Here is a 71,478-nt window from a genome sequence, read left to right on the forward strand (position 1 = left end):
ATACATGTGAATAGGTGAGGTGCTTTAATTACGTCTAGAGATTGGACGGTGGAGCCTATGGAGGCGAAATTCCCCTTGTTTGCGCTCCAGGGAGAGGCGATAACGGGGCGCAAATGGCTTTCCGCCCCCCCCCCACCCCACCCCGAGGCGATAACCGCACCTCCCGCAAAATTCTGCGGGAGGTTAGCGGCGGTGCTATCGGGTACCGCCCCGATCTTCTGCGCCCGGAGATCGTGACGTAATCTCCAGGCACAGCTCCCCGGCAGCGCCTCAGGAGAAAGGTTTGCACTCGCGCCCCGCAGCAGCCCGGCGCTAACTAGCCAAACATTTTTCACTTAGCCCCCCAAAACGGCCCTCTGGGGGAATTTCCTCCCCCTTTGAGTCTTTGGTAGGTTCAGGCAGCTATAACTAATGTAACACCAAGCCTAACAGGTCACGGAGGAGGTGATGTAGTCACTTGTAATGTGAATTGGGGAGAAGCGAGACAACTGGAGCGTTAAGCTCAATGGACAGGCACATGTGCAACCATATCCTATGTAATCTCGTTGGCTGTGAGGAAGTTCTTGTTCGTTTAACCGTCAAGTGTGTCTGGCTAGGACTTTGAACTCGCTATTAATACAGGGACAAAATGCAAACTCTGTCTATGTACTAAAACAAATTTACGTTCCTAACAATGCCTCCACGTTTAAAGCTCTTGAGACCACTGAATCTGGGATAGGGTGCCTCCGCTGCCACTGAGCTACAGTCCCCGGGCTGGAGAGTGAAGTGCACATGGTATACTGCTCTTCTGGCTCTTCCCCTCAGCCTCGTCCCACGTTCACAGACTGTTACCACAGCCAGGCGCCTGGAAAAGAACAGGAAAAGATGCTCAAGATGTCATCCGTGGCTCAGTGGGTTGCACTCTGAGTCAGAAGGTTGTGGGTTTTGTGGTGTATGTAACCGTTCCACCTTTAAGAGAACTATTTTAAGAGATGCACTACTTTATCTTGGCTGCTGTATACTGTAATACCGGTGGTGACCACACCGGTATATAAGTGCTGTGTAATGATTTATTGGGCAGTTCAGCCTGACCTCCGACTAGTAAAGACCTGTTGAATTTACTCTTGTGGTCTGTGTGCAGTGATTCTTATTAACAATAACTAGAACACACAGACTTAACAGTGGCGACGATGACGATCTTACCCTGCGGCAGAGATATATCCAAGGCAGTTTAACGGGCGTCGAGAAGAGGCATCCGCCCTCATCATCCTGCTGAGAAAAGACTCGGGTCTGAAGAGCAAGGAAGAATCCTGACACGAAGCCTTCCATCAGCAACAGGCAGTGATCATCCCTTCTATCACGGTGGTGGGTAAGCCGATCAGCGACGAGCAGCAAGTCGGCCACGTTGGCTGTGAAGTAGGGGAGGGAAAAACGGAGGATACAAGGGCGGAGAACTCGACCACGGCCGGGGAAAAGAGCCGGACAGAAGTCGGGGCCAGAGGCGCTGAGACTGGGGCAGCGTAAGGCACGGGAGCCGCGGTGAATGCAAACGCAGCCGGTGTAAAAGACCGGGCTGCAAGCGGGCTGGGAGACGCAACGGCGTCGAGAGAGAGCTCGACCGCGACCGGGGAAAAAGGCCGGGCAGCTACCGAGGCCGCGAGGCGCGGGATAAAATAAAAAAAAATTAAAAAAAACGCGGAGAACTCAGCCGCAGCCGGGGGAAAGGACCGGACTGCAAGAGGGGCTGGGAGGCACGATTTGAGAACCGCTGGGGAGGGCGAATGCAGCAATACGGCAATCGCCATTACAGCCAGCGGGGGAGAAAGGCAAATGCGGGAAGCCGCCATTTTCGTAGGCGGGGGAAGAAGACAAGCACGGGAAACCGCCATTTTGAAAAAAAAAAATAAATAAAATAAAAATTTCTTTTTGTTTCTCAAGAAGATTGCGAGGATGCCTAAGCGTGGTAACATCAATGATTTCGATCCCGATGTTGAAGATTGGGCCACGTATGTAGAACGCATAGAGATTTATTGTAAGGCAAATAAAATATCAGATGAAGATAAAGCACTAACCTTACTAAACTCAATGGGTGCGAAGACATACGGGCTATTGAAGCATCTTCTATCACCAGCTAAACCGGCGGATCAGGCTTTCGCTAATATTGTTGCTGTCCTGAGAAATCATTTGAACCCCACACCGCTGATGTTAGCGGAACAATTTAAATTTTATGCGAGAACGCAACTGAAAGAGGAAAGCAACGCGGAGTATTTAATTGAACTGCGTAAGCTAGCGAAATACTGTCAGTTTGGGGAAAGACTGACAGAGGCACTGAGAGACAAATTCGTGTGTGGATTGTCGAAAGAAGGAACACAAAAGCGGCTGCTTGAAGAGAATGATCTTACACTTGATAAGGCTGTCACTATTGCAGCATCGCACGAAGCCGCAGCGAGAGGCACTGCGGAAATGCAGCTGAAGGCAGCGGTACTCAGCGTAGATCAAATGGCTTTGGGTACAGCGAAATGTTACCGTTGTGGAAAGACAACACACGATCAGAACCAATGCTGGTTTAAAAATCAGGAATGTAGAAAATGTGGCAAGCTTGGTCACATAGCTAAAGTATGCCGGTCAGGAAAGAAGACCAGCAACAAAAAGTCACCGCAGGAAAAGTGCAGAAAGGTACATAAGGTGGCTGAGAAGAGTTCGGATGAACAGAATTCGGATTCAGACTCCAACAGCAAGGAACTGGGTAGTCTGAGAATTCACAATGTGAGTAAGGAAGCTGACCTACAAACTATCTGGGTCACACTTCAGATAGCAGGAGTCCACGTGAAGATGGAATTGGACACTGGATCGGCGTTGACGGTCATGAATAAGCAAGGTTACAAAAGGTTATTCACACATATTCCCCTACGGGATACGGAGATAGTATTGCAGACATACACGGGGCAAAGAGTATACCCCATCGGAAAGATAAAAGTCAAGGTGGTACACAAGGGCAAAGAACACCAAGGAATGGACTTATATGTACTACCTGAAGGAGGTCCACCACTTCTGGGACGGGAGTGGATCAGGAAAATAAATATGGACTGGCACTCCCTAAAAGCAATAACGGTAGATTCCGGAAAAAAAGATGTTAAACCTGAACGATTGTCCAGAATATTGGATGAGGTTAAAGAGGTGTTCCAACAGGGACTGGGAACACTGAGAGGAATTAAGGCAAAAATCAAGATTGCAGAACATGCAAACCCAAAATTTTTCAAAGCCAGACCGGTACCTTATGCGATACGACCTGCTGTGGAAGCTGAGCTGGATGGGCTAGAACGTTCAGGAGTACTGTCTAAGGTGGACTGGAGTGAGTGGGCCACGCCCATTGTTCCCGTCATGAAGCGTTCATCGAGTAACAAGCCAGGGGAACCGGGGAAGGTCCGCATCTGTGGAGACTTCAAGATCACGGTTAATCCGGTGCTTCACACGGTGCAATATCCGCTTCCGCGGATTGAGGATATCTTTGCTTCATTGTCTGGCGGGAAACACTTCACCAAGATAGACCTGGCGCAAGCGTACTTACAGATGGAAGTTGAGGAAGAGTCGCGCCAGTATCTCACAATCAACACGCACAGAGGCTTGTATCGATATAATAGACTGGTTTTTGGAGTGGCTTCGGCTCCAGCAATTTGGCAGAGGGCCATGGAGCAGGTATTACAGGGAATTCCAAGCACTCAATGTTACTTGGACGATATCCTGATTACAGGAGATGACGATGAGGAATACCTTGCAAATTTGAAACTGGTGCTCACCAGATTGAAGGAATATGGACTTCGAGTTAATTGCCAGAAATGTGAGTTCTTTCAGAAACGGATCTCGTACTGTGGTCATGTCATTGACCAGGAGGGGCTGCACAAGTCACCTGACAAGATCGAAGCTGTTGTGAAGGCTCCCGCTCCGGAAAATGTATCCCAGTTGAGGTCATTCCTAGGGTTGATTAACTATTACCATAAGTTTCTGCCAAATCTATCCACGGTGCTGCACCCGCTGAACGCTCTTTTGCAGAAAGAAGTACCATGGAAGTGGAGCGAGGACTGTAAGAAGGCCTTTCACAAAAGCAAGGCATTGATCACCTCAGAGGAAGTGTTGGCTCACTTCAACCCAACGCTACCTATTCGTTTAGCTTGTGATGCTTCTCCTTATGGTATTGGAGCAGTACTCTCACACAAGTTGCCAAATGGCTTGGAAAGGCCAGTCGCATTTGCATCCAGATCATTGACCTCCGCTGAGCGCAACTGTGCTCAGATAGATAGGGAGGCTCTCAGCCTTGTGTGGGGAGTAAAGAAGTTTAATCATTACCTGCAGGGCCAGAAGTTTACACTGCTGACAGACCACCAGCCGTTGGTATCCATTTTTAACCCTAAGAAGGGTGTTTCGGTGATGACAGCACAGAGGCTCCAGAGATGGTCCCTTTTCCTAGGGGCACATCAATATCAGATAGAATTCAAAGGTACAAAGCAGCATGGTAATGCTGATGGGCTGTCGCGCCTGCCACTACCTACTGAGGAGGAGGCACCGACGGTTGACCCGGTGGAGTTATTTCACTCGACCATCATCGAATGTTTACCTGTCACCAATGCAAATATTGAAAGGGAGACTAGGAATGACCCGACACTGTCCCGGGTCTACGAATTGACAGTAAAGGGATGGCCAGCCCATGGTGATCCACTGTTACCGGCATTCTCAGCAAGACGAGAACAGCTGTCCATCTGTCAGGGAACATTGATGTATGGAACAAGGGTGATTATCCCTCCTAAGTTAAGAGAGAGAGTTCTAAAAGAACTACATGAAGGTCATCTGGGGGGAGTCAAGATGAAAAGCCTTGCTAGGGCTTATGTGTGGTGGCCAGGTATCGACCAACAGATAGAGGATCTGACGAAAAGCTGCTCAGGGTGCCAAAAAGTCCAAAATGCACCTCCAATTGCACCGCTGCATCCATGGGAATGGCCTTCAACCCCATGGCAACGTGTACATATTGACTTTGCTGGTCCATTCATGGATTCCATGTTTTTAATTGCGGTGGACGCACATTCTAAATGGCCAGAAGTGATTAAAATGACTACCACTACCTCGGAGAAGACGATCGCGGTGCTAAGAACGATATTTGCAAGAAATGGATTGTCAGAGCAAATATGTTCAGACAACGGACCACAGTTCGTGTCAGAGGAATTCCAGAAATTCCTGAAGAAGAATGGGGTGAAACATTATACCTCTGCCCCATATCATCCAGCTACGAATGGGCTGGCCGAGAGGTTTGTACAGACGTTCAAAAAGGCAATAAAGGCCATGAGCGAAGATCAGATTCCACTGCAACACAAGGTGGACAATTTCCTACTGGCATATCGAAACGCCACCCATGCAACAACAAACCAAAGTCCTGCCATGATGTTCTATAACAGGAGGTTGCGGTCCAGGTTGGACTTGTTAAAACCAAATGTGTGGAGGGAAGTCAAAAACAAACAGTTCCAGCATATCAATAACAAGCCCACTCGGAGTTTTGAAATAGGACAACCGGTGTTAGCCAGGGACTATAAAAACGAGAAATGGCAATCTGGAACAATTCGGGCCAGACAAGGGCCCCTGATGTACACGGTAGATGTTGGTGAAAATGTAATGTGACGTCATGCTGACCAACTGGTGGGATCGAGAACAAGGGTCGAGCCCATGGTTACGACAGAGACAACCGTGGAGGAAGTTAGTGAACCTGAAGCATCTACCTCAGAAGTGAATATACCTGATGATGATGTCCTATCCATAGGGGATCAACTAGATGAGTCACCCCAGCAACGAGAACCAGAGACCCCTGAAAGGCGTTATCCGTCTCGGATCAGGAGGCCTCCTCAGAGACTGAATCTGTGAACTGTTTTTACATGAAGTTGTGTATATATGTTATTATGTTATGTTTAATGGGGAATATATACTGTTAAGCTAAAAAGGGAGGATTGTGGTGTATGTAACCGTTCCACCTTTAAGAGAACTATTTTAAGAGATGCACTACTTTATCTTGGCTGCTGTATACTGTAATACCGGTGGTGACCACACCGGTATATAAGTGCTGTGTAATGATTTATTGGGCAGTTCAGCCTGACCTCCGACTAGTAAAGACCTGTTGAATTTACTCTTGTGGTCTGTGTGCAGTGATTCTTATTAACAATAACTAGAACACACAGACTTAACAGGTTTGAGCCCATAATCTAGGCTGACACTCTCGGTGCAAGTACTGAGGGAGCGCCACACTGTCGGAGGGACAGTACTGAGGGAGCGCCACACTGTCGGAGAGGCAGTACTGAGGGAGCGCCACACTGTCGGAGGGACAGTACTGAGGGAGCGCCACACTGTCGGAGAGGCAGTACTGAGGGAGCGCCGCACTGCCAGAGGGGCAGTACTGAGGGAGCGCCGCACTGCCGGAGGGGCAGTACCGAGGGAGCGCCACACTGTCAGAGGGGCTGTACTGAGGGAGCGCCAAACTGTCAGACGGGCAGTACTGAGGGAGTGCTGTATTGTCAGGGGGGCAGTACCGAGGGAGCGCCGCACTGTTGGAGAGGCAGTACTGAGGGAGCACCGCACTGTCGGAGCGGCAGTACTGAGGGAGCGCCACACTGTCGGACGGGCAGTACAGAGGGAGTGCCACACTGTCGGAGGGGCAGTGCTGAGGGAGTGCCACACTGTCAGAGGGGCAGTACTGAGGGAGCGCCGCACTGTCGGAGGGGCAGCACTGAGGGAGCGCTGCACTGTCGGAGGTGCAGTACTGAGGGAGCGCTGCACTATTGGATGTGCCAGCTTTTGGATGAGACGTTAAACCTAGGCCCCGTCTGCTCTCTCAGGTGGACATAAAAGATTCCATGGCACTTTATCGAAGAAGAGCATGGGAGTTCTCCCCGGTGTCCTGGTCAATATTATTCCTCAACCAACAATATTTATCCCTCAACCAGATTATCATGTTGCTGTTTGTGTGAGCTCACTGTGCTCACATTGGCTGCCGCGTTTCCTACATTACAACAGTGACCACACTCAGGTCCTGAGGTCGTGAAAGGCGCTATAGAAATGCAAGTCTTTCTTGCTTTCTTTAGTCCTCTACCTTTAGAGATGACCAGCTCATCTCTCACCAGCCTTTTTGCCAAGGTTTTTAACGCATTGCAAAGAAACTAAGGTGAGCGGCCAAGGTTGCAAAAAGGTGGGGAGGGGGCAATTGAGAAGTGACAGTCAGGTGACACTAAGCTTGGGATTTCAAAGCATAAAGGCCTAGAAATTCAGTTGCGTGCGCCAGCTGTTAGTGCCTTAGGAGGAGTAGATCTCGAGCGCTAGGCACTTAGCGGCCGGGCGCAGGGCGATCTGCGCCTACGCCCAACTTCAGTAGACATTTAGCGCCGGCGCAAAGTGTTTGCGCGCGCTCAGCTGCGCGCGCAGCTTATGACGTAATTTCGTCGTGCAACGCCCTTTGTGCGCCCCAAACCGGAACTTCAGTCGCGCCCGCCCAATGTGGGCGTGGCGGTGCTAAGAACTGTGAAGTGGAACGCAGCAGAGGCCCTACGGGCCTCGGGGAGCACTAATTAAAGGGCACTTACACTGAACTATAAAGGCCAGCCATTTTGCTGCAATGACTTTTGTGCAACGGATTTCTGGACAGAGACCAAGGAAGAGACCTTACTGATTTGGCCCAAAATAGGAGAGGTATTTTTGGCTTCTGGCCGGAGCTTGGAAATTTGCCTCATTGTGATTTCATTGTTTGCAAGTATATTATGGGGGCTGCATGGGGTTCCAACCCTCAGTTCCAGCATTATGTGCGAAGGGCTCGCAGATGCTGTGTGAGAGGGGCAGCCATGCCTAGACGCAGAGGGGGCATCAGGCGTCGGCAACGTAGGCCTTACCCACTCAGGGAATACCGCCAGCAGGTGTCCTATCTCACCATGACTGCCGCGCAGTGTGTTAAGAGGCTGCACTTCAGAAGGGAGGTGGTTGCAGAGATCTGCCAGCTGCTTCACAGAGATCTGCATCCACAGCTGATGTGCAGGACGTCTCTGTCGGTGGAAGTGAAGGTCACGGTGGCTCTGAACTTTTATGCAAGCGGCTCCTTCCAAGCCGCTGCTGGGGACATAGCTAACATATCCCAGTTCGCCGTGCATCGCTGCATCCGGCAGGTCACCGATGCCCTTTTCACAAGGAGACACCAATTCATCTCCTTCCCCATGACCCTGGAGAGGCAGGAGCAGCGTGCAGTCGGATTTGCGAGGATCGCCGACTTCCCCATGGTGCAGGGCGCCATTGACTGCACGCATGTGGCTTTGCGGGCACCTATCGACAATGCCGAGGATTACCGCAACCGGAAGGGCTACCATTCCCTCAATGTACAGCTGGTGTGTGACAACAGGCAGCGCATCCTAGCTGTCAATGCCCGCTTTCCAGGCAGCAGCCACGATGCATTTATCCTGCGCCAGACTACTGTGGCTGACATGTTCCAGGCACAGCCTCCCCCAAGAGGATGGCTTATCGGGGACAAGGGCTACCCTTTGTGTACATGGCTCATGACCCCGCTCCGCGCGCCCAGGACCCCTGCTGAGGAGGCATACAACGAAAGCCATCAAGCCACAAGGAACATCATAGAGCAAACGATTGGCGTCCTCAAGCAACGGTTCCGCTGCCTGGATCGCTCCGGCGGATCTCTGCAGTATTCGCCGGATAGAGTCTCCCAGTTCGTCGTCGTTTGCTGCATGCTGCACAACCTGGCTATCCGCAGGACTAAGGCACTGCCACCTCACGTTGGACCACCACCTCAGGAGGAGGAGCAGGAGGACCATGAGGAGGAGGAGGAGGAGGAGTACCAGCCTAGGAGGGAGCCACAAGGTCCAAGGGCCGTCCGCCGGCGGCTTATTGAACGACACTTCTAGGCCCCCTGTCAGGGAATGGCTTGTGGCAATGAAGGGACATGAATGCAGCCGCTCCGCAAGCCCTCAGCCGGTTAACGCAACAACCACTTCAAACATCACACATGGACAAGCTGAATAAAGAAAAAGCTTTATTGAACAAACTCAGGGCCCTTCCCACATGAAACCCAAAAACAGACAACACCCCCAAAAAACAGTCAAACACATGACTCACTCCTACAACCTGGGGAGGAATAACAAAACTTTTCCATCCAAATGGCCTTCATCCTCGGCCTTACCAAAACAACCCCCCCCATAGACAACACAACCACCCACATATAAAAAAACATTTGGCAACACACTCTACTTTGTGTGCCGAGAGGGCGAGTCCTTGTCCAGCCTTTTCCGGCCCCTGGCCGACCTGCTGCTCCACCTCAACCTGGGCCCTGTGGGTGCTGCAAGGCTGGGGGAAGGCTCCTGAGGGGCACATTGCGTGACGGCAGATGCCCTTGGGGGTCGGCCTAGACGAGCTCTGGCCCTCGAGGGGCCGGCTGCTGACTGCTGCAGCTGTGGCTGGGCAGCATCAGTCTCTCCAGCAGCTCGTGGCAGCTTCGCTGGGGGAGTGGCAGTGGCGGCTGCAGCAATGGGGGCAAGCTGGCTGATGCCAGGCGCTCGCTGCTCGCCTGAGACACTGGCACTTGGCTGGGCTGGCACTGCAGCAAGTGCAGCAATCTGCTGAAGGCCAGACCGCTGTGCTGCTGCAGCGCGGCGGGTGCCCTGGCGATGCCTGCCTGACACAGCGAGTGTGGCAGCAGTGAGTGCCCGTACTGCCCTGGTCTGTGCCCGCATCAGACCAGCCAGTGACTGCACGGCACCACTGATCAACTGGCCACTCGCTGCCTGTGCTGCCCTGAAGTCGTCCCGACTCGCGTCCTGTGCTGCCGTGAATTCGGCCCGACTCGCGTCCTGTGCTGCCCTCAATTCGGCCCGACTCGCGTCCTGTGCTGCCCCGAATTGTTCGAGACCCCTGGCCTGTGCTGCCCCGAGATGTTCGAAACCCCTGGCCTGTGAGGCCCCGAAATCGGACACACTATGAGCCAGGGACTCGATGGCCTCAGGCAACCGTGCCACAACCCCCATGAACTCGGTGTGCCGGCGATCCGAGTCCGCGGACATTTGATCGAGGAGGCGCACCTCCTGGGCGAGGACCGTCTCTGGACTGGAGGCCGGACTCTCCCTCTGGGGAGAAGGCCGCCGAGCTGGCCGACCCTTCCCGCATGGCTGGACGCCACTGGGCCCAGCAACTACACTCCCCTGCAACACTTCCCCCCTCTGGGGAGAAGGCAGCCGAGCTGCCCGACCCTTCCCGCGTGGCTCGACGCCACTGGGCACAGGAGCTACACCCCCCTGCAACACTTCCCCCTGCCTCTCCTCCAGGGAAGACGTGTCCCCTCCATTGCCATCCCCTGGCGCGGATGAGGGTTCCCCCGAGGGGCCGCCTTCCTCTTGCTCCTCCTCGTCCTCCTCTTCCGAGGGACTGTCACTGGCAGCTTCAGGGACCTCCTCCTCACCAGCTGAAAGCAGGAAGGCACAAGAGTAGCTTTAGAGTGAGGACAGGGCGTCAGCGAGGGAGGCATGAGTGGTGGCATTCAGCGCATTGGTCGGACAGTGGCAAAGGATGTAGATCTGAAGCGCAAGGGGAACGAGAGAGGTCCAAAAGGTCATGTCCTTACCATTGGGGCCCAGCACAGGGTCGGCATCTCCACATGCAACGGGGCCAATCAGCCGGCCACCCATGAGTCGACCCACGCGCTCCTCCAGGTCACTGAGCTGCTGGAACTGGGGACGGCCTCCACCGGTGACAGTCCGGCTCCTCAGATTCTGGGCCAGCTTGGCCTGCAAGAGAAAGGACGGCCTCTAAGTACAGTGTGGTGCCCTGTTGTTGTGTGCACTGCCTCCCATGGTCGAATAGCTTGGCCAGTGTGGTGCCCTGTTGTTGTGTGCACTGCCTCCCATGGTCGAATAGCTTGGCCAGTGTGGTGCCCTGTTGCTGTATGCACTGCCTCCCATGGTCGAATAGCTTGGCCAGTGTGGTGCCCTGTTGCTGTATGCACTGCCTCCCATGGTGGAATAGCTTGGCCAGTGTGTAACGTGCAGAAAGTGCAATTGATGTTCATGCCAGTGCCATAGCTGCTGGATGAGGGCTGGCCATTAGGGCTTTGAGGTCCCTTTGCCCATAACGTGAGGTGCACATGCAAGGATGAGGAGGACACTGGAAAGGGTACTCACCCTGACAATCCGAGTGAGGTCGTTAAACTTTTTCCGGCATTGGACACCAGTCCTGGGGACATCGCTGTTGGCTGTGACCCTCTGGGCGATATCCCTCCAGGCTCTCCTGTACACCCTGGTGGCAGGCTTCTTGCCACTGTCCGGGAACAAGATATGGCGTCTCCTCTCCAAAGCCCTAACCAGCACCTTTAAATCATGGGCAGAGAAGCGCTGCGCTCGCTCACGGGCCCTCTGCATCCTTCCTGGCGCTATTTCTCTCCAGCAGCAGTGTTTAGGCCTAGCTGGAGGGCTGCAGTATCCAGGGCGTGGCAGCAGACCAAGTCGACCCTTCCCCCTTTAAGAGCTGGCCGGCGCCAGGGTGTCTGCTGTCAATCAAGACATGACCGCACCTGCGCTGCGCCCGGCCTCGGCGGTATCAGTCTGCACCGCCGGCTTAGCGCCTAAAGATAGCCGTGCAACGCCAGTTTCAGCGCTCGAGCAAACTCGTTGGCCAAAGCTACTGAATATCGGCGAAGTGGCCTCCACTTTCCGGCGGGCGCAAACTTTAGCGGCCGCCCGACTTTACCGCCCCAAAAGTGGCTATACTGAATTTCTAGGCCAAAGTTCGTAGAAGGAAGCGAATGTAGAGAGCGGTGAGGAACGCCGCCATCACGAGATAATGGGTTGTTAGCGAGCCGGAAACTGTCTTGGATTCAGCCTGATGTCGATGGAGAGGGAGAAGACCAAGCATGTCGGTCAGTGTGTGGAAGTTTCGGAAGATCAGAGGAAAGTGCACATGAGGTGGGGAGATGGAATTCAGTAAGAGAGGAAAGTATAGTGAATCATAAATGAATTATACGTCAGTAAAATGGATTTTTAATCAGTTACTTTTTCTAGTTGTAACAGGTGCAACCGCTGGGATTGGAAAAGCCTACGCTCATGAGGTAATACAGATCTCTGCCTTTGAGTTGCTGTCTATATTCATAGAATGATGCAGCACAGAAGGAGGCCATTTGGCCCATTGTGCGTGTGCCGGCTCTTTGGTAGAGCTATCCAATTAATCCCACTGCCCCCCCCCCCCACCTCCCCCGCTGCTCTTTACTGTCTATATTGTAATTGAATTATTACAGAGACAATCTTGGTTATGTTTGCAAATATTTGCATCCATGCTTTTGTTACCTCCAGACTCGAGCGTTCCAATGGTCTCCCGGCCGACCTCCCACTTTGCCCAAACTTGAGTTCATCCAAAACTCTCATTCCCGTATCCTAAATTGCACCAAGTCCCGTTCACCCATTACCCCTGTGCTCGCCGACCTGCTCCCGGTCCAGCAACGCCTCGATTTTAAAATTCTCATCCTTGTGTTCAAATCCTTCCCATCACCTCGCCCCCCAACGCCCACCCCACCCATATCTCTGCAGCATCCTCCAGCCCCACAACCCTCTGAGATTTCTATGTTCCTCCAACTGGCTTCTTGTGCCTCCCTGATTTCCTTTGCCCCACCATTGATGGCCATGCCTTCAGCTGTGTAGGCTCTGGAATTCCCTCCCTAAACCTCTACGCCTTAAAACCTACCTCTGTGACCCAGCTTTTGGGCACCTGTCCTAATATCTCCTTATGTGGCTCGGTGGCAAATTTTGTTTGATAATCGCTCCTGTGAAGCGCCCTGGGATGTTTTACTATGCTAATAGCCCAAGTTCTTGTATTATTTCTAAGATATTCAGCTTTTTTCCCCCAACTTTCTCTCCAGCCTCTCCTGAAGGAGCTGAGTCCTGCTCGGGTACAGGTTCACTGTCAACGGCCATCCTCCAGTACTTCATAGCTGAGCCGAGACAGAGGGCATCAGCAGGCTATTCCGTTGTGAAGGCATCACACCGAAGATGAACCCCGGACAGTGATTGAGAATGGGAAGCCTGGCTGAATTCCCATCCCTCCTCCCAAGGGTACTGAGGACAATTATAGTGCCCCAGATAATGCCCTGGCCAAGATCAGCTACTTCAGCAGAGACCCGAGATTGTATCTGAGATCTTTCTGGTCTATGTGCCTCAGTACCACACTGGGGCAGTGCTACCAGCTACTAGGGAGCGCCTCCTTTTCTTCTAATGGAACATTGCATTGCAATATCTGATTACAGCAGGATCTTCCCTCTCACTGGTATACACTGCTGGTGTGGTGCTCAGCTTGGCCCTTACCACACCAGTGGGGCACTGGATTAATGCATTTCTTTTCTTGATTCCCAGTTGGCAAGAAGGGGGCTCAATGTGGTGCTGATCAGCCGGTCGTTGGAGAAGCTGAGAGCCACAGCAAAGGAGATAGGTAAGAACCACAGAAGATTCCCACAGAGGGAGGTTGTTCAGCCCATCGCGTCTACGCCGGCTCTTTGCTAGAGCAATGCAAAAATAATCCCACTGCATAGACCCTGTAGAGGCACAGGTGCTGCATCAGTAGGTCAGTGACCCTGTGTCTACTACACTTGGGGACATAGGGCTAAAAATTCAGTTTGGGGCGCCCAGCTCGCCTGGGTGCCGGAATTACCGCTGCGCGCGGAGCCACTTGCGCCAGCGGGATATTCAGTTTCTGCGCCCCAAATGGAAGCGGGCCGCTAAACGAGGCTTCCCGCGCCCCGCTTGGGGCGCTGAAACTGAATATCGGCGCGCAAAGTGCCGCAGCGCCACCCGCTGCGGCACGGCACGCTGCGGTACTGCAGGCCTTCCTCCCACTGTTAAGGGGGAGGTGCCTGCAACAGCGCGATCCCCGCTCGCGAGTGCCGGCAAATGAGCCCGGCACCAAGGAGAAGTGCCGGGCTCTCGGGGAAACAGCCGGCAATGCCGCGGGGGGGGGGGGGGGTGTGTGTAGGAGGCCGGGGACGGAGGTGCGGGCAGGCGGCCGCCGAAAAAGCGGCCGGCCGCACCTCCACCTTAACTAGCGCCACTACCGGCACAGGTTGGCCCCTGTGTACCGGTCGCTATTTGCGGCCGGCGCTGAGGAGGCGGTCGTGACCTAATATGGCGTTCGGGGTGGTAGCGGGGCGCTGCGCACACCGATGACGTCATTGGTGGCGGCGCAGCGCTACAGGCTAACGCCGCCATTAGCGCCCCGCTAAATATCGCGGTGGTTGCGGCCAGTGGCGCTAAAGCCTCTGAGTGGCCTCTTTGGGCGCAAACTGGTGGCGCAGGCCACTGAATTTCTAGGCCATAGTCTTTATGACCCACAACCCTCCTCTAATTCTGGCCTCTTGAGCATCCCCCCGATTTTCATTGTTCCACCATTGGCGGCCGTGCCTTCAACTGCCTGGGCCCCGAGCTCTGGAATTCCCTCCCTAAACCTCTCCGCCTCTCTACCTCTCTCTCCTCCTTTAAGACGCTCCTTAAAACTGGCCTCTTTGACGAAGCTTTTGGTCACCTGTCCTAATATCTCCTTATGTGGCTCGGTTCAAATTTTGTTTTGTAACGCTCCTGTGAAGCGCCTTGGGACATTTTAAAGGCGCTATATAAATACTAGATGTTGTTGTTGAATTACATAAGAGATGATATCACAACTAATGATTGCCTGTTGGCGGTTACAATTGGCCTTAGTGTCCCTGGGTTACGGAGGGGTAAAAAATCAACCAGGCTTCCTCCTGCTGTTCGCTATCCAATGCGCACTGCTTGAAAGTGCGCCTGGTGAGGAGCTGGCTCAGTTGTGATGGCCCTCTCTGTCGAATAGCCTACTAGCACACATTGCCTGCACTCTCTCATATGAAGGAAGAATGGCCTTTTTGGGCAAAGCACCCAAGGCAGCTGGCATCAGTGGGAGAGTACCCCAGCGAGGGCCAATGTCTCTGGGAGAGGCGGGCAGATCCTTGGGCACAATGCGACGAGAGACAGGTGGAAACAAGAGTTTCAAATCTCGTTGAGAGGAAGCAGCACATCCACCACTCGCTGTCTCACAGCTGTTGAAAATTCAGTGGAAACCTCAGTAAACCCCATCATGAGACAAGGACGCAAAGTGGGAACGGAAAACTGTTGCTTTTGGTGTTAAAATTTACATTTTTAAATATCTCACAAGCCACTCCGAAATGGGACTATTTGGCCCAAAGCTAGTTGGGTGAGAAGCTCCATCTCTTCAGTCACTTCGCCCGACCCACAATCCAAACATCCCACCCAAAGGCAACACCAGACATTCCTGCGTTGGGCTGGGAAAAAGCTGCTCTGTTTTAAAATGATGCCCATCGTAAATCGGGCCCCGTGATACAAACCCAGTTAGGCCCCAGCTGGAGTATTGTGTCCAATTCTGGGCACCGCACTTTAGGAAGGATGTCAAGGCCTTGGAGAGGGTGCAGAGGAGATTTACCGGAATGGTACCAGGGATGAGGGACTTCAGTGATGTGGAGAGAGTGGAGAAGCTGGCTGGGATTGTTCTCCTTAGAGCAGAGCAGGTTAAGGGGAGATTTAATAGAGGTGTTCAAAATCATGAAGGGTTTTGATAGGGTAAATAAGGAGCAACTGTTTCCAGTGGCAGGAGGGTCGGTAACCAGAGGACACAGATTTAAGATAATCGGCAAAACAACCAGAGGCGACAAGAGGGGATTTTTATTACGCAGCGAGTTGTTGTGATCTGGAACGCGCTGCCTGAAAGGGCGGTGTAAGCAGATTCAATAGTAACTTTCAGAAGGGAAATGGAAATGTTAATATTTGCAGGGCTATGGGGAAAGAGCAGGGGGGAGTGGGACTAATCGGAGAGCTCTTTCAAAGAGCCGGCACAGGCACGATGGGCCGAATGGCCTCTTTCTGTGCTGTGTATCATTCTGTGAAACCTGTTTGGGTGAGAGGACATGTCGAGTGATTCTGGAAGTTATTCGGGCTGTGAGATGATGACTTGTTCCTCTCTGGGTGATTGCAGAGCAGCAGCAAGGCAAGAAAACCAAGATTATTCAGGCCGACTTCTCGTCTGGCGCCGAGATCTACGGACCGATCGAGGCAGCGCTGAAGGACCTGAACATTGGGATCCTGGGTAATTCCATCTCGTTCCCAAGGTTTGGATTTGACCAACTTTCTCATTTTTACAGGATTCCCGCTGCCCGGCAGGGAAAATCCAGGTATAACAATAAGGAGAGCGTTGTTCCAGATGCGCTTGCACACGCGGGAGTAAGGAAACGTAAGAAAAATCAAAGAGCGGAGGAAAGGGTTACTGGTGTTAAAAAATCTAATTCAGGTGTTTTAAAAGACGGGAGGTGTTCACCATCAGAAAGCATTCATCAAATCATTACACAGAATGATCATCAATTCAAACTTATTTTGTTCTACTCCACAACATTGATTCTTCAATATCTTATGGTTATTTTTAGTACAGTATGTTGGCAGCCTGTTACAGAAATGGATTAACTAGAGATACAGTCAGTAAATAACACGGCGCTGGGGGAGGAGTTACTGAGTGACTGTGAGGGAGCTGGATTAACATCAGTGGAGATACAGTCAGTAACACAGGGTGCTGGGGGAGAGGGGTTACTGAGTGACAGTGTGAGGGAGCCAGATTAACATCAGTAGAGATACAGTCAGTAACACAGGGTGCTGGGGGAGAGGGGTTACTGAGTGACAGTGTGAGGGAGCCAGATTAACATCAGTAGAGATACAGTCAGTAACACAGGGTGCTGGGGGAGAGGGGTTACTGAGTGACAGTGTGAGGGAGCTGGATTAACATCAGTAGAGATACAGTCAGTAACACAGGGCGCTGGGGGAGAGGGGTTACTGAGTGACAGTGTGAGGGAGCTCAATTAACATCAGTAGAGATACAGTCAGTAAATAACACGGCGCTGGGGGAGGAGTTACTGAGTGACTGTGAGGGAGTTGGATTAACATCAGTAGAGATACAGTCAGTGACACAGGGCGCTGAGGGAGAGGGTTTACTGAGTGACAGTGTGAGGGAGCTGCATTAACATTAGTAGAGATACAGTCAGTAACACAGGGCGCTGGGGGAGGAGTTACTGAGTGACTGTGAGGGAGCTGGAATAACATCAGTAGAGATACAGTCAGTAACAGGGCGCTGGGGGAGGAGTTACTGAGTGACAGTGTGAGAGAGTTGGATTAACATCAGTAGAGATACAGTCAGTAACACAGAGAGGGGTTACTGAGTGACTGAGGGAGCTGGATTAACATCAGTAGAGATACAGTCAGTGACACAGGGTGCTGGGGGAGAGGGGTTACTGAGTGACAGTGTGAGGGAGCTGCATTAACATCAGTAGAGATACAGTCAGTGATACAGGGCGCTGGGGGAGAGGGGTTACTGAGTGACAGTGTGAGGGAGCTGCATTAACATCAGTAGAGTTACAGTCAGTAACACAGGGCGCTGGGGGAGAGGGGTTACTGAGTGACAGTGTGAGAGAGTTGGATTAACATCAGTAGAGATACAGTCAGTAACACAGAGAGGGGTTACTGAGTGACTGAGGGAGCTGGATTAACATCAGTAGAGATACAGTCAGTGAAACAGGGCGCTGGGGGAGAGGGGTTACTGAGTGACAGTGTGAGGGAGCTGCATTAACATCAGTAGAGATACAGTCAGTAACACAGGGCCCTGGGGAGTTGGGCTACTGAACTGAACATTTGTTGATGTGGTTCTGTTCTAATTGTGATTTTCTGTGTTGCAGTTAACAATGTTGGAAAGACGTACGAAGTGCTTCCATGTTATTTTCTTGATGTTGCTGATGTCGATAAGGTGTAGTACATTACACATTCTCTTAGATTTTGTGTTACATAGTGCAATTATCTGGCCCATTATTCAGTCCAAGATCAGTCTGGTCCACAGTTCATAGAATTACATCGAAGCTGTGGAACAGAAACAGGTCGTTCGGCCAAACCTGTCCATGCCGGTGTTTATGCTCCACACGAGCCTCCTCCCACCCCTCTCCATCTAACTCTATCGATTCATTTTATGTTCAATTTCTCTCGATTCCAGGGAGAAGTCGGGGTGCATTTTGCTCTCAGAACCTGCCTCCTTCCCCTCCCACTCTCCTTCTCTAAGTCATGCTCGTTGGTGGACTGGTTTCCGCAGCCAGACAGAGCATTCCCCTCAGGGAGTCAGGTGTTGGAATAAAAGTCTCCTCTGTTAAGACATTCAGATTGACAGTTTATAGAGTTCAGACCCGTGGAACAGACAACTCGAGACAAAGATTTCAGGGTAAACTATTCTTTACCTAAAATCAGCAAGCGGTTACAAGTACCCAAAGTCAGAGGCTGGGTATTCTGCGGCGAATGTCTCACCTCCTGACTTCCCAAAGCCTTTCTACCATCCACAAGGCACAAGTAAGGAGTGTGATGGAGTACTCTCCACTTGCCTGGATGAGAGCAGCTCCAACAGCACTCAAGAAGCTCGACACCATCCAGCCCACTTGATCGGCACCCTATCCACCACCTTAAACATTCACTCCCTCCACCGCCGGCGCACCGTGTCTGCAGTGTGTACCATCTACAAGATGCACTGCAGCAACTCGCCAAGGCTTCTTCGGCAGCACCTCCCAAACCCGCGACCTCTACCATCTAGAAGGACAAGGGTAGCAGGCGGATGGGAACACCACCACCTCCAAGTTCCCCTCCAAGTCACACACCATCCTGACTTGGAAGTATATCGGCCGTTCCTTCATCGTCGCTGAGTCAAAATCCTGGAACTCCCTCCCTAACAGCACTGTGGGAGCACCTTCACCACACGGACTGCAGCGGTTCAAGAAGGAGGCTCACCACCACCTTATCGAGGGCAATTAGGGATGGGCAGTAAATGCTGGCTTTGCCAGCGAGGCCCACGTCCCATAAAAACGAATTTAAAAAAATATACAACCCGTACTCAAATTATTTACCTGTTAGAAGCAAGCACGCATGGAATGACAACCATGCTCAAATCCTTTACTAAGTACGCACGGATCTTAATCATTTGCTTTAAGCTCAAGTGATCATAAGAAACCATACACGTACTAACACCAGTGAGAGGTCAATTCAGCGATGACTGGACGTATGACTTTAGCTGGCAACTGACCACGTTGCCCTCAACTGCAGCCGCGAGTGGTCATTTTACAGCACCTTTTATACCCCAAAACTTGGCAGCTCGCCCACAGCATTCATGTCCTGAACTGTGTGATGAGTGTTGTTTTCTCATTTGTTTTGATGCTTAGTTAACCAAGATCATTCAAGGGTGGGAGAGAGTCGTTGTTTTTGCACCTGAAGGTTGTTGACTCCTGGTTCTCACTGAATTTTCAGGATCTTATTGTTGTGTATGTAACCTGTTCCACCTTAAGAGAGCTTAAGCCTGTTCCACCTTAAGAGATGTACTACTTTCTCAGGCTGCTGTAGACGTAATACCGGGGGTGAACACACCGGTATATAAGCACTGTGCAGTAATCTAGTTAATTAAGACACAGACTAATTAATAACAATCAAAAACAGGTCTTTACTGGTTGGAGGTAGGGACTATTCTGAATACAAGATTACTGCACAGTGCTTATATACCGGTGTGTTCACCCCCGGTATTACGTCTACAGCAGCCTGAGAAAGTAGTACATCTCTTAAGGTGGAACAGGCTTAAGCTCTCTTAAGGTGGAACAGGTTACATACACAACACTTATCTTTTTGGAGAGAAAACAAAACAGCTTGCAAGCGCATCATTTATTTTACAAATGTTGTAGCCAAGCCGTCTCTTGCCCTCAAAGCTTGTCGGTACATTTGGTCACTTTAGATTCAGTCAAATTTACCGTGAAGGGTATAATCTGACACTGGATATAAAGGGCAAACATGAAACGAGTTTGGAGCATTTACTGATCCATTTCCCAGTGGTCCACAGCACAAAGCAGGACCTGGCTCAGCTGCCAAAGAATGCGAGTGTGAAATGAAAAATTGTAGCTTTGGTGCGGTAAGGAGTGCTCTTCTGGGGCTGGGCCTTGGGTTGCCAACCGTCCAGGACTGACCTGGAGTCTCCAGGAATTCTTAGGCAGTCCCTCGGAACCGAGGATAACTTCCTTCCACATTAAAAATGAGTTCTCAGGTGACTGATGAGTCCAATGCGGGACCTACAGTCTCTGTCGCAGGTGGGGCAGACGGTGGTTGAAGGGGCGGGTGGGTGGGGTGCTTGGGTTGACGTGCGCTACTTGCGCTGCCTGCGCTTGGCTTCCGCTTGCTCCCGGCGAAGAGACTCGAGGTGTTCAGCGCCTTCCCGGGTGCTTCTCCTCCACTTTGTGCGGTCTTGGGCCAGGGATTCCCAGGTGTCGGTGGGGATGTTACACTTTTTCAAGGAGGCTTTGATGGTGTCCTTCAAGCGTTTCCTCTGCCCGCCTGGGGCTCTCTTGCCGTGTCAGAGCACCGAGTAGAGTGCTTGTTTGGGGAGTCTCGTATCGGGCATGCGGACAATGTGACCCGTCCATCGGAGCTGATCGAGCGTGGTCAGAGCTTCGATGCTGGGGATGTGGGCCTGAGCAAGAACACTGACGTTGGTGCGCCTATCCTGCCAACGGATGTGCAGGATCTTGCGGAGGCAGCGTTGGTGGTACCTCTCCAGTGCTTTGAGGTGCCTGCTGTACATGGTCCATGTCTCTGAGGCATACAGGAGGGCGGGTATCACTGCTGCTCTGTAAACCATGAGCTTGGTGCCGGGTTTGAGGTCCTGGTCTTCAAACACTCTCTTCCTGGAGTGTTCTCCAGGAATTTAATCTCCTGGGCACTGCTGCCAGCAAACTGGGGAGAAGAAAAATCATAGGGACATAAAAAATATTGTGCGTTTTTTTTTCATTTTCTTTGGACACTTTTGTTTATAAAATATAAAAATATTGGAGAGGGGGGAAAAAAGGCTGTTTGACTGGGCGGGTGTTTGGAGGGGGGCGGGGGCGGAGGGAGGTTCATGGCAGGAGGTGATATGATGAAACTTCCAGGAATACATCCAACCATAGTTGGCAACCCAACTGAGCCTGAGGCCTTTGGTGAAAGGGTCAGAATGTGCTACAAGATCGTCGATGCATTGCAAGTTATGTACTGGGTGAGATCTTGCACACTTAGGCTGTGCTAAATCTGGTTAACAAATCTCTCCGTGTCTGTTCCACTTCAGTGTTGACTGAACTTTGGCAGCAGAATACTGCACTGTGTGATGCAGGCATAATGCTCCTGTTCTTGTGTATAACAGCATGTCTTACCCGTGCTTTCAAAAAGCAAGGCACGTCCCATTTACAAACGGGCATTTCGCCATCAGGGCACCTCGTGTAGAAGAGTCACGAAGAATTAGGATTAATGGAAACGTTATTTCTGACTGTGGTGCATGGAAACCTCAGGCTCAAACCCCCTGGCCTGTGCTCAATCTCAAAATTAGCCGCTGACACAAAACTTGGAGGTATAGTGGACAGTGAGGAGGATAGTGATAGACTGCAAGAAGACATGGACAGGCTGGGGGAATGGGCAAACACGTGGCAGATGAAATTTAATGCAGAAAAGTGCGAAGTGATACATTTTGGTAGGAAGAGCGAGGCGAGGCAATATAAACTAAAGGGTACAATCCTAAGGGGGGTGCATGAACAGAGAGACCTGGGGGTATATGTGCACAAATCATTGAAGGTGGCAGGGCAGGTTGAGAAAGCGGTTAAAAAAGCTTACGGGATCCTGGGCTTCATAAATAGAGGCACAGGGCTCGATTTTCATTGAGCCATGGAGTCGGGCTTGGAGGGGTTAAAATCGCAAAAACAGGTGGGCGGGACCCCCCCCCCCCCCCCCCCCCCCCGGCCTGGTTCCTGTCTCCGAGCAATTTTAACTCAGGTGTGTCTGATGGTCCCGACTCCGTCCCGCATCCAACAGGCGGCACTGTTCTTTAAAGCCCTTAATAACCACTAAATGGCCTCTATAATCCTATTTTAACAGGCCCTTGCAAATTTAACCCTTTTCCCACGTAAAACACGCCTGGTGGGAAACACGATGGTGAAACCTGGCAGGAGCACTATTGGATTGCTGACTATCAACTGCAGGTCAACCATTAAAGAGATTTGATCAGCCATCATTTGCAGGTGGCAGGACTTAGTGGTCTCAGGTCTGGGGCAACTTTTAGAAGGCTTAACCACACCTCTGGAAGGTTGGAGCCTCACACCCATCTCCAGTGTGACCTCCTGGGAAACCCCTCTCGCCACCTTCACTCAGCGCTTCCTCAACGGAGGCATATACCAGAAGCATGGGAGCCATTTATTTCGTTCCCATCTGGGAATTAGAGGAGCTTGAGCACCAACCGTGGCAGCAGCAGAACCAGGAACAACAGCAGCACCAGCAACATCAGCAGCAGCAGGAGCGCCAGGCTGCTGCTCACCCACCTGAAGCTGCACAGGCCAGAAGGGGCCAGTGCCTGGAAGAGGCTGGAGAGCACCTTGCTGCACATCAGGGGGGCCATGGGGACCCGTATCTGCAATGGCAGTCCTACTCAGAAGGAATTCCATGAAGGTCTGGTTTCTCTGTTCAATAGATGCCCATCGCTCCTCAAGAGATGTCATTCTATTCTGAACAATGACCATGTTTTCCATACCCCGGCGACTAAGCTCCTCCATGGCCGTAGCCATCCTCTCCTCTACAGTAGCCAGCCTTACCACGGAGGTAGCAATCCTTTCCACGGAGGTAGCCATCCATTCCATGGAGCAACAGTTGCAACTCTGTTGGACGGAGTATCAATCAGGAAATAGTTGAGGCTTGTAATAAGGGAGCATCTATAATTATGGGGGATTTTAACTATCATATTAATTGGACAAATCAAATTGGGCAGGGCTGCCTTGAGGATGAGTTAATTGAGTGTATTAGGGATGGGTTTCTTGAACAGTATGTAACTGAACCGACCAGGGGGCAAGCAACCTTAGATCTGGTCCTGTGTAACGAGACAGGATTAATTAAAAATGTCCTAGTAAAGGATCCCCTTGGAATGAGTGACCATAACATGGTTGAATTCCATATTCAATTAGATGGTGAGAAGGTTGGATCTCAAACAAGCGTGCTAAGCTTGAATAAAGGAGACTATGAAGGTATGAGAGCGGAATTGAGTAGAGTGGATTGGGAAAATAGATTAAAGGGTAAGACGATACATGATCAGTGGTGTACATTTAAGGAGTTATTTTACAACTTCCAAAAAAAATATATTCCACTGAGAAGAAAAGGGTGTAAAAGAAAAGACAGCCATCTGTGGCTAAGTAAAGAAATTAAGGATAGTATTCGACTAAAAACAAGGGCATATAAGGTAGCCAAATCTAGTGGGAGGATAGAGGATTGCGAAAACTTTAAAAGACAGCAACAAATAACAAAAAGATTGATTAAGAAAGGGAAGATAGATTATGAAAGTAAATTAGCAAAAAATATAAAAACAGATAGTAAGAGTTTTTATAGTTATATAAAAAGAAAAAGGGTGGCTAAAGTGAATGTTGGTCCCTTAGAGGATGAGACCGGGAAATTAATGGTGGGAAATAGGGAGATGGCAAAAACACTGAATGAATATTTTGTATCAGTCTTTACAGTAGAAGACACTAAGAATATCCCAACACTGGACAAACAGGGGGCTATAGGGGGGGAGGAGCTAAACACGATCAAAATCACTAAGGAAGTGGTACTCGGTAAAATAATGGGACTCAAGGCGGATAAATCACCTGGACCTGATGGCTTACATCCTAGGGTCTTGAGGGAAGTGACGGTAGGGATTGTGGATGCATTGGTAATAATTTTCCAAAACTCCCTGGACTCAGCAAAGGTCCCGGCAGACTGGAAAACTGCTAATGTAATGCCCTTATTTAAAAAGGGCAGTAGACAGAAGGCTGGAAACGATAGACCGGTTAGCCTAACATCTGTGGTAGGTAAAATATTGGAGTCCATTATTAAGGAGACAGTAACAGGACATTTGGATAATCATAATTTAATAGGACAAAGTCAGCATGGTTTTATGAAGGGGAAGTCACGTTTGACAAATTTGCTGGAGTTCTTTGAGGAAGTAACATATAGGGTGGATAAAGGGGAACCAGTGGACGTAGTGTATTTAGACTTCCAAAAGGCATTTGACAAGGTGCCACACAAAAGATTATTGCTTAAGATAAAAAAATCACGGGATTGGGGGTAATATTCTGGCATGGATAGAGGATTGGCTATCTAACAGAAGGCAGAGAGTTGGGATAAATGGTTCATTCTCAGACTAGCAATCAGTAAGTAGTGGTGTTCCGCAGGGGTCAGTGCTGGGTCCCCAACTCTTTACAATCTATATTAACGATTTGGAGGAGGGGACCGAGTGTAACATATCAAAGTTTGCAGATGATACTAAGATGGGAGGGAAAGTAGTGAGTGAGGAAGACATAAAAAACCTGCAAGGGGACATAGACAGGCTAAGTAAGTGGGCAGAGATTTGGCAGATGGAATACAATACTGGAAAGTGTGAGGTTATGCACTTTGGCAGGAAAAATCGTAGAGCAAGTTATTATCTTAATGGCAAGAAACTGGAAAGTACTGAAGTACAAAGGGATCTGGGGGTCCTGGTGCACGAAACTCAAAAGGTTAGTATGCAGGTGCAGCAAGTGATTAAGAAGGCCAATGGAATGTTAGCTTTCATTGCTAGGGGGATAGAATATAAAAATAGGGAGGTATTGCTTCAGTTGTACAAGGTATTGGTGAGACCGCACCTGGAATACTGCATACAGTTTTGGTGTCCATACTTAAGAAAAGACATACTTGCTCTCGAGTCAGTACAAAGAAGGTTCACTCGGTTAATCCCGGGGATGAGGGGATGGACATATGAGGAGAGGTTGAGTAGATTGGGACTCTACTCGTTGGAGTTCAGAAGAATGAGAGGCGATCTTATTGAAACATATAAGATTGTGAAGGGGTTGGATCGGGTGGATGCGGGGAGGATGTTCCCGATGATGGGTGAAACTAGAACTAGGGGGCATAGTCTTAGAATAAGGGGCTGCTCTTTCAAAACTGAGATGAGGAGGAACTACTTCACTCAGAGGGTGGTAGGTCCATGGAATATGCTGCCCCAAAAAGCTGTAGAAGCTACATCATTACATAAATTTAAAACAGAAATAGACAGTTTCCTAGAAGTAAAGGGAATTAAGGGTTACGGGGAGCGGGCAGGAATTTGGACATGAGTCTAGGTTCGGATCGGTCATGGCCCTGTGGGTAGCGGAGCGGGCCCAGGGGCCGTGTAGCCTGATCCTGCTCCTATTTCGTGTGTCTAATTCTGTTAGATTCAGGAGATGGTTCTGTGATAGTAGATTGGCGGTTAGGATCAGATCAGCCATGGTCTTATTGAATGGCGGAGCAGGCTCGAGGGGCCGATTGGCCTACTCCTGCTCCTATTTCTTATGTTCTTATGTTCTTCTGATGTGTTCATGCGCCAATGCCTCCACAAAGGCTCTGCTCATGTTCACTATGGATTCCTCCATTCGCTCCACACTCGCAGCGACCCTCGAGACAAAATATGCAAGAGACTCCTGCATCTGTGCCTGGAGTTCCATCACCTCTAATCTTATGGATGGAGCCAGAGGCAGAGGGTCGACATGCTGCTGAGCCGAGCTGGCAGAGTCCTGCGCCCTCTGACTAGGACTCTCCACTGCTGTCCCTGTCTCCACAATCTGCTGATGCTCACTTGTGAGCTGAGATACACCAGGTGACAACACTACTCTACGTCCCAAAAGTCCCACCGAGGTGTGAGTGTCTGCGCTGGTGCTGGGTGCGCTGAATTCTGCTGACGCTGCGCCCTCAGAGGTTGCAGCTTCCTCTGAGGAGTCTGGCTGCTCACCCTCTTCTTCCTGGCTAGGGGGGATGGATGCTTGTGATGGTCCTGTGGGGGAGTAAAGGAAAGAGTCAAAGATGTGATGCCAAGGTTACATGCACATTGCATATTGCAGATGATCATAAGTCCATCTGTTTGGGCTTCAGAGTCATTATCAGTGAATCATGCAATGTCAATGAGAGAGATGGAAAACTATTCTGTCACCAGCTTGCTGTGATACACCCGTCTGTCCATCCCCCACTTGCGCATCGTCCTCCACTCCCACGATCTCCAGGACCGCCTCCTCCCAGGGGGTGAGGTGGGCTACTGAGGGTGGCCCTCCTCCTGTCCTCGCTCTTTCTTGCTTATTGTGAGCTCTCTTTTCCTGCAATGAGGGAGACAAGTGGAGGTTGAGTGAGAATGAAGGAGTGAGTGTAGAGATTCCGTAGCATAGATATTTAGAAGGAGAGAAAGATGGAGTGAGGTGGCAAGACCAAGGGCCCTCCCTGTGTGTTGTCAGTTGTTTTCATAGCATCAGAGTGAGAGGGAGTGTGAGGGCTGCATAGTCGAATAGTTAGGTGAATGTGACCATAGAGAGAAAGGGAATGGGTAAGGGTGCATGGATGTCAGTGTCAAGTGGGATGTGGAGGAAGAGATTGCTAAAGCTGAGTGTTGGCGAGGAAAGGCAATGGGGATCAGATTGAGGGTGATGGGAAATTCATACTCACTTTTCCAGTGCGCTGAAGGTCATGAAATCTTTTCCTGCACTGTATCCAGGTTCTGCGGGTGACTCCCAAGGAGTTGACCTCCTCAGCCACCTGCATCCACACTGCCTTGGTCTGAGTGGGAGGCCTCTTCCTCCCTGGTGAAGGGAACAGCACCTCCCTGTTGGCCCTAGCCCCATCCACTAATGCCTGCAGTGCCACCTCGTCAAAGCGAGGAGCTGATCTGGCCCTCCCACTTGTCATATTTGCTGCAACTCCCTCACACTGCACAGTCAAGAAGCTTGGCAGTCTGCAGAAGAAGCAAGGCTTGCTGTGGACCTTAAATGCAGCAGCAATGATGATGTCATTGGAGGGGACTTTCAGTCATGAAAAACCCATTTGCAAAGGCTTCCCACACGTTGGAAATCAATTGGCCAATTCAGTTAAAATTGCGTCAATCTTCCACATCCATTTAGATTTGTGTGGGAAACACGAAATTCGGATAACACGACAACAGCCCGCACCTGAGTTAAAATCCCCCCCATAGAGTACAAAAGCAAGGAGGTTATGATGAACCTTTATAAAACACTGGTTTGGCCTCAACTGGAGTATTGTGTCCAATTCTGGGCACCGCACTTCAGGAAGTATGTGAAGGCCTTAAAGAGGGTGCAGAAAAAATTCACGATAATGATTCCAGGGATGAGGGACTTCAGTTACGTGGATAGACTAGAGAAGCTGGGATTGTTCTCCTTGGAGCAGAGAAGGTTGAGAGGAGATTTGACAGAGGTGTTCAAAATTATGAGGGGTCTGGACAGAGTAGATAGAGAGAAACTGTTCCCATTGGCAGAAGGGTCGAGAACCAGAGGACACAGATTTAAGGTGATTGGCAAAAGAACCAAAGGCGACATGAGGAAAATCTCTTTTACGCAGTGAGTGGTTAGGATCGGGAATGCACTGCCTGAGAGGGTGGAGGAGGCAGACTCAATCACGGCTTTCAAAAGGGAATTGGATAAGTACCTGAGGGGAAAACATTTGCAGGGCTATGTGGAGAGGGCGGGGGAGTGGGACTAGCTGAAGTGCTTTTGCAGAGTTCCGGCATGGGCTCGATGGGCTAAATGCCTGCCCTCCTGTGCTGTAACCGTTCTATGGACTTGGCTGGGCTAGGGAGAGGATATTGGCCAAGGTCCCTGCTCCAGATCACTGTCCAGTGAGCCCTGCGGAAAATGGTACATATGCGGATATCTGATGAGGAAAGGATCGGGCTGGGCTAAATGGTCAACTGTCCTGCCGACGCTCATTGTCTGGGCTCACACATGGGAGAATGGCCACTCAGCCAGGTACCTGAGGGTCCTTGGTCCTCATGTAACTGTACCTCAGTAGGAGTCAGTGACTTCAGGGTGGGGTGGAGAGAGAAAAATTAGGAACAAAATACTGATGTGTAAAATCAGGTTTCCAGAGAGAACTTTTTAAATATGTTTTTTTTTTGCTTTTATATTTCAGGCAATTCTTGATATCATGAACTGCAATACCCTTTCTGTGCTGATGGTGAGCATTCAAATACTGGGATGTACTGTATGTTTAATTAAAGGGACAGTGTCCCCACGTTTGTCTGTGGAGGGTCATATAATTGGCATTGTGGTGTCACATCTGTAAGAAAAGAAAGAAAGACTTGCATTTATGCAGCACCTTTCACGACAACCGGACACCCCAAAGCGCTTTACAGCCAATGAAGTACTTTCTGAAGTGTAGTCGAGCTCTTCGAGAGGTGTGACTGAGTAATACCGATTTAAGATAATTGTCAAAAAAAACGGGGAGATGAGGAGAAACGATTTTTACTCGGCTTGTCCATCTGCTAGACGACTAGAGATTAAGATTTGAGAAGGAGTTAAGAAATCCATTTTACGCAAAATGAACTACTTCTATTGTTTTCAGTTTTAGTTCTGTGGAAAGAAAGACTCGCATTTATATAGCGCCTTTCACGACCACCGGACGTCCTAAAGCGCTTTACAGCCAGTGAAGTACTTTTTGTCGTCACTGTTGTAATGTGGGAAACGTGGCAGCCAATTGTGCACAGAGCAAGCTCCCACAAACAGCAATGTGATAATGACCAGATAATCTGTTTTTAGCGATGTTGGTTGAGGGATAACTATTGGCCCCAGGACACCCGGGGAGAACTCCCCCTGCTTTTCTTCAAAATAGTGTCGTGGGATCTTTTACATCCACCTGAGAGAGCAGACGGGGCCCCGGTTTAACGCCCCATCTGAAAGACGGCACTTCTGACAGTGCAGCGCTGTCTCAAACTTCTGACTCAGAGGCGAGAGTGCTACCAACTGAGCCAAGGCTGACACAAATTGTTGATAGAAACATAGAAGATAGGAGCAGGAGGCCATTCAGCCCCTCGAGCCTGTTCCGCCATTTAATGGGATCATGGCTGATCATCCAAATTCAGTACCCTGTCCCTGCTTTCTCCCCATATCCCTTGATCCCTTTAGCCTTAAGAAATATATCTAACTCCTTCTTGAATATATTTAATGAATTGGCCTCCACTGCCTTCTGTGGTAGAGAATTCCTCAGGTTCACCACTCTCTGGGTGAAGAAATTCCTCCTCATCTCTGTCCTAAATGGCTTACCCCTTATCCTTAGACTGTGACCCCTGGTTCTGGACTCCCCCGCCATCGGGAACATCCTTCCTGCATCTAGTCTGTCCAGTCCTGTTAGAATTTTATAAGTTTCAATGAGATCCCCTCTCATTCTTCTAAACTCTAGCGAATATAAGCCTAATCGTTCCAATCTCTCCTCATACGTCATACCTGCCATCCCAGGTATCAGTCTGGTGAATCTTCGCTGCACTCCCTCCATGACAAGAACATCCTTCCTCAGATAAGGTGACCAAAACTGCACACAATACTCAAGGTGTGGTCTTAGCAAGGCTCTGTACAACTGCAGCAAGACATCCTTGCTCCTCTACTCGAATTCTCTCGCTACGAAGGCCAACATACCATTTGCCTTCTTAACCACCTGCTGCACCTGCATGCTTACCTTCAGCGACTGGTGCACAAGGACACCCAAGTCTCGTTGCACTTCCCCTTTTCCCAATCTATTACCGTTCAGATAATAATCTGCCTTCCTGTTTTTGCCACCGAAGTGGATAACCTCGCATTTATCCACATTATACTGCATTTGCCATGCATCTGCCCAATCACCCAACCTGTCCAAATCATACTGGAGTTTCTCTGCCTCCTCCTCACAGCACACATGCCCACCCAACTTTTTGTCGTCTGCAAACTTGGAGATATTACATCTAGTTCCTTCGTCTACATCATTTATATATATTGTGAATAGCTGGGGTCCTTGCACCGATCCCTGCGGTACCCCACTAGTCACTGCCTGCCACTCGGAAAAAGACCCGTTTATTCCAATTCTTTGATTCCTGTCTGTCAACCAGTTCTCTATCCAAGATAGTACCTTACCCCCAATCCCGTGTGCTTTAACTTTGCACGCTAATCTCTTATGCGGGACCTTATCGAAAGCCTTCTGAAAGTCCAAATACACCACATCCACTGGTTCTCCCTTATCTATTCTACCAGTTACATCCTCAAAAAATTCCAGTAGATTAGTCAAGCATGGTTTACCTTTTGTAAATCCATGTTGACTTTGTCCGATCCTGTCACTGTTTTCCAAGTGCTCTGCTATTACATCTTTTATAATGGACTCTAGCATTTTCCCCACTACCGATGTCTGACTTACCAGTCTATAATTCCCCATTTTCTCTCTATCACCTTTTTTGAATAGTGGGGTTACATTAGCTATCCTCCAATCCATGGGAACTGTTCCAGAGTTTATAAAATTTTGGAAGATGACCAGCAATGCATCTACTATTTCTAGGGCCACTTCCTTAAGTACCCTAGGATGTAGATTATCAGGCCCTGGGGATTTATCGGCCTTCAAACCCGTCAATTTCCCTAACACCATTTCCCTACAAATACTGATTTCATTCAATTCCTCCCTCTCATTAGACCCTATGTTCCCCGACATCTCTGGGAAGTTATTTGTGTCCTCCTTTGTGAAGACAGAACCAAAGTATGTATTTAATTGGTCTGCCATTTCTAAGTGCCCTGTTACCACGTCCCTATAAATTCCCCTGATTCTGACTGCAAGGGACCTACGCTTGACATCACCAATCTTTTTCTCTTCACATATCTATAGAAGCTTTTACAGTCAGTTTTTATGTTCCCTGCAAGCTTACTCTCATAATCTATTTTCCCCCTCTTAATTAATCCCTTTGTCCTCCTTTGCTGAATCCTAAACTGCTCCCAATCCTCAGGTTTGCTGCTTTTTCTGGCCAAATTATATGTCCCTTCCTTGCATCTTATGCTAACCCTAATTTCCCTTGTTAGCCACGGTTGAGTCACCTTTTTTGTTTTATTTTTATGCCAAACAGGGATGAACAAATTCTGTAGTTCATCCATACGATCTTTAAATGTTTGCCATTGCCTATCCACCGTCATCCCTTTAAGTAACATCTTCAAAGTGTCCTTGTTGGTATTATATTTACAATGTGTAAATCAAAACCACTTTAACTGTGCGTTTACTTTTTTTTTTTACAGTGCAGATAGAGGCCATTTCGGCCCATCGAGCCTGCACCGCCGCATATCCCACCCGATCCCCGTAACCCCTACACATATCCCACCCTATCCCCGTAACCCCACGTATTTAATCCCCCTAACACTAAGGGTCAATTTTATCATAGCCAATCAACCTAACCTGCACATCTTTGGACTGTGGGAGGAAACCGGAGCACCCGGAGGAAACCCACGCAAACACGGGGAGAATGTGCAAACTCCACACAGACCGTCACCCGAGGCCAGATTCGAACCCGGGTCCCTGGCGCTGTGAGGCAACAGTGCTAACCACTATGCCACTTGTTTTCTAGCTATCTCAATTGGTTGCATATTTAATCTTATGGTTCCTGTTTTCCAAGTTTAACATAAAGCTATTTGACCAGCAGATGTTTCTTTACTTGATGTCATGTTTTCAAAGGCACATGCTTCCTTTAATGTTTATGTTTCTGTTCCAACGTGTTAGCTCTTCACACTTTAAACTGGGAATTCTCATTGTGTTCATTGCAAACTGTAGACCTTTCAGAAGCACCAATGGTTTGCTTCAATCTTTCATTGTTATAGCATATTTAACTAATTCCCATTTCAAAGCTTGTTTACAACTTTGTTATCACCTGATCTTATCTCAGAAGCCTGTATTTCTGTTTACAGCCTGTGTCTCCAAGGCTTTAGACTTTTAAACCCAGTATATTCTGTATTAATAATATCAGAATTCTGTTCATATTATCGTGTATTTCTCTGAATCATGGCTATTCCTTCATACCCAATCCATCCTAGCCAACTTGTGCCTCATACCATCGTAGTTTCCTTTATTTAAATTCAGGACCCTAGTCTCTGAGTCAACTACTTCACTCTCCATTTTAATGAAGAATTCTATCATATTATGATCGCTCCTCCCCAAGGGGCCTCGCACAACAAGATTGCTAATTAATCCTTTCTCATTACATAATACCCAATTACAATTGATATTGTAACTTGTGTTGAGTTCATGGCATTGAATGGCATGTGGTCTGTAGCACATAAGAAATAGGAGCAGGAATCGGCCATTTGGCCCTTCATGCCTGCTCTGCCATTCAACAAGATCATGGGTGATCTTCTACCTGAACTCCACCTTCCCGCACTATTCCCATATCCCGAATTCCCTTAGTCCCCAAAAATTTATCAACCTCTGTCTTGAATATACTCAACGACTGAGCCTCCACAGCTCTCTGGGGTAGAGAATTCCAAAGATTCACAACCCTTTGAGTAAAGAAATTTCTCCTCATCTCAGTCCTAAATGGCCGACCCCTTATTCTGAGACTGTGACCCCGTGTTCTAGATTCCCCAGCCAGGGGAAATATTTTCGCAGCATTAACCCTGTCAAGCCCCTTAAAAATTATATATGTTTCAATTAGATCACCTCTCATTCTTCTAAACTCTAGGTAATATAGGCCTAGTCTACTCAATCTCCTCATAGGGTAATTCCCTCATCCCAGGAACCAGTCTAGTGAACCTTTGTTGCACTCCCTCTAAGGCAAGTATGTCTTTCCTTAGGTAAGGAGACCAGAACTGCACAGTACTCCAGGTGTGGCTTCACCAATGCCCTGTATACTTGTAATAAGACTTCTTTACTCTTTTACTCTAATCCCTTTGTAACAAAAGCTAACCTACCATTTGCTTTCCTAATTGCTTGCTGTACCTGCATGTTAACTTTCAGTGATTCATGTACAAGGACACCCAGGTCCCTCTGAATGCCAACATTTCCCGTCTCTCACCATTCAAAAAATATTCTGCTTTTTTGTTTTTCCTACCAAAGTGGATAACTTCACACTTCTGCACATTGTATTCCATTTGCCCTGTTCTTGCCCACTCAGTCAACCTGTCTATATTTCTCTGCAACCTCTTTGTATCTTCCTCACAGCTTACTTTCCCACCTAATTTTGTATCATCAGCAAACTTGGATACGTTACACTCAGTCCCTTCATCTAAGTCATTAATATAGATTGTAAATAGCTGAGGCCCAGGCACTGATCCTTGCGGCACCCCACTAGTTACAGCCTGCCAACCGGAAAAGGTCCCATTTATTCCTACTCTCTGTTTTCTGTCCATTAACCAGTCCTCAATCCATTCTAATATATTATCCCCAATATCATGAGTCCTAATTTTGTGTAATAGCCTCTTGTGTGGCACTTTATTGAATGCTTTTTGAAAATCCAAATACACTACATCCACTGGTTCCCCCTTATTCATTCTACTCGTTACATCCTCAAAGAACTCTTAACAGATTTGTCAAACACGATTTCCCTTTCATAAAACCATGTTGACTCTGCCTAATCATATTACGATTTTCTAAGTGCCCTGTTAGCACGTCCCTAATAATAGATTCTAGCATTTTGCCTACTATTGATGTCAGGCTAACTGGCCAAACTTCCCCATTTTTTCTCTTCCTCCTTTCTTAAATAGCAGGGTTGTGTTTGCTACCAACCAATCTTTGGGGACTGTTCTAGAATCTAGGGAATTCGGGAAGATTATTACCAGTGCATCCACTATCTCTGCAGCTACCTCTTTTAAAATCCCAGGATGCAGGTCGTCAGGTCCAGGGGATTTGTCGCCACTTAGTCCCATTAATTTCTCCAGTATGGTGTCTTTAATTATTCTGATTTCTTTAAGTTCCTCATTCTCTCTAGACCCTTGGTTCCCCATTATTTCCGGAATGTTTTTTGTGTCTTCTACCGTGAAGACAGATACAAAGTATTTGTTTAATGTCTCTGCCATTTCTTTATTCTCCATTATAATTTCCCCTGTCTCTGCCTCTAATGGGCCCACATTTACTTTCACTACTCTCTTCCTATTAACATACCTATAGAAGGAACTGACTTGCTGGTGTCCTCAATACTCGAGATGTCTTTTTCTACAACATTTTTGAAATCCCTAATTTCCTTTTCAAGTGCTCTAGTCAAATCTTCCTGGGTCAGTTTCAAGTAACGTTTTATTTCTGACTGGCCTTTTCTCACCATTTGTCCATCACCCCTGTACTCGCTGACCTACATTGGCTCCCAGTCCGGCCTCGATCTTAAAATTGTCATCCTTGTCTTCAAATCTCTCCGTGGCCTCGTCCCTCCCTCTCTGTAATCTCCTCCAGCCCTAAAACCCTCAGATCTCGGCGCTCCTCAAAGTTCTGGCCTCTTGTGCCTCCTTGATTTCCTTTATCCCGCCATTGGCGCCCGTGCTTTCAGCTGCCGAGGCCTCAAGCTCTGGAATTCCCTCCCTAAACCTCTCCGCCTCTCTACCGCTCTCTCCTCCTTTAAGACGCTCCTTAAAACCTACCTCTTTGGCCAAGCTTTTAGTCGCTTGTCCTAATATCGCCTTATGTGTCAAGTTTTGTTTGATAACGCCCCTGTGAAGCACCTTGGGGATGTTTTACTACGATAAAGCCGCTATATAAATGGAAGTTGCTTTATTGTCAAGAATAAGTTGGCAATTTAAAAAATGTGAGCTTTCAATAATCAAGACAGCGGCTTATGCAATAAAAACTGTTAAGTTGGCAGTGCTTAATATTTTTCCTTTCGCGAGTGTGTTGTATCTAACTCGTGCCCCTTTCCTCCTTGGTAGATGACCAGAATTGTCCTGCCCCACATGCTGGAAAGGTATTGTAGCAGCTTATTACTTGGGAGTTACTTTATTATCAAGTGCAACACATGGAAGGGTTGGGGGAGGCTGAGGTGGGGTGAGGGGTTGAGTTTGATGTTTATAAGAACATAAGAAATAGGAGCAGGAGTAGACCAGTCGGCCCCTCGAGCCTGCTCCGCCATTCAATAAGATCATGGCTGATCTGATCCTAACCGCCAATCCACTATCACAGAACCATCTCCTGAATCTAACAGAATTAGACACACGAAATAGGAGCAGGATCAGGCTACACGGCCCCTGGGCCCGCTCCGCTACCCACAGGGCCATGACCGATCCGTACCTAGACTCATGTCCAAATTCCTGCCCGCTCCCCGTAACCCTTAATTCCCTTTACTTCTAGGAAACTGTCTATTTCTGTTTTAAATTTATGTAATGATGTAGCTTCTACAGCTTTTTGGGGCAGCATATTCCATGGACCTACCACCCTCTGAGTGAAGTAGTTCCTCCTCATCTCAGTTTTGAAAGAGCAGCCCCTTATTCTAAGACTATGCCCCCTAGTTCTAGTTTCACCCATCATCGGGAACATCCTCCCCGCATCCACCCGATCCAACCCCTTCACAATCTTATATGTTTCAATAAGATCGCTTCTCATTCTTCTGAACTCCAACGAGTAGAGTCCCAATCTACTCAACCTCTCCTCATATGTCCATCCCCTCATCCCCGGGATTAACCGAGTGAACCTTCTTTGTACTGACTCGAGAGCAAGTATGTCTTTTCTTAAGTATGGACACCAAAACTGTACGCAGTATTCCAGGTGCGGTCTCACCAATACCTTGTACAACTGAAGCAATACCTCCCTATTTTTATATTCTATCCCCCTAGCAATGAAAGCCAACATTCCATTGGCCTTCTTAATCACTTGCTGCACCTGCATACTAACCTTTTGAGTTTCGTGCACCAGGACCCCTAGATCCCTTTGTACTTCAGTACTTTCAAGTTTCTTGCCATTAATATAATAGCTTGCTCTACGATTTTTCCTGACAAAGTGCATAACCTCACACTTTCCAGTATTGTATTCCATCTGCCAAATCTCTGCCCACTTACTTAGCCTGTCTATGTCCCCTTGCAGGTTTTTTATGTCCTCCTCACTCACTACTTTCCCTCCCATCTTAGTATCATCTGCAAACTTTGATATGTTACACTCGGTCCCCTCCTCCAAATCGTTAATATAGATTGTAAAGAGTTGGGGACCCAGCACCGACCCCTGCGGAACACCACTATTTACTGATTGCCATTCTGAGAATGAACCATTTATCCCAACTCTCTGCCTTCTGTTAGATAGCCAATCCTCTATCCATGCCAGAATATTACCCCCAATCCCGTGATTTTTTTATCTTAAGCAATAATCTTTTGTGTGGCACCTTGTCAAATGCCTTTTGGAAGTCTAAATACACTACGTCCACTGGTTCCCCTTTATCCACCCTATATGTTACTTCCTCAAAGAACTCCAGCAAATTTGTCAAACGTGACTTCCCTTCATAAAACCATGCTGACTTTGTCCTATTAAATGATGATTATCCAAATGTACTTTGTGTTGTGTATGTAATATGTGTGCTACTTGAACCTATGGACAGGACTGCACTACTTGTAGGGCGTAGTGATACGCAGTACCACTCCTGGCCATAGGGGTATAAATAGTACTGTGGGTACTGATCCCCCTCAGTTCCCGCCTGTGGGCATGAAGTAAAGACCTACGTGCAGTCCCTACCTCCAACCAGTAAAGACCTGTTTGAGTTATACATTTAAGTCTTTGGGCTAGATTTTCAGTTGCTTGCGCCAGCAGTTAGCGCCTTAAGAGAAGTGATTTTCGGGCGCTATTCGTGTAGCGCCCGGGCGCAGCGCAGTTTGCGCCCCGCCCCAAATTAAGTTGCCCGTTAGCGCCGGCGTAAAGTTTAGCGGCCGCCCGGATGCGCGCGCAGAAAATGACGTCACATCCTCGTGCAACGCCCTTTGGCCGCCCCGAATCCAAACTTCAGTCGGACCGCCCCATTCTGCGGCTGGCATCCAGAGCGTTTGTAAAATGGAACGCAACACACCCTGGGGAGCGCAAATTAAAGGGCACTCCTCCTGCACTATAAACGGCAGTCTGCATGTGTTGTGTGGAAGGATCCAGTGTGTTGTTGTGAACGGTGTATCATCATCATCATCATCCTCCTCCTCCTCCTCCTGCTCCTCCTCCTCCTCCTCCTCCTCCTCCTCCTCCAAAAACACATGCACCCTTCCCCTTTAAGAGCTCACTGGCACCAGAGTGTCTGCCGTGCGCTGCGCTCTGCACCGCCGGCTTAGCGCCTAAAGATAGTAGTGGAACGCCTCTTTTAGCGCTCCACCAACCTCTTAGGGCGAAGCCACTGAATTTCCGGCAACAGGGCGCTACTTTGGGGCGGGCGCTAACTTCGGGCGGGCGCTAAGGTTAGCGCCCCAAAACTGCCTATACTGAAAATCTAGCCCACTGTGTTAATTGTTCAATACAATACACATACTTAACACTGGCGACGAGTCAGGTTCTTATCCTGCGGCAGTTATTCCACGGCGGCTTCGTCCAAAGACAGGACGTTGAAGAGAGGTTTCAATCCTCAACACCCCACTCAAAACTGAAGGGCAGCAGAAATCCTGACAGCTTCCAGCGACTGGAAGCGACAGGCATTAGGACCCTGAAGCCTCCATAACCTCGTGGGTAAGCCGAGCAGCGTTGGCTGCAAAGATAAGGGCCGCACTCGGACTGAAAGGCGCGGCGGCTGCAGAAGCTCAAGGTGCGAGAGCCGCGGTGCACAGCGCGGGCTATCGATCGCACAGAAGATAAGGGCCGAGAGCCGCTTCGGTCAGGAGCCACTTCGCGATCCAGCGATCGCATCCGCTGATAAGGGCCGCACTCGGGCGATCGCGGCGAAGATAAGGGCCGCACTCGGGGCTGAAGGGAGATGGCGTCGGGGGACGGGTGAAGACCGCCAAGCGCGGGAAAACCGCCATTTTGCGGGCGGAGGACGACGGCAAGAGCGGGAAGCCGCCATCTTTGATAACAAGTAAAGAAAATAAAATCTGAGAAATTGCAAATCTACAATGCCTAAACACGGGAATATTAGCACCTTTGATAGTGACCTCGAAGATTGGGCCATATATGTTGAAAGAGTAAAAAATTATTGTAAGGCCAATAAAATTCGTGAGGCTGATAAAGCACTAACATTATTAAATTTAATGGGTGCGAAGACATACGGGCAATTGAAACACCTGTTATCACCAGATGAACCGGCGGATAAGACGTTCGATGAGATTGTTACTGTCCTGAAAGATCATCTAAACCCCACGCCGCTGATGCTAGCGGAACGATTTAAATTTTACGACAGAAGGCAGCTACAGCATGAAAGCAATGCTGAATATTTGCTGGAATTGCGTAAATTAGCGAAATATTGCCAGTGTGGAACGGGACTGACAGATGCACTACGAGACAAATTTGTGTGTGGTTTATTTAAACAGGATACACAAAAGCGACTGCTCGAGGAGAATGAGCTGACGCTTGAGAAGGCGGTCACTATGGCAGCAGCACACGAAGCCGCAGCGAGAGGCACGGCAGTAATGCAGCTACGGTCACCGGAGCTCAGTGCACACAAATTGGGTGTGAGTTCTGGCAAATGTTATCGTTGTGGAAAGACAACGCATGATCAGAACCAGTGTTGGTTTAAAAACCAAGAATGTAGAACTTGTGGTAGGCTTGGACATATAGCTAGAGTATGCAGGTCAGGGAAGAAGACTAGCAACAAGAAGTCACCGCAAGGAAAATACGCAAAGGTACACAAGGTGACCGAACAGGAGTCCGATTCAGACGCTAGCAGTAATGAACTGGCTAGCTTAAGCTGTAATGAACTGGCTAGCTTAAGAGTACTCAACGCTGGTAAGGGTGCAGACCTCCAGACAATTTGGGTCACTCTTCAAATAGAAGGAGTCCAAGTAAAACTGGAATTGGACACTGGATCGGCATTGACGGTCATAAATAAGAAAGATTACGGAAAGTTATTCCAACATATTCCCCTACAGGATACGGGGATTATATTGAAAACATACACGGGGCAAAGAGTGTACCCCATCGGGAAAATAGAGGTTGCAGTGGTCCACAAGGGCGAAGACAGTCAAATAATGGACTTATGTGTGATATCTGAAGGAGGTCCTCCACTACTAGGACGGGAGTGGATTAGGAAAATGAATATGGACTGGCATTTCCTACAAACAATAACGAGTGAGAACTTGGTGAAGATAGTCGGCCCAGACTCTGGAACGGATGATGGTAAGCCCATCTCAGGTGCAAAAGACAACGTTTCAGCACAGAATTCCACTGAGCAACAACAACATAGTTTAACTGTGGATTCTGAGTCTGGCAAGTCTACTGATGTGCCCATTTCTGAGGGACACCGGGCTCGAACTCAACTCCATTTCAAACTACAACAGCAATTAGAACAAATGCTTCGCCGTTTTGAGCAAGGGTTGAATGCAACGAAAGAGTTCTTTGATATAGAGTTGGAGAATCTGGAAAGACAACAGAAGCAGCTGATGGAGAAAATGGAGCAGGAGCACACAAAACGTCTGATGTCAGAGGAGTTAACGGTCAGCCAACTCCTGCATATGCTGAAGGACAGGACTCTGAAATGGGAAAAACTTGAACACGAACTTCAATATTCAAAGGAAAGGGGTTCGGAGCTCTCAAAGGTTATTGGAAGAGCTGAGGTGGCAACACAGACTGAGATGACTGCAACAGAGCAGCCCTTGGATGCCAAAGGTACGCTGACTCACGTCAACGTAGAACAACAAACCGCTGAAACAGCTGCTCCGGTAGAGGGATTGAATAGTCCGATCAATCAATCTCCAAAAGAAGTTGAAGTAGTAAAATCTCAAATGAGGTCATTAGTAAACGACTTGCTGAAAGCCCAGAAAAAGCTGGATGAAGAGGTACGCATGAAGAAGTCTCTTCAGGAAAGATGTCTGGACTTGGAACAAAAGCTGGCTAACGCCCAGCTGGGTATGGAGGAAATAGAAGACCCTCTCGCTGGCCTAGATCAGGACGACACCGAATATTACTATGTCCTGTCCTGCCCAACTTGTAACTTCGACTCCCACCATACAGAAATCATGGAGGAGCACCGAAAGTCTACGGAACATCGGGAGAAGGTGGCTCTACTACGGAAAAAGGAGGAAGAGAAGGAGGAACTGCGCATGCAGCTGGCAGCTGACAGTGGAGCCCAGAGAGTCTCCAAGAAGCAGAAAAGGAAAAGTCGAAACAGAAGATGACCCATCTGAACCATTATTACCTCTACCAGATCACACACATGGTCCCTCCGAACGGAGCCAATTCAGTTCGGAAGTTCAAACTGTTAAATCCATGGAAGGACTATTGAATGAGTCACTCCAGCAACGTGAACCGACTACACCACAGAGATTGAATCTGTGAACTGTTTTCCGCAGAGACTGAATCTGTGATCTGTTTTGACATGAAGTTATCTATGTATCTATGTTATTCTGTTATGTAACCCTGAAGTTATATATGTATATATGTTATTACGTTATGTTAAATGGGGAGATGACTGTAAAGCTAAGAAGGGAGGAATGTTGTGTATGTAATATGTGTGCTACTTGAACCTATGGACAGGACTGCACTACTTGTAGGGCATAGTGATACGCAGTACCACTCCTGGCCATAGGGGTATAAATAGTACTGTGGGTACTGATCCCCCTCAGTTCCCGCCTGTGGGCATGAAGTAAAGACCTACGTGCAGTCCCTACCTCCAACCAGTAAAGACCTGTTTGAGTTATACGTTTAAGTCTTTGTGTTAATTGTTCAATACAATACACATACTTAACACTTTGAGGCTGACTTCAAATGAACTGAACTCCTCAGTTTCATGTTGAGGGATGTCAAAGCAGATTGGGGTGGGGGTGGGAAATGGGCCAATTGTTAAAACTCACGACTGCTGGGGTCCAGTTTGCATTCGAGAAATCTCCAGGGTGGGGGGGAGTGCGTTCTCCCCTCTTCAGAACCAAATGTGAAGCAGGAAGTACACATCACAAGTGAATTGCAAATTGCATTTTGCCACCAGAGTCACCACTCCAGGAGTTAACATCTGCACAACTTAGCTCCTTCAAACTTGCCTCAAACGTGGAGGGGAAAGGCGGAGCTTACAAGGGATTGGGGCAGACCGAGTGTTTGAAGCTCCAGTTTTGTACCCAAGAGCCTAAGTTCGTGGGTTCAAATCCAGGCTGACACTCCCACTGCAGTACTGATGAGGCGCTGCACTGTCGGAGGGGCAGTACTGAGGGAGTGCTGCACTGTCGGTGGGGCAGTACTGAGGAGGCGCTGCACTGTCGGAGGGGCAGTACTGAGGAGGCGCTGCACTGTCGGAGGGGCAGTACTGAGGGGGCGCTGCACTGTCGGAGGGTCAGTACTGAGGGAGCGCCGCACTGTCAGAGGGGCAGTACTGAGGGAGTGCTGCACTGTCGGGGGGGCAGTACTGAGGAGGCGCTGCACTGTCGGAGGGGCAGTACTGAGGGGGTGCTGCACTGTCGGAGGGGCAGTACTGAGGCGGCGCTGCACTGTCGGAGGGGCAGTACTGAGGGAGCGCCGTACTGTCGGAGGGGCAGTACTGAGGGAGCGCCGTACTGTTGGAGGGGCAGTACTGACAGAGCGCCCCGCTGTCGGAGGGGCAGTACTGAGGGAGCGCCGCACTGTCGGAGGGGCAGTACTGAGGGAGCGCCGCACTGTTGGAGGGGCAGTACTGAGGGAGCGCCGCACTGTCGGAGGGCAGTACTGAGTGAGTGCTGCACTGTTGGAGGGGCAGTACTGAGGGAGCGCAGTGCTGAGGGAGTGCCGCACTGTTGGAGGGGCAGTACTGAGGGAGCGCAGTACTGAGGGAGCGCAGCACTGTTGAAGGGGCAGTACTGAGGGAGCGCTACACTGTCGGAGGGGCAGCATTGAGGGAGCGCTGCACTGTCGGAGGGGCAGTACTGAGGGAGCGCTGCAGTGTCGGAGGGGCAGTACTGAGGGAGCGCAGCACTGTCGGAGGGGCAGTACTGAGGGAGCGCCGCATCATTGGAGGGACAGTACTGAGGGAGTGCTGCACTGTTGGAGGGGCAGTACTGAGGCAGCGCAGTACTGAGGGAGTGCTGCACTGTCGGAGGGGCAGTACTGAGGGAGCGCCGCATCGTCAGAGGGTCAGTAATGAGGGAGTGCTGCACTGTTGGAGGTGCCGTCTTTTGAATGAGACAGTAAACCGAGGCCCCGTCTGTCGCCTACCCCTATTTCTTGATTTCACCTCAAATCTTTTGTCCCACTCTCTTCGATCTCGGTGGTGTCCTGCACCTTGGGCCTCGGCTCAAAGGAAAAATTGCCTGTCTTTCTCTCTGTTCAGGTGATGTGTTTGTTTTGAACTTGGCAGGAAAAAGGGCATCATGATCAACATCTCTTCAGAAGCTGGGACTCACCCACATCCGATGCTCACCATGTATTCAGCTACCAAGGTATTTTTTTGTTATTATTTAACTGGTTCAGTGGGTAGCGCTCTCGCTTCTGAGTCAGAAGGTTGCAGGTTCGAGCCTCGCTCCACAAGACTTGGGCGTGTAATCTTGGCTGACGCTCCAGTGCGCTATTGGGAGCGCTGCATTGTCAAGAGGTGCTGCCCTTTGGATGACATGTTAGACTGGGGCTTGACTGACTATTCCTGTGGCTCAATGGGATGTTCCCCAGTTTACGGCCCGTGCAGTAAACAAGTGATTTCTGCTCATTTCTATTGAGTGTAGACATCAGAGAGTGAAGTAGAATCATAGAATCTTACAGCACAGGAGGAGCCCATTCGGCCCATTGTGCCTGTGCCGGCTCTTTGATAGAGCTCTCTGATGTGCCTTCAATAACCACAAAACTAGAAGTTATAGGCCTAGAAATTCAGTGCCCTTAGCACCGATTTTGCGGCGCTAGAGGGCCTAGCGCTGCAATTGGCGCCGGTTCCTAAATTGCCTGGGGCCCTTCCGCGGCGGTAGACCGGTAGCGCTGCGCCGGCACCGATGACGTCATCGGTGTGCGCAGCGTCCCGGTTGCCGTGGTAACCCGGCCCCAAGCCGAAATTCAGTTGCTGCCGCCTCGCCAGTGGCAGCCGCAACTAAGACTCCGGCAAACGAGTGTTGCCGGAGTCTGCGCCGGCGCTTTAAGGAGGCGCGGCGGCCGGCCGCTTTCCCGCCGGCCGCCTGCCCGCAGCTCCCTCCCCGGACTTCTCCCCCCCCCCCCGGAACAGATGCAAGCCCGGCACTTGTCCGAGGTGCCGGGCTCATTTTTGAAGAGATTTGCGCGGGCCGCGGCCGGGTGCAGGCAGCTCCTCCTTAACGGAAGGAGGAGGCCTGCACTTCCCGAGCCTGCCGCACCGCAGCGGGCGCTGCAGCGCCGGAATAGCGCCGCATTGCAGCGTGTTGCGCCAGTTTTCAGGCGCTAAAACCCTTCAGTAGCGCCGGCAGCCGTTTGGGCGCGGCGCTACTGAATTTTTGGCGCGCGCAAAGGGACTTAGCGCCGGCGCTAACTTCCGGCGCTAAAGCCCTGGCGCAGCGCAAACTCAATTTCTAGGCCATAGACTTTAACAAGTTGGCTTTTAATCACTAAGATCAGAGCTAACATCTCAACACACCGACTGGTTCACAGGAATGAGTCATACAGATCCTGAGATCTTTAAGTAAGAGAAGTCAGGGGCGGAGCCAAGAGCCAAGACCTGGAACCTTCCAGGTTAGTCAGGAAAGAGGAAGTGAAACTATACACCGTGTGGGGGAGGGTAATATACGAGTGCAAAACAGATACAGGCAAGACAAACAGATTTCATTACACTCTCCAATTAGTCCCACTCCCCCCTGCTCTTTCCCCATAGTCCTGCAAATTTTTCCCCTTCAAGTATTTATCCAATTCCCTTTTAAAAGTTGTTATTGAATCTGCTTCCACCACCCTTTCAGGCAGCACATTCCAGATCACAACAACTCGCTGCGTAAAAAAATTCTCATCTCCCCCCTGGTTCTTTTGCCAATTACCTTAGCTCTGTGTCTTCTGGTTACCGACCCTCCTGCCACTGGAAACAGTTTCTCCTTATTTACCCATCATAATTTTGAACACCTCTATCAAATCTCCCCTTATCCTTCCGTGCTCCAAGGACAACAATCCCAGCTTCTCCAGTCTCTCCATGTAACTGAAGTCTCTCATCCCCTGGTATTGTTCTAATAAATCTCCTCTGCACCATCTCCAAGACTGTCTTGTTTTGCACACTTTGTACAAAAATAATAAATTGCAGGACAACGGAGTATTACAGTTTAAACTCTTTTATGAAGCATCAGGTCTGTTCTTACTCACAGCAGTACAGTGGGGACAAGATGGAGTTAGGACCCCTTACAGATGCCTGCAGGCCAATGACAACTCAGCATGTGATCACATGTGAATCTAATAGGCATTCCTTACAGATGCCTGCGGGCCAATGATAATTCAATATGCAAATGTTACAAAGACCTTGACATCCTTCCTGTGGTGGCCCAGGACAGGCTGTAACTAGTGGGGTACTGCAAGGATCAGTGCTTGGGCCTCAGCTATTTACAATCTATATTAATGACTTAGATGAAGGAACTGAGTGTAATGTATCCAAGTTTGCTGATGATACAAAGTTAGGTGGGAAAGTAAGCTGGGTGGAGGATGCAAAGAGGCTGCAGAGAGTTATAGACAGGTTGACTGAGTGGACAAGAACATGGTAAATGGAATACAATGTGGGGAAGTATGAAGTTATCCACTTTGGTAGGAAAAAAAAGCAGACATTTTTTGAATGGTGAGCGACTGGGAAATGTTGGCATTCAGAGGGACCTGGGTGTCCTTGTACATGAATCATAGAACATTAACATACAGGTACAGCAAGCAATTAGGAAAGCAAATGGTATGTTAGCTTTTGTTACAAAGGGATTAGAGTATAAGAGTAATGAAGTCCTATTACAATTATACAGGGCATTGGTGAGGCCATACCTGGAGTATTGTGTACAGTTCTGGTCTCCTTACCTAAGGAAAGACACACTTGCCTTAGAGGGAGTGCAGTGAAGATTCACTAGACTGGTTCCTGGGATCAGAGGATTGCCCTATGAGGAGAGGCTGAGTAGATGAGGCCTATATTACTTAGAGTTTAGAAGAATGAGAGGTGATCTAATTGAAACATATAAAATTCTTAAGGGGCTTGACCGGGTAGAGGCAGGGAGGATGTTTCCCCTGGCTGGGGAGTCTAGAACTAGGGGTCACAGTCTCAGAATAAGGGGTCGGCCATTTAGGACTGAGATGAGGAGAAATTTCTTCACTCAAAGGGTTGTGAATCTTTGGAAGTCTCTACCCCAGAGAGCTGTGGATGCTCAGTCGTTGAGCATTTTCAAGGCAGAGGTCGATGAACTTTTGGGAACGAAGGGAATTAGGGGATGTGGGGATAGTGCAGGAAGGTGGAGATGAGGTAGAAGATCAGCCATGATCTTAGTGAATGGCGGAGCAGGCTCAAGGGGCCAAATGGCCGATTCCTGCTCCTATTTCTTATGTTCTTAATTGGCCAGCTGGGCACCAGCCAGTGATTTATGAAGGTTGAGCATAATTTGAATGTTTTAAGTGATGGGCAAAGGGGGCTACAGGACCAGAGTGGTTCTTTTGATGACTGGGTTCTTCAGTCTGCAATCTCCTTCTCCCACAGGTCTTTGTTGACTTCTTTTCTCGAGCACTGAACGCAGAGTACAAGCCAAAGGGGATTATCGTACAGGTATGGCAAAACAAATGACAATTTGTTTTCCTTCTTCCGGCTGACTGGAAAACACTCAAGATAAGATGAGAATTGTAGAATGGACTTCACAGCTGTGGGCGTGACTGGGATTGTCAGATGACCAAAGCATGTGAGTGAGGCTAACCTCATTCTTTGCCCAGTCTTGGTTGATGTCGCATTGTGGTGCTTCATCCCATGTTGTTTCGAGGTGCCAGGCCTTGGCTCAGTGGGTAGCACACTCGCCTCTAAGTCAGAAGGTTGTGGTTTCCAAGCCCAATTGCAAAGACACAAGTCCATTATCTAGGCTGGCACTCCAGTGCAGCACTGAGGGAGCAGCTGCACTGTCAGAAGTGCCGTCTTTCGGATGAGACGTTAAAACCGAGGTCCTGTCTGTTCTCTCAGGTGGACATAAAAGATCCCATCGGACTATTTTGAAGAAGAGCAGGGGAGTCCTCCCCATTGTCCTGGTCAATATTTATCCCTAAAGCATCATCACTAAAACAGATGATCTGGTCATTTACCTCACTGCTGTTTGTGGGGGTTTGCTGTACGCAAATTAGTTGCTGCATTTCCCCACAACAGTGGCTACCCTTCAAAAGTACTCCATTGGCTGTAAAGTGCTTTGGGACGTCCTGAAGCTGTGAAAGGTGCTGGAGAAATGCAAGCTCTTCTTTCTTTATGGTTGTCCAATAACCCAGTAACACCCTCTGCCTGGGCTTGCATAGAGAGAATGGCCAATTGGGCATGGTGCATGTGGGCTCCTGGTGCCTTTCCAGCTTGACTCATTTTCAGGGCAGGAAAGGGGAAAAGCTGAAGGCAAAATGATCCTGGCGTGATTGAGATTGGGTGGTCCAGTTGACTAGGACCTGGGGTGGAATCCAGCCTAGACCGGCAAGGACCAGATGGGCTGAATGTCCTGTTTCTTTGCTGTAAATTCTATGTAAAAAGTCTGAACTCAGTTGCTTGTGCCTCTGAATCCCGAGCACAAACTGTCATTGATTGACTGTCACACTCAGAAGCCTCGCGAATGGCTGATCTGAGCGATAGATAGGTTCCGAATGTACCAGAATGCGAGTTATTCTGAGGCAAAGGCACGCTGATCATCCTGTACCCGATCTTGGGAGTCCTTGTTGGCAGCTTGGCTCAGTTGATAGCGCTTTCACCTCCTGAGTCAAAAGGTTGTGGGTTGAAGCCCCATTTCAGACTTGATCACATAATCTAGACTGGCACTTCAGTGCAGTGCCGAGGAACGCTGCATTATCAGAGGTCCCGTCGCTCAGACGAGATGTTAAACTGAGGACTCGTCTGCCTGCTCAGGTGGGCCCTATTTGAAGAGGAACTGGTGCCCTGGCCATCAGTTCTCCCTCGGCTAATACCACCAAAAACAGATTAATTGCTCTAATTGGCTGTTTGTAGGGCTTGGCTATGCTGTGTTTGCTTATGTAAGAAGTCACACAACGCCAGGTTATAGTCCAACAGCTTTATTTGAAATCACAAGCTTTCGGAGCGCTGCTCCTTCTTCAGGTGAAGTGGAGAAATGCATAAAGACACAGCTTATATAGTCAGAGAATCATGTCAGATGTTTACAGGTAACCTTTCCAACTGCCATTTATCTCACCTCGGCAGAGAGATAATCACAGCAGTCAAAGGTGTGAATGGTGTCCAAACAGGTCAGTCAGGGAAACATTACATCAAAGAACAATGAGGTGGGGTCACAAGGGGTCAAATATTGCAGATGCTGGGGTCTGTATGAAAAACAAAAAAACAGACAAAAAACATTTTTTTTGGCTGGAAATCACAGCAGGTCCGGCCACATCTGTGTAGACTGACGGGAGCGCTGTCCAATAGGAAGAGGGCTGAGCTGGGAGGACTGAACTAGGCGGCCTGGTCCTCCAATCAATGGCTTATGTAATGAGTACACTTCAAAAGTAATTCATTAGTGCTTGGGAATGTCCTGAGGACATAAGTCACTGTACAAGTTTCCCTTCTTTCTCATCCAGTCCATGCTGTGTTTGATGGGCGGTGGATGTGAAGCTTTGTGCTGGATCTAAAGCACATCTCACCCGACTTGAAAATACTGGCTGCTAAAAGTACAATGATCTCTCGGATCTTGAATTAGATAACAACAATTTGCACTTATACAGCGCCTTTAACATAGTAAAACATCCAAAGGTGTTTCACAGGAGTGTTATCAGAAAATATTGGACACCAAGCCATGTAGGGAGATATTAGGACAGGTGCGTGACTAAATGTCTTAAAGGAGAGAGAGGAGGGAACTCCAGAGCTTAGGGCCCGAGTCAGCTGAAGACATGGCCGCCAATGGTGTGGCAAGGGAAATTGGGGATGTTGTAGGGCTGGAGGAGGTTACAGAGCTTGGGAGAGTCGGGGCCATGGAGGGATTTGTAAACAAGGTTGAGAATTTTAAATATTTTTTTAATTTTTAAAAATTATTTCATGGGATGTGGGCGTCGCTGGTAAGGCCAGCATTTATTGCCCATCCCCTAATCGCCCTCGAGAAGGCGGTGGTGAGCCGCCTTCTTGAACTGCTGCAGTCCGTGTGGTGAAGGTGCTCCCACAGTGCTGTTAGGGAGGGAGTTCCAGGATTTTGACCCAGCGACGATGAAGGATCGGCCGATATACTTCCAAGTCAGGATGGTGTGTGACTTGGAGGGAAACTTGGAGGTGGTGGTGTTCCCATGCGCCTGCTGCCCTTGTCCTTCTAGGTGGAAGAGGTCGTGGGTTTGTGAGGTGCTGCCGAAGAAGCCTTGGCGAGTTGCTGCAGTGCATCTTGTAGATGGTGCACACTGCAGCCACGGTGCGCCAGTGGTGGAGGAAGTGAATGTTTAAGGTGGTGGATGGGCTGCCAATCAAGCGGGCTGCTTTGTCCTGGATGGTGTCGAGCTTCTTGAGTGTTGTTGGAGCTGCTGTCATCCAGGCAAGTGGAGAGTATTCCATCACACTCCTTACTTGTGCCTTGTAGATGGTGGAAAGGCTTTGGGGAGTCAGGAGGTGAGACACTCGCCACACAATACCCAGCCTCTGACCTGCTCTTGTTGCCACAGTATTTATGTGGCTGGTCTAGTTAAGTTTCTGGTCAGTGGTGACCCCCAGGATGCTGATGGTGGGAGATTTGGCGATGGTAATGCCGTTGAATGACAAGAGGCAGTGGTTAGACTCTCGCTTGTTGGAGATAGTCATTGCCTGGCACTTGTGTGGCGCAAATGTTGCCTGTCACTTATCAGCTCAAGCCTGAATGTCGTCCAGATCTTGTTGCATGCGGGCATGGACTGATTCATTATCTGAGGAGTTGTGAATGGCACTGAACACTGTGCAGTCATCAGCGAACATCCCCATTTCTGACCTTATGTTGGAGGGAAGGTCATTGATGAAGCAGCTGAAGATGGTTGGGCCGAGGACACACATGAGGTGTTGCCAGACTGGGAGCCAATGTAGGCCAGTGAGTGCAGGGGTGATGGGTGAATGGGACTTGGCGAGTTAGGATACAGGCAGCAGATTTATGAAAGAGCTCAAGTTTACGGATGTGAGGCCGGTCAGGAGAGCATTGGAAAAGTTGCATATTTAGTATCCTTCTTCCCACCCCAAACAATAAGAGAAATATTATGGAAATAAGAAAATTACACAGCATAGCTGAGATAGATGTTGTTTTTCAGTGTGTGATGCCTCTTATGGTCTCCACCAACTTGACACACGACGCAGAAACCAATCTTTTTGTGAAGCAAGCAGATGACTACGTCCGAGAAGCTCTGAACACGGTCGGGATAAGAGAGCGGACGAATGGCTGCTTGTCCCATGCCTTGCAGGTAAGCTCGAAGGTCACTAAGATGATGCCTCGGTGTGTATCGGGCAGGCGTGGAGCTGAGCCGCACATCGTGAGTTCGATCCCATTTTGCACGTTTATCTGGGGCAGGAGTTGAGATGCTGCAGCGACCCTGTGTGACAGAGTGAGGGAGGGAGGGTGGGGGGGAAATAAAAGAGCAAATGTCTCTTCGCCTGATCGCTATCTGCTGACTTCTGATGGAAGGGGGACGTCAGCTGAGCACAGGGTTAGACCTTGCAATGATGCCTGCCAAGGCCGAATATGCCGCTGCCACTCAATGCCTAGACTCGCACGTGAAGGACCATTTTGGGCCAGGTACCCTGGCACAGCTGGTGACCGTGAAACCACACCCAAGAAAGCGTCAGTGCCTTCGGGAGAGGCAGTGAGAAAATGGGGGAGGGGTGGGAAAGAGTCTGCCGCATGATAGCACAGCACTCTGGAGTCCCAGTACCAAAGGGTGGGCTGGTACTCGAAATCCTCCATGCACACCGCTATCTACCTATGCCTGCCACTGTGGGAGGTGATAAGTGAAGGCCATGCACTTCCGAAGCTTGGCCCGGGAAGCAATTGGGGAACCAAAATTAGTCTCGTGCTGGAGGGAGATGGTGGGTGGTGGGGGGAGGGGCTGCGTAAACCAGCCAGAATTCTACTATCCAGCCACCCTAGCTGAGAGCGGGAATGTGCGCATTGGGCCTGGCTGTGTTTACCCCGCCCCCTCCCCTCCCCTCCCCCAATGGTGGAATAGCTTGGGAGCCTCGTTCCTGTTTATGCTCACACAATAAGGACGGGCCATCGGGGAAGTAGCGGAGGGCAGCCAGTGCCTGAGGAGCTGTACCCCAGTAAGATTGAGCACCCCAATATTGGCGACACTCGCTGAGCCATCCAAGGAGTTCCGCACTCCAGCCCTTTCACTGCAAGGTGATCAGCAGCTTCCCCAAGGAACAGGACGGGCTGTATCATGTAGGCCTTCGGGTCAAGAGATTTTCAAAAGGCATTCGATAAGGTGCCCCATGAAAGGTTGTTACACAAGATAAGGGCTCATGGGGTTGTGGGTAAGTTATTAGCATGGATAGAGGATTGGTTAAAGGACAGAAAACGGAGTAGGAATAAATGAGTTGTTTTCAGGTTGGCAGACTGTAAGGATCAGTGCTTGGGCCTCATCTATTTACAATCTATATTAATGACAGAGATGAAGGGACCGAGTGCAATGTTTCCAAGTTTGCTGACGATATTAAACTGTGTGGAAGACACAAAGAGTCTGCACAGGGGTATAGATAGAATGAGTGAGTGGGCAGTAAGGTGGCAGATGGAGTATAATGTGGGGAAATGTGAGGTTATTCACTTTGGTAGGAAGAATAGAAAAACAGAATATTTTTTAAATGGTGAGAAACTTTCAAATGTTGGTGTTTAGAGGGATTTGGGTGTCCTTGTACACGGAACACAGAAAGTTAGCATGCAGGTACAGCAAGCAATTATGAAGGCAAATGGCATGTTGGCCTTTTTTGCAAGGGGGTTGAAGTATAAGAGTAAGGAAGTTTGCTGCAATTGTACAGGGCCTTGGTGAGACCACACCTGGAGTACTGTGCACAGTTTTGGTCTCCTTATCTGAGGAAGGATATACTTGCCTTAGAGGCGGTGCAACAAAGGTTCGCTAGATTGATCCCTGGAATGATAGGGCTGCCCTATGAGGAGAGATTGAGTGGAATGGGCCAATACTCTCTGGAGTTTAGAAGAATGAGAGGAGATCTTATTGAAACATATCAGATTCTGAGAAGGCTTGACAGGGTCGATGCTGAGAGGATGTTTCCCCGGGCTGGCGAGTCTAGAACTAGGGGGCATAGACTCAGGATAAGGGGTCGGCCATTTAGGACCGAGATGAGGAGAAATTTCTTCATTCAAAGGGTTGTGAATCTTTTGAATTCTCTGCCCCAGAGGGCTGTGGATGCTCAGTCGTTGAGTATATTCAAGGCTGAGAGAGATAGATTTTTGGACTCTAAGGGAATCGAGGGATATGGAGATCGGGCAGGAAAATGGAGTTGAGGTAGAAGATCAGCCATGATCTTATTGAATGGCAGAGCAGGCGTGAGGGGCCGAATGGCCGACTCCTGCTCCTATTTCTTATGTTCTTATGTTGTTTGTATCTGAATGGAGGGGTGGGGGTGGGGGTGGAGGGGAACGTTAGTCATGTTGGGATCAGATGCCAGTTTATCCTGATGAATCTCTTTTTCTAAACTGTTCCTCCAGCATTTCCTCTTCGAAAGGATGGTTCCGGGATGGCTCCGACTGACCCAGCTCAGCATAACTAAATTGAAGAAACTTAGTGAAAACAGAAAGCCGTTGGTGGAGAAATGGCGCAGGAAGTACAAGATGACATAGTCGGAACGTGATTGGGAGGGGGTGGGGGGTAGGGTGGAGGGGAGAGGAAAACTCTTTCAGTAATTCTCTGATACCATAATTATTGTGTGGTCCTCTCATCATCTGGTGTTTTGTGGTTTAGTTCAACGACATGTTTAACATGATCCATGTAACTGAATTTGTTGGGCCAGCTGAAGTGGTTACTCATTAGTGGTTTAAGATATTAATGTTCTGCCTTGTTCACCGAAGCTAGGGTTTTGAAGGGAGTTAGAAGGTCCTTGGAATTTGAGAGAGGGTTTAAAAGTCAGATAGGTTATTTTAGATGAGGATAGAAGCGGGGTCTGAAAAGTGTGTTCTAACATTTTTATTTAATAGTCTATAAGTTTCTGAGCACAGCGGAAGTGCAGTAAAAGTGTGGTATGCGCAAGGTTAGCTGAAGGTGGAAGAGAGGGCCCCAAGCAAGGATGGCAGGGGTTCTTTGCAGACTTACCTCAGAGGACCATAGAACGGCCAATGGTGCGACCAGCCTGCTATCCAAGGAGCCAAGATGCATCATTTTATGCTCCCATCGCCTAAAAGGCAGCCCGCAACATTGGAAAACCGAGAACGATACGCTGAATTCAGATTTAACCTGGCAAAGCCACACCGCCACCTTGAAAATCAATGAGTGGATGAGGCGAATAGCTGCATTTAAGTCGAAGCTGGATAAATACCTGAGGGAGAAAGGAATAGAAGGACATGCTGTTGGAGTGAGGTGAGGTAGGGTGGGAGGAGGCTTGCGTGGAGCATAAACACCGGCATGGACCAGTTGGGCAAAATGGCCTGTTTCTGTGCTACACATTTTATGTAATTTTATGTGAAAAATGTTAATTTTGTCATGCTATAATTAAGCAAAACTAAAGAAATGCTGCATTATGGTGGTGTGTACAATTACATTTACTGCTGAGCTTCAGGGGATTCCGATTCTGTTCCTTGATCTTAAACCAGTTACTTTGATAGTGATTGGCAATACCGACCGTGCAATGGTACCTAAGTTCCGATCGAGAGTCAGGCAAACATGGGGCTGTGCTGACCCAAGTCGCAGGCTTGGGAAGGCCCACGTCAACTTTTGCAATAGGAGTCCCTTCCCCTAATTTGGATAGGCTATCGGCACACGGAAGGCTTGCCCAGAGAGCTTGGCCTGAATACAGAAGGGAGCAGAAGCACACTGAAAGAGAGAACGACAGAAACAGTGAGCGGAAGCATGACAACGTTTCAAAGACAACTAGACACCACAATGAGAAAGAAAAATAGAAAGACTTGCATTTCTATCGCACCTTTCACAACCATAGGGACATCACAAAGCGCTTTACAGCCAATTGAGTACTTTTGAAGGGCAGTCACTGTTGTAATGTAGGAAACGCTCCCACACACAGCAATGTGATAATGACCAGATCATCTCATTTAGTGATGTTGGCTGGGGGAAAAAATCGGCCAGGACACCGGGGAGAACCCTGCTCTTCTTTGAAATAGTTCCTTGGGATTTTTTACATCCACCTGAGAGAGCAGACGGGGCCTCGGTTTAACGTCTCATCCGAAAGACGGCACCTCCGACAGTGCGGCGCTCCCTCAGTACTGCCCCTCCGACAGTGCAGTGCCAATCAAACGGGCTGCTTTGTCCTGGATGGTGTTGAGCTTCTTGAGTGTTGTTGGAGCTGCACTCATCCAGGCAAGTGGAGAGTATTCCATCACACTCCTGACTTGTGCCTTGTAGGTGGTGGAAAGGCTTTGGGGAGTCAGGAGGTGAGTCACTCTCTGCAGAATACCCAGCCTCTGACCTGCTCTTGTTACCACAGTATTTATGTGGCTGGTCCAGTTAGGCTTCTGGTCAATGGTGAACCCCCAGAATGTTGATGGTGGGGGATTCGGCAATGGTAATGCCGTTGAATGTCAAGGGGCAGTGGTTAGACTCTCGCTTGTTGGAGATAGTCATTGCTTGGCACTTGTGTGGCGCGAATGTTACCTGCCACTTATCAGCCCAAGCCTGAACGTTGTCTAGTAATTAAGGTTGACGTGCACGCTAGCCGGCCCAATTGGTGGGTGCGGGTCGGCTGCTCGGGCTTGATGACGGGCTAGGAGCCTGTATATTTAAGGGGGCCATGTCCCCTTTGATTTTCACTTGCTTTCTTCTGCTTCCGAATGCTGGTTGCTGCAGGCATGGCAGCGCAACGGACCAAGGCTGCTCCCCGGTTTGATGATGACATCCTCCATGCTCTTGTGGAGGTAGTAAGAGGACACAAGGAGGTCCTCGTCCCTTCAGATGGAAGGAGGAGGCCTCCTCAGCACACAAAGGCAGCCTGGCTGCAAATTGCTGAGGAAGTCAGTGCAAGGTCGGTCTGTACACGCACCTGGGTGCAATGTAGGAAAAGGATCAATGATCTGATGCGCTCAGCAAAAGTGAGTATAACATTACACTTACCTTCAATCTGCTTCCCATCTCTTCTCATCCCCCATCACTCTGCATTGGCAACCTACTCCTGCACATCCCAACTCACCCTAAAATCCCTTGCACCCTCACCCATCCCTCACTCTCTATATACAGAATCACTTCACCATCCTACTATGCACCCTCACACTCACTCTCACTGTTATGCACAGCTAACATTGCACAGGGAGGGACCTTGGCATTGGCACCTCACTCCATCATTGTCTCCCTCTAAGCATCTATGTTATCCATTCTTTACACGCACTCCATCAATCTCTGTGAAACTCCACTTGTGTCCCTCACTACAGGAAAAGAGAGTCCACAATAAGAGGGAGAGGGGGAGGGCAGGAGGAGGCCCACCATCTGTGGTGCATCTAATGAACGCTGTGGAGGCAGCTCTGGAGATCACTGGAGGTGCAGAGGAGCTGGTAGTGGGGGACAGAGAGACAGGTGCAGTGCAGCAAGCTGGTGACAGAATTGATTTCCAACCCTCTGATTTTGCATTCATGAGTGTCTCATCTGGGATCTGATGTTCATAGAAATTGAGTTCTGATCATCTGCACAATGGAATGTGTCTGCAACCTATATATCACATGTCTAACTCATGCTTTTACTCCCCCACAGGACCATCAAGAGCCCCTCTCCCCACTGTCCAAGAGGAAGAGCAGGAGGACTCCTCAGAGGAACCTCCAGCCCTGTGCAGCATCAGGTGGCTCTGGAGAGGTTGGCGCTCTTGTTGTCGGTGCTGTTGGCGTGCCTAGTTCTGCTGCTGTTGCAGCTGCTCGTCCTCTGAATCTGAGGACCAGGATGAGAGAGTGTTGAGATACCGCGGCAAACGTGGGAGTCGAGACCAGAGCTAGTAAAACACAACTGCTTTATTCAACCTCATGGCAAAGAGGAACTGGAAAAGCCCGCGCATCCACTTAAATACTCCCCAGACAGGAAGTGCTCCTGGCAGCCTGTCCCTGCGGGAAACAAGTTGCTGGAGGAAAGGGCCCCCGGCTGGGAGCGTCTGCTTAAACTGTCCGTGCCGCCGTGAGCGGGTTATGTCCAGTGGTGGCGTGTTGCCACAGAGCTCCCCCCAGAATCCGCTTAGGAGGAGTGGACGAGTTGTGACGGTGGTCTGATGGTTCTGCCACAGCGGCTCTGAGTGGTCGCCGGTCTAGTTGGTGGGGCCGGGCGGTTCGCCGCCGGCTGTGCTGGCTTGCTGGCGGGACGGCCTCTAGTTGGAGGCCGGGCCACGGGGACCTGTTCCCCTGGTTCTGTGTGTGCTGGTTTGAGCTGGTCGATGGAGACTGTGTCGACCCTGTCGCCGAGTCGCAGCTTGAAGACCTTGTCCCCGGTTTGTAGTACCTCGTACGGTCCATCATACGGGGGTCGCAGGGGCCCGCGGTGCGCGTCGTGTCGCACGAAGATGAAGCGCGCCTGCTGTAAATTTGGCGGGAAGTGAGGTGCGAGTTCGCCGTGTTGGTTGACCGGAAGAGGGGCGAACTGCTGAGCGGAAGAGAAAGAGTTGAACCGCTGCTGTTCGGCCGACCAAGGCGTGGTAGCCTCCGGAAGGAATTCGCCTGGGACGTGCAGCGGTTGTCCGTAGACTAACTCCGCTGCTGAGGACTGGAGGTCTTCCTTGACCGCGGTGCGTAGGCCTAGTAGCACCCACGGTAGGCGGTCAGTCCAGGTACTGTACTGCAGGCCGGCGCAGAGTGAGGCCTTGAGTGACCTGTGGAAGCGTTCACACAGCCCATTGGCCTGCGGGTGGTACGCCATGGTTTGGTGGAGCGTCACCCCGAGGTTGCGTGCTGTGGCCGTCCAGAGTTCGGAGGTGAACTGGGCGCCTCTGTTGGAGGTTATGTCGGCTGGTACGCCGAACCTTGCGACCCAGGTGTTAACGAACGCCCTGGCGATGTCGGCTGTAGTGGTGGAGGGCAGCGGCACTGCCTCAGGCCAGCATGTGTAGCGGTCGACCATCGTGAGGAGATAAGTTTGGCCTTGCGATGGCGGCAGAGGACCGACGATGTCGACATGTATGTGGTCGAAGTGGCGGCTGGGTACCTCGAAGTCTCCCAGGGGTGCTTTTGTGTGTAGCTGTACCTTAGCCCGTTGGCAGGCGAGGCAGGAGGTGGCCCAAGTCTGAACATCTTTGCTGAGGCCGCGCCAGACGAAACGCTGGGAGAGGAGTTTGACGGATGCGCGGGCACCCGGATGGGAGAGCACGTGTAGTGCGTCGAAGATGCGGCGGCGCCAGGTTGCAGGGACGATCGGCCTGGGTTGGCCGAGTGAGACGTCGCAAGTGACTGCCGTGGCTTCGGGCCCGTGCGTGACCTTGGCTAGGTGTAGCCCTGGCAGGCTGGTAGCCGCCGAGAGGAGGTCTGGGTCCATGAGCTGGGCCGCTGCTAGTTGCGCGTAGTTGACCGCGAGTTGATTCGCGCAGATGGCGGGATGGGAAAGGCAGTCGGCGACAATGCTGTCTCTACCGGAGACGTGCTGGATGTCCGTAGTAAACTCGGACACGGCCGTGAGCTGGCGTTGCTGCCTAGCGGACCAGGGTTCGGTGTGCTTGGCCATCGCGTATGTGAGTGGCTTGTGGTCCACGTACGCGGTGAAGGGGCGGCCTTCCAGGAGGAACCTGAAATGGCGGACCGACAAGTGGAGCGCGAGAAGCTCGCGGTCGAAAGTGGAGTATTTGACCTCTGGGGGGCGCAGTTGGCGGCTGTAGAAGGCAAGTGGCTGCCACGCGCCATTGACCCACTGCTCGAACACGGCTCCGACCGCATGGTCAGAGGCGTCGGTGGTGAGCGCGACCCGGGCATTGGCCCTCGGGCGTGCGAGCAGGGTGGCGTCGGCGAGCGCGTTTTTGGTGGCGTCGAAGGCGGCTGACGTGTCAGTGGTCCAGGCTACGTCCATCTTGCCGGATTTACCTCGGAGGGAGTCGTATAGGGGCTTCATGAGGGCTGCAGCTCTGGGGATGAACCTGTTGTAGAAGTTCACCATCCCGAGGAACTCCTGGAGGCCCTTGATGGTTTTGGGGCGGGGGAATTGCTGGACGGCCTGCACCTTGTTGGGCAGGGGGACGGCCCCAGCAGGGGTGATGTGGTGACCGAGAAAATCAATCTCGGTTAGGCCGAATTGGCACTTCGCCGGGCTGAGGATGAGCCCGTGTTGGGCTAGGCGCCCGAACAGGATGCGAAGGTGTTCGAGGTGTTCCTGTTTGGAGGAGCTGGCCACGAGAATGTCGTCTAGATAGACGAATAGGAAGTTCAGGTCCCGGAGGACTGAGTCCATAAGGCGCTGGAAAGCCTGGGCTGCATTCTTGAGGCCGAAGGGCATCCTCAGGAACTCGAACAGGCCGAATGGGGTGATGACGTCCGTTTTGGGGATGTCCGCGGGGTGTACAGGGACTTGGTGGTAACTGCGCACCAGGTCGACCTTGGAAAAGACGGTTCATCCGGCCAGTCGGGCCGAGAAGTCCTGGATGTGTGGCACCGGGTATCGGTCAGGGGTGGTGACGTTGTTGAGGCGGCGGTAGTCCCCGCAAGGGCGCCAGCCTCCGCCGGGCTTGGGGGCGATGTGGAGGGGCGAGGCCCAAGGGCTGCTGGAGCGGCGGATGATGCCGAGTTGTTCCATGGTGGTGAACTCGGCCCGCGCGATTTCCAGCTTGGCCGGGTTGAGTCTGCGGGCGTGGGCAGAAACTGGGGGGCCGGTGGTGGGGATATAGTGCTCCACACTGTGTTTGGCGGCTTTGGCCGAAAAGGTCGGGTTAGTGAGGGCGGGAAACTCGGCTAGGAGTGCCGAGTAGTCGTCCGTGGCTCTGGCGAGGCAGTAGGTCGTCAGGCCGGCCGAACGGGCCGGGGTGAATGCGCTGGGGATGGGGGCCATAGTGTTGATGTCGACGAGGCGGTGCCTCGGAATGTCGACAAGGAGGCCGTGGGCGCGTAGAAAGTCGGCGCCGATGAGTGGGCAGAGGACCTTGGCTGTGAGGAACTCCCAGCGGTAGCGGCGGCCTGCGAGGTCGAGCGTGACCATGCGGGTGCCATATGTGCGGATGTAAGAGCCATTGGCTGCGGCCAGCGTGATACCCCGTGTGCCGCGTTGGATTTCGAGGGCGGAGGCGGGGGTGATGCTGTGCTGGGCCCCTGTGTCGCACAGAAATCGGCAGTTGGTTCTGTCGTCGGTGACGTACAGTAGAGGCCCCTTTTGCCCCGCGGCCATCGCGGGGGCCGGTGCGGGGGGGGGGTTTGAAAGTGCACGGTGGCGTGCAGCGTTGGGCCCTAGTGCCAAAGCGGGTGTGGTAGTAGCAGTGACCCAGAGTGGTAGGGCGGTCGGGCCTAGTGGGCCGGGAAGACCGCGTGGTCGTTGCCGTGAGGTCAGGCGCAACGTCGCGAGCGGACTGCGCAGAGAGCAGCCGGTCGGCCTTTTCGGCTATGTCATTCAGGTCCGTGGAGCCAGACTCCACAATGAGCGGGCGGATGCTGGTGGGGAGCTGCCGAATGAAAAGCGTGTGAAAGAGGGCGCCGGTGTTTTTGTCGTCCGAGAGGGACAGCATGTGGGAAAGCAGATCCGAGGGTGAAGTGTCACCAAGGCCGGGGAGGTCAAGGAGTTGGCAGTTGCGCTGGTAAGAGGACGTTTGAAATTTTTTAAGGAGCGCAGCCTTTAGATGTTCGTACTTGCCTTCCACTGGTGGATCCTGCAGCGCTGCCCAAACCTTGGGGACTGTGGCATAGGTGAGAGAGGAGACGAGGTAGTCGTACTTTGTGGTGTCGACTGTAATGTGTTTCAGCCGGAATCTGGACTCAGCTTGAACAAACCAGGCTTCGGCCAGGTTCTCCCAAAAGTCCGGTAGTTTAACCGTGACTGCGTTTGTATCCGCCATGCTAGCTTAGGATTCGTCCTGAGCGTCGGGGTCACCAGTGTTGAGATACCGCGGCAAACGTGGGAGTCGAGACCAGAGCTAGTAAAACACAACAGCTTTATTCAACCTCATGGCAAAGAGGAACTGGAAAAGCCCGCACATCCACTTAAATACTCCCCAGACAGGAAGTGCTCCCGGCAGCCTGTCCCTGCGGGAAACAAGTTGCTGGAGGAAAGGGCCCCCGGCTGGGAGCGTCTGCTTAAACTGTCCGTGCCGCCATGAGCGGATTATGTCCAGTGGTGGCGTGTCGCCACAAGAGTATAAATGGTTCCCATTCTACTGGTAAAAATGTCACTTGAGGATGAAATGTTATAAGCGCTCAGTCAATGTGGAGAGAGGTTATTCCACGGAGGTCACAGTGCACATAGATCTCACACCACACACTTACAACCTCAATACACCTGAAAAATGTCTCCAAATCCTGAAATCAGAAAGTTCTGGCTTTTGAAATTGAACTGACGTGGCAGGTTAGCTTTAATATTGCACTTGCAGCTGTGAACTATTCAGCTTGTTGGAACACCCGACACAATCAGCTGGCGTGTTTCTGGAACACCGGGGGACACGCTGAAAATGTTACAAAATTGAAAAGCCTTCTCAAAATAGCATTAAACAGGTAGTTAACAATTAACTACCATAACTGCCTCTCCCACTGCTTGGTGTCGGGTCTGATCAGGAGTCGCAGACCCAACACTTTGGAGAGGCGGGTTCGCAATCCGCCGTCAATCATCTTGTATTTAACTCCTGACCCACCTCTAAACCCACCCTCTGAGCACCGGCAAAATCGCGGCCTTGGAGTGGGAATGAATATAAGGTTGGTGGGGAAAATTAAGACTTTTATTTTCCTCACAGGAGCAATGGTACAGAGGCCAACTGTGTTAAAGCATGTATTACTGTACAACAGCTCCCGTTGGTTCATTGGCTTAGATTTCCTGATTGTCAGGGTTTAATGCCTCTGCTAAAATAATGCCAATGGGAAACTCTAGGTCACCACTCCCTCTGACTGGGTCAGCAATGCCGCGAGAGATCTGCGAGTTTTTCTGCCAAATATTTCTTGAGTGTCGTAAAAATTATTTTTTGATCTGTATGCTTAGACACCGTGGGGGCAATCTTAACCCAACCCGCTGGCGGGGAAACCCATGGGATCGGGCGGAACACCGATTTTACAGCCCGCCCAATATTGCTCTCCGTTGGCCAGATCCCGTCAGTCTGCTGACGGACGGCCGGGTTAGGTTAACATTCCCCCACCCCAGTCTTTCTGTCACATTCCAAGGCCGATGAGACAATGACTGAGCTTTCTGTTTACCTGGTCTCACATCCCTCGCCGCCAACCCCCGTTGAGGAGGCATTAAGACAGTGCACATTACTCCGTGCACACCAGAGATTTAAAAAAAAAAATTCTCCCTCTAATTTTCTGTCGTCCTGCTGTGAAGATGCCGACGCCTGCTGGTCAATGGTCTGGTACCTCAGCCAAGTCGCCAATCTTGTGCCACCCGAGACAGTGTTGGTGGGTTAAACAACTTCAGGGTGGACATCAGGAGCCCAGTCCTGACCTCGCCCGACCCCCCACATAGTTGCACTTTCCAGCATGGAGCACCAGGGACTAGCACTGGGTACCTTTTCTCCCCATCCACCACCCCCGCTCCCGCTGCCTTGCACTAGGGCGCTGAGGCCAAATGCAGCCTTGACTGGAATCCACTGACTCAGCAGTGGCTGGGGGGATTGAACTCTGGGTCTGCACAGTTTTGTTTTATTCATTCACGGGATGTGGAGGTCACTGGCAATTTTGCCAGCATTTATTGCCCGTCCCTAATTGCCCTCAAGAAGGTGCTGGTGGGCCTCCTTCTTGAGTACAACTGGCTTGCGAGGCCACTTCAGAGGTCAGTTAAGAGTCGACCATATTGCTGTGGGTCTGGAGTCACGGATGGGCCAGACTGAGAAAGGACGGCAGATTTCCTTCCCTGAAGGGACATTAGTGAACCAGGTAAGATTTTACGACAATCCGGTACTTTCACGGTCACCATTACTGGTGCAAGCTTTTTATTCCAGATTTATTTAATTGAATTTAAATTCCCCAGCGGCTGTGAGTGGGATTTGTCTCCGGATCATTAGTCCAGGCCTCTGGACTACCAGTCCCGTAACATAACCGCTGTGCTACTTTGAGCAGCGTTATTTGGGGAAGCTTGTTATTGGTCTGAAAAGGACTGAAAGTGTACTAAAGGTGACTAAAGAGGGTCACATTGAAGCAAGTACAAGAGATGCACAGCAGGAGAGGCCCTTCATAGGGATCACACGTGTTGTTTCAACCTCCCGCCCCTCTCCCAAAGATACCTTTTTAGACTGATGTCTGCTTTGTCGAATGTGTACAAACTGGAATCCTTGGCATCTCTTTATCTTGTTTACTCTCATTATTACTGGACCCCATGACAAACGTTTCCTTCCACGACTGTCGAGAGAGGGGTCATTGAAAGTCAAATGAGAAATGTTATACTGGGATGCACAAAGAAGGAGCCAGGCCCGCCCCTGCTCTCCACTCAGAACATAATTCTCGTTACAATGTGCTACTTTTTCACCTATCCTTGACTACAAATTACTAATAATAAGGCATGCTGAGCTAGGCCAGATCACGCCTCATTCACACATTCTATGTTATGTCTCTAAGCCACAGAATGTATGAGCAATTGGTAAATTATATTATTGATTGACTGGGTCAAAGGTAGCTCAACCTACGTCTTTGTTTTCAAGTTTCTCTTAATTAGGTAGTCATTTTTTTGTTAAATTGTTGTTAAATTAACAGGCTTGGTGGCCCAGCCAGTCCCTTCCTAGCCGTCTTCTCTACGTTTTCTACGCTGCTCCAGCAAGCATTCCCAGGTCAGTGCGGGTTAGAAACAGAGTGAAGCTTCTTCCTTGTGCAACCCAGTATAACATTTTTCATTTGACTTTCTATGACCCCTCTCCCGACGCTCGGGGAAGGGAATGTTTGTCATGAGGTCCAGCTAACATGCAGCAATGGGAGTAAACAAGATAAAGAGATGCCAAGCCTTCCAGTTTGTAGACGTTTGACAAAGCAGATATCAGTCTAAAAAGATAGCAAAATCCAAACTAACAACAGAAAATGCTGTAAAAACGCAGCAGGCCAGGCAACATCCGTGGAGAGATAAACAGAGTCAACGTTTCCTTTTACAGAACTGAGAGAAAAGGCAGGAAATGAAAGAAAAGGCAGTTTGGGGGCTGGGAAATGGGGGAGGGGATGAAAGAAGAGACATTAAGAGATATTCAAGGCGAGACGAGACGGTAATAGGACAGGTAAAGAGACAAAGGATGGCTCTAGATGAAGTGTGAAATGTGCCGGCAGTGTGAGAGACAGCTGCCATGTGGGAGAGAGGAAAAAAAGGAAAAGGCACAAACCAGAAGTGTGGATAAAAAATATAAAAATGTAATAGGGGCCGAGGTTATGATCTGAAATTGTTGAACTCGATATTGAGTCCGGAAGGCTGTAAAGTGCCTAATCGGAAGATGAGGTGCTGTTTCTCGAGTTTACGTTGAGCTTCCGTGGAACAATACAAGAGCCCGAGGACGGCGAGGTCCGAGTGGGAGTGGGGCGGTGAATTGAAATGACAGGCGACCGGAAGCTCGGGGTCACCCTTACGGACTGAACGGAGGTGTTCCGCAAAGCGGTCACCCAATCTGCGTTTGGTCTCCCCAATGTAGAGGAGACCACATCGTGAGCAGCGAATACAGTATACTAGATTGCAAGAAGTACAAGTAAATCGCTGTTTCACCTGGAAGGGGTGTTTGGGACCCTGGACAGTGGGAAGGGGGGAGGTATATGGGCATGTGTTGCCTCTCCTGCACTTGCATGGGAAGGTGCCGGGCGAAGGGGAAGGGGTGCTGGGGGTGATAGAGGAGTGGATTAGGGTGTCTCGGAGGGAGCGGTCCCTACGGAATGCTGAAAGGGGAGGGGAGGGGAAGATGCGTTTGGTGGTGGGATCACTTTGGAGGTGGCGGAAATGGCGGAGGATGATCCGTTGAATGTGGAGGCTGGTGGGGTGAAAGGTGAGGACAAGAGGAACCCTATCGTGGTTCCGGGAGGGAGGGGCAGGGGTGAGGGTAGAAGTGCGGGAAATGGAACGGACACGGTCGAGGGCCGTGTCAACCACAGTAGAGGGGAATCCTCGGTTGAGGAAAAAGGAAGACACGTCGGAAGCACTGGTGTGGAAGGTGGCATCGTCGGAGCAGATGCGGCGGAGACGGAGAAACTGGGAGAATGGAATAGAGTCCTTACAGGAGGCGGGGTGGGAGGAAGTGTAGTCCAGGTAGCTGTGGGAGTCAGTGGGCTTGTAGTGGATGTTGGTCAATAACCTATCCCCAGAGATGGAGATGGAGAAGTCGAGGAAGAGAAGGGAAGAGTCGGAGATGGACCATGTGAAGGTGAGGGAAGGGTGGAAATTGGAGGCAAAGTGAATGAAATTGTCTAGTTCAGGGCGAGAGCAGGAAACGGCACCGATACAGTCATCAATGTACCGGAAAGAGGTGAGGGAGGGGACCCGAGTAGGACTGGAACAAAGAGTGTTCCACATATCCCACGAAAAGGCAGGCATAGCTAGGACCCATGCGGGTACCCATAGCAACACCTTTAATTTGGAGGGAATGAGTGGAGTCAAAGGAGAAGTTGTTCAGCCAGGTGGAGGAGGGTGGTGGTGGATGGGGACTGGTTGGGCCTCTGTTCAAGGAAGAAGCGGAGCGCCCTCAGGCCATCCTGGTGGGGGTTGGAGGTGTAGAGGGATTGGACGTCCATGGTGAAAAGGAGGCGGTTGGGGCCAGGAAACTGGAAACTGTTAAAGTGGCGGAGGGCGTCAGAAGAGTCGCGGATGTAGGTGGGAAGAGACTGGACAAGGGGAGCAAAGATAGAGTCGAGATAGGAAGCGATAAGTTCCGTGGGGCAAGAACAGGCTGAAACGATGAGTCTACCAGGGCAGTCCTGTTTGTAGATCTTGGGAAGGAGGTAGAAACAGGCTGTGCGGGGTTGGGGAACTATGAGGTTGGTGGCCGCGGGGGGAAGATCTCCAGAGGAGATGAGGTCAGTGACAGTCTTGGAAACGGTGGTTTGATGTTCGGTAGTGAGGTCATGGTTCAGGTGGAGGTAGGAGGAGGTGTCGGAGAGTTGGCGTTCAGCTTCCACTAGGTAGAGGTTGGTTCGCCAAACAACAACAGCACCACCCTTGTCAGCAGGTTTAATGACAATGTCGGGGTTGGATCTGAGAGATTGGAGTGCTGCAAGTTCAGAGGGAGGTAGGTTGGAGTGAGTGAGGGGAGCAGAGAAATGGAGACGCCCGATGTCACGGCGGCAGTTAGCAATGAAAAGATCTAGAGAGGGTAAGAGGCCAGGGGGAGGGGTCCAGGTAGAACGAGAATTCTGAAAGTGGGAGAAAGGGTCAGTTGTGCGGGGGGAAGACTCCTGGCCAAAGAAGTGGGCACGGAGACGAAGGTGGCAGAAAAAGAGCTCAGCATCGTGCCGAGCTCGAAATTCATTGAGGTGGGGGCGTAAGAGGATGAAGCTCAGGCCTTTGCTGAGGACTGATTGTTTGGGGTCAGAGAGGGAAAGGTCAGAGGGGATAGTGAAAACACGGCAGGGGGTGAGATTGGGAGGGGGAGGGTCAGAGGAAAGTGAAGGGGAAGGTTCCGGAGGGACGTTGGTGTTCATGAGTTGATGAAGCTTGCGATCCTTGACATCGGAAAGGGAGGAAAAAAAGTTTTTTGTTGAAGCGTCGGATGAGTCGAAGGATGAAATGGAACTGTGGACCCGGACAGCTTTGAGATATGAGTGCGTCGGTGCTGCTGAAGAGAGAGGTCGAGAGTGTTCATGTGGCGCCACATGGCGTTGAGCGTGGATCTCAAGATGCGGCGAGAGCAGTAGTTCGAGGAACGATGAATATCTTGGAGATATTTGTAATCCTGGGTGGATCCGAAACATGAAGGGTGGAAGTTTAGTTGGAATCCACGTGGACTAAGTTGGAACCGGAGACAGTTGCTGACGAAAATGTTGTGGCTGTGAAACCGAGTCTTGGCAGATACCTGATCAAACACGAGAAGGGAAACTGAAAGTAATGAAGATGAACAAGGTTGAAGAACCAAACGGAGATCCCGTCGAAGAGAAGAGCAGAACTTCTTCAAGGTGGGCATTCCTAGAAGAGGTGTGGCAGTGAACCAAACACTAATATGCTAGCAAAATACTGCGGATGCTGGAAATCCGAAATAACAACAGAAAATGCTGGAAAAACACAGCAGGCCAGGCAACATCCGTGGAGAGAGAAACAGAGTCGACGTTTCGGGTCGAAACCCTTCGTCAGGACTGAGAGAAAAGGCAGGAAATGAAACAAAAGGCAGTTTGGGGGCTGGGAAATGGGGGAGGGGATGAAAGAAGAGACATTAAGAGATATTCAAGGTGAGACGAGACGGTAATAGGACAGGTAAAGAGACAAAGGATGGCTCTAGATGAAGTGTGAAATGCGCTGGCAGAGTGAGAGACAGTTGCCATGTGGGAGAGAGAGGAAAAAAGAGGAAAAGTCACAAACCAAAAGTGTGGATAAAAAATATAAAAATATAATAGGGGCCGAGGTTATGATCTGAAGTTGTTGAACTCGATATTGAGTCCGGAAGGCTGTAAAGTGCCTAATCGGAAGATGAGGTGCTGTTCCTCGAGCTTACGCTGAGCTTCCGTGGAACAATGCAAGAGGCCGCAGACAGCGAGGTCCGAGTGGGAATGGAGCGGTGAATTGAAATGACAGGCGACCGGAAGCTCGGGGTCCCCCTTACGGACTGAACGGAGTCTAAAAAGGTATCTTTGGGCGAGGGGCGGGAAGTTGAAACAACACTTGTGACCCCTATGAAGGGCCTCTCCTGCTGTGCATCTCTGTGAATTTTGCGGGAGGTGTTAGCGGCGCCGCGCCTAGGCGCTAATTGATTTGCGGCCCGTTAGCGCCCTAGGGAGCTAACGGAAGCAGCAAATCAACTGAATTTAGCCCCCCCCGGCCTCTTGCCACTTAAAAAATTATTCCGGTTTGCATTTCCTGGATCCAAAGTGGATGACCGCACACGTCCGTTGCGCCTGTCTCAATGTTAAATGGCGAGTTCAGGAGTCACACCTTGCCCATCACGTCGCACTCAATGCCTCAGAGCCTTGCCAAGCTTCAGAGCGCCATCTGCTGGATGAAGGTTGTTGCGTTTTTAATTAAAAAAAAAAAAGATTTTTAACATTTCAAATTTTGCTATGTGTGTTTTTTCAGTGACCTCCTGCTCTTCCCAGTGAGCCCTTGGCACCCAGCCCACACCTGGCACCCAGTCTCCATGGCCTGCATAGGCTCCCCCAGTCCCTGATGCTTCCCCAGGCTTAGGCTTCCCTCAACTCCCCTCAAATATCTTGCTGAGTGGACATTCTCCCATGTGTGAGCTCAGATAGTGAGCGTCAGCAGGATTATAAACATACAGGCGGTGGAAGCAGATCCAATAGTACCTTTCACAAGGGGATTGAAAGAAAGACTTGCATTTATAGAGTCACACAGAAGGAGGCCATTCGGCCCATCGAGTCCGTGCCAGCTCTCTGCAGAGCAATCCAGTCAGTCCCATTCCCCCGCTCTATCCCCATAGCCCTGCAAGATTATTTCCCTACAGTGCCTATCCAGTCTCCCTTTGAAAACATTGAGTGTCTCCACTTCCACCACTTCCGTCGGCAGCGAGTTCCAGGTCCTCACCAATCGCTGCGTAAAAAAGTTTTTCCTCACATCCCCCCCGTATCTCTTGCCCAAAACCTTAGATCCCCCATTCCTGGAACCATTCTGGTAATTCTCCTCTGCACCCTCTCAAGGGTCTTCACATCCTTTCTAAAGTGTGGTGACCAGAACTGGACGCAATACTCCAGTTGTGGCCTAACCAGCGCTTTATAAAGGTTCAGCATAACTTCTCTACTTTTGTACTCAATACCTCTATTTATGAAGTCCAAGATCCCATGGGGAAAAATTTGGTTGCTTTGCGCTTCCCGTTAGTGCCCTAAGAGGGCGCTAATGGGGCACGAAGCAACTAGTGCCCGGGTGCGGCGATGTTTGCATCGCTCGCGAAATTGACCAGACATTTTGCGGTGGCGCCAAACACTACCGCCACGATCTCCTGCGCCCGCAGATCGTGACGTCAGTCGAGTGTGCAACGCCCCGGTAGTGCCCCGGACTAGATATTGAGTGGCGTCCCCTGCCTTACCGCCTGCCGCTAGCAACGGCCGTTTGAGGGGAGCATTTTGCAGTCGGGAAGGGACTGGGGGAGCGCTATTTAAAGGCGACAGCTTCCTGCCTTTTTTTGTCGGCGACATTTTTGCACCACGCATTCTGAGAGAGAGAGAGAGACTTCTGGAGAGAAGGAGTTTAGGGTACTGAGCAGCACTTTGCAGGTTCATTTTGATTTGACCTTCCTTGCATCGATTTAGAAGAGACTGTGGGGGCTGCACTCTGAGCTCTTTCCCTGGGCCTCTCCATTGTTATTTCCAGCAGAATTGATGTACAGGTCTCTCCAGGCCGAGATTCAAGGCTGCAATGAGCAGGATGTGGATGGAGAGCAAGATCGACCCTCTCCTTTAAGAACTGGCCGGCACCAGTGTGTCTGTGTTCCATTGCTGACTGACATCACATGAGATTCACCAGCGCTCTGAGGTAGCGCCTCGCTCCTCGGCGTTAGCGCCTTGAGAGAGGTTTGTAGTGCCTGATTTAGCGCTCCAATCACCTCTAGGGGGCGATAGAAGCCAAGTTTGCAGTCGGAGGTGATAATTAGCGCCAGGTGCTAAACTTCGCACCTGGCCGATAATTGCGCCCCAAACGGGGCAATGCCGAATTTCTCCCCCCATATGCTTTGCTAACCACTCTCTCAATATGTCCTGTCACCTTCAGGGACCTATGCACATTAACTCCCAGGTCCCTCTGTCCCTGCACACTCTTTAAAACTGTGCCATTAAGTGTATATTGCCTCTCCCTGTTCCTTCTGCCAAAATGCATCACCTCACACTTCTCTGTATTAAATTCCATCTGCCACTTGTCTGCCTATTCTGCCAGCCTTTCTATGTCCTGCTGCAGTCGATTGGTATCATCCTCACTGTTTTCCACACCCCCAAGTTGGTGTCATCGGCAAATTTAGAAATTCTCTTTATTTCAATATCCAGGTCATTTATATATATCAAAAAAAGCAGTGGCTCCAGCACTGACCCTTGGGGAACACCACTGTCTACCATCCTCCGGTCTGAAAAACAGCCATTTACCACAACTCGCTGTTTTCTGTCCTTAAGCCAATTCCTTATCCAAGCTGCCACTGACCCACCTATTCCATGAGCCTCAATTTTGTTAACCAGCCTTCTATGTGGTGCTTTGTCAAACCCCTCCGAAAGTCTATGTGGACAACATCCATTGCATTCCCTTCATCAATCCTCTCTGTTACTTCATCAATAAATTCAATTAGATTAGTCAAATTCGATCTGCCTTTTACAAATCCATGCTGGCTCTCTTTAATTAGTTTAAACCTCTCCAAGTGCCGTTAATTTTTTCCTTGATTATTGTTTCTAAAACTTTACCCACCACTGATGTTAAACTGACCAGCCTGTAGTTACTAGGATTGTCCTTACACAATTTCACCGCAGGGACTGGAGTGCATCATCACCCCCAGCAACCAAATTTCAATTTAATTTGATAAGTTTCATTTAATGTTTTAAGTTTAGTTAGAAACATAGAAACACAGGAGCAGGAGTCGGCCATTCGGCCCTTCGAGCCTGCTCCATTCAATATGATCATGGCTGATCCTCTATCTCAATACCATATTCCTGCTCTCTCCCCATACCCATTGATGCCTTTTATGTCTAGAAATCTATCGATCTCCTCCTTAAATATATTCAGTGACTTGGTTCCACAGCCTTCTGTGGTAGAGAATTCCACAGGTTCACCACCCTCTGAGTGAAGAAATTTCTCCTCATCTCAGTCCTAAATGTCCTGCCCCATATCCTGAGACTGGGACCCCTCGTTCTAGACCCCCCCAGCCAGGGAAAACATCCTCCCTGCATCCAGTCTGTTTAGCCCTGTCAGAATTTTATACGTTTCAATGAGATCCTCTCTCATCTTCTAAACTCTAGTGAATACAGGCCTAGTTGACCCAATCTCTCCTCATACCACAGTCCTGCCATCCCAGGATTCAGTCTGGTGAACCTTCGCTGCACTCCCTCTATGGCAAGTATATCCTTTCTCAGGTAAGGAGACCAAAACTGCACACAGTACTCCAGGTGTGGTCTCACCAAGGCCCTGTATAACCGCAGTAAGACATCCTTGCTCTTGTACTCAAATCCTCTTGCAATGAAGGCCAACATACCATTTGCCTTCCTAACTGCTTGCTGCAACTGCATGTTTGCTTTCAGTGACTGGTGTACAAGGACACCCAGGTCCCTTTGTATATCAACATTTCCCAATCTATCACCATTTAAGTAATACTCTCTATTTGTTACAGTCTATTTGTTTAGGGGTTGCTCAAAAAGAGTACACCCTTTCTTGAACAATGGTGTCACATTATATAGCGCCATTCACTAACACCGGATGTCCCAAAGCGCTTTACAGCCAATGAATTACTTTTTGGAAGTGTAGTCATGGTTGTAATGTAGGAAAAGCAGCAGGCAATTTACGCACAGCAAGCTCACACAAACAGCAATGTGATAATTGGCCCTGCTCTTCCTTCCACGGGATCTTTTACGTCCACCTGAGAGAGCAGGCTGGCCCTCGGTTTAACGTCTCATCCGAAAGGCAGCACTTCTGACAGAGCAGCGCTCCCTCAGTACTGCCCCTCCGACAGTGCGGCGCTCCCTCAGTACTGCCCCTCCGACAGTGCGGTGCCCCCTCAGTACTGCCCCTCCGACAGTGCGGCGCTCCCTCAGTACTGCCCCTCCGACAGTGCGGCGCTTCCTCAGTACTGCCCCTCCGACAGTGCGGCGCTCCCTCAGTACTGCCTCTCCGACAGTGCGGCGCTCCCTCAGTACTGCCCCTCCGACAGTGCGGCGCTCCCTCAGTACCGCCCCTCCGACAGTGCGGTGCCCCCTCAGTACTGCCCCTCCGACAGTGCGGCGCTCCCTCAGTACTGCCCCTCCGACAGTGCGGCGCTTCCTCAGTACTGCCCCTCCGACAGTGCGGTGCTCCCTCAGTACTGCCCCTCCGACAGTGCGGCGCTTCCTCAGTACTGCCCCTCCGACAGTGCGGCGCTCCCTCAGTACTGCCTCTCCGACAGTGCGGCGCTCCCTCAGTACTGCCCCTCCGACAGTGCGGCGCTCCCTCAGTACCGCCCCTCCGACAGTGCGGTGCCCCCTCAGTACTGCCCCTCCGACAGTGCGGCGCTCCCTCAGTACTGCCCCTCCGACAGTGCGGCGCTTCCTCAGTACTGCCCCTCCGACAGTGCGGTGCTCCCTCAGTACTGCCCCTCCGACAGTGCGGCGCTCCGTCAGTACAGCCCCTCCGACAGTGCGGCGCTCCGTCAGTACTGCCCGTCCGACAGTGCGGCGCTCCCTCAGTATTGCCCCTCCCACAGTGCGGCGCTCCCTCAGTACTGCCCCTCCGACAGTGCGGCGCTCCCTCAGTACTGCCCCTCTGACAGTGCGGCGCTCCCTCAGTATTGCCCCTCCGACAGTGCGGCGCTCCCTCAGTACTGCCCCTCCGACAGTGCGGCGCTCCCTCAGTACTGCCCCTCCGACAGTGCGGTGCTCCCTCAGTACTGCCCCTCCGACAGTGCGGCGCTCCGTCAGTACTGCCCCTCCGACAGTGCGGCGCTCCGTCAGTACTGCCCCTCCGACAGTGCGGCGCTCCCTCAGTATTGCCCCTCCCACAGTGCGGCGCTCCCTCAGTACTGCCCCTCCGACAGTGCGGCGCTCCCTCAGTACTGCCCCTCCGACAGTGCGGCGCTCCCTCAGTATTGCCCCTCCGACAGTGCGGCGCTCCCTCAGTACTGCCCCTCCGACAGTGCGGCGCTCCCTCAGTACTACCCCTCCGACAGTGTGACGCTCCCTCAGTATTGCCCCTCCGGCAGTGCGGCGCTCCCTCAGTACTGCCCCTCTGACAGTGCGGCGCAGTAACGCTCCTCCCCACTCCCCATCCAGACCCTCCCCACTCTCCATCCAGACCCTCCCCACTCCCCATCCAGACCCTCCCCACTCTCCATCCAGACCCTCCCCACTCTCCATCCAGACCCTCCCCACTCCCCATCCAGACCCTCCCCACTCTC

General features: G+C 50.3%; 1 protein-coding gene across 1 annotated transcript; it reads left to right on the plus strand.

The window, feature by feature from the left end:
* The first annotated feature begins 11,604 nt into the window (after nt 1-11,604).
* On the plus strand, nt 11,605-52,746 carry LOC147082105 (very-long-chain 3-oxoacyl-CoA reductase-like). Its single transcript, XM_085980441.1, has 10 exons — nt 11,605-12,097; nt 13,392-13,467; nt 16,033-16,143; nt 17,774-17,841; nt 28,074-28,118; nt 34,784-34,818; nt 42,277-42,358; nt 45,571-45,636; nt 49,308-49,457; nt 51,719-52,746. The coding sequence occupies exons 1-10, from the start codon at nt 12,002-12,004 to the stop codon at nt 51,848-51,850; spliced, it is 861 nt and encodes a 286-aa protein (XP_085836567.1). The 5' UTR covers nt 11,605-12,001; the 3' UTR covers nt 51,851-52,746.
* The last annotated feature ends 18,732 nt before the right edge of the window (nt 52,747-71,478 follow it).

The sequence above is a fragment of the Somniosus microcephalus genome, unplaced genomic scaffold, assembly GCF_052327205.1.
Source record: "Somniosus microcephalus isolate GS21.2 unplaced genomic scaffold, FLI_Smic_1.0 scaffold172, whole genome shotgun sequence".
Taxonomy (NCBI): domain Eukaryota; kingdom Metazoa; phylum Chordata; class Chondrichthyes; order Squaliformes; family Somniosidae; genus Somniosus; species Somniosus microcephalus.

Bases quoted from the DNA above. Each gene is read 5' to 3' on its own strand.
- LOC147082105 (XM_085980441.1), top strand. From the start codon at position 12,002: ATGAATTATACGTCAGTAAAATGGATTTTTAATCAGTTACTTTTTCTA. The intron at 16,144-17,773 runs GTAATTCCATCT...TCTGTGTTGCAG, and splicing joins CCTGAACATTGGGATCCTGG to TTAACAATGTTGGAAAGACG. The intron at 42,359-45,570 runs GTATTTTTTTGT...CTTCTCCCACAG, and splicing joins CCATGTATTCAGCTACCAAG to GTCTTTGTTGACTTCTTTTC.